Here is a 61,519-nt window from a genome sequence, read left to right as displayed (position 1 = left end):
ATTTGTGTAGCACTTGGAAGACTCTCCTCTAGGTTTGCCAGTGACTGTTCCATTGTCTGTTTACATTGGGTGGGAGAGGTTGTTTCTTGATTTGACATTTTTCTTGAGTTTCTTGTGCTGCCCATTTGAAAATGGGAGCAAGATTACTACTAAATACGATTATAGTTTTTCAGATATAACCAACCTAGACCTCTGTAGCTGGCAGACACTAGATGTTCACAAGTTTTGATTGGTATTATCACTCTTTCTTTTTGTGCACTACAGACCAGTCTAATACAACCACTGACAAGCGATTTATACCCAAAACAATAAGCCTCTCAAGCCAATCTCTATTGTCTTTAAGTCCCTCTGAGCCTAGAGAATAATTAACCACCTACATATACAATATTTCTCAACAGCCATCAAGTGTAGATCAGTGCAGTATAATGGTTGAAAGACGAGCAGAGTTCCAGAGATTGAAAAAAAGAATGAGAGCGGTCAGAGGAGGTACAGAGGATTAACGTAGGAGTGTAAGAATATTGTAGTAATGAAGAAAAGGTATAGCATAAGGATAACTGACCTAAGTTGGCAAGTAGGTAGCATATTTGAGTACAAAGTTTGGAAAGTATTAGAATAAAACTTATGTGTTGCTGCACGACTAGCTCTTAGCCCAACCAGTGGCCTCACACTGGACCATGGGATGGATCTGTTTTTCTTGTCTATGTTGAGGGAAAGGGGTATTTCACAAGATGCAGAAGCGAAGATTTCAGAAGCAAATGTTGTGAGTGAATTAGCTCGTAAAAAGCATTTTTATTTTCTTTTATCTTTCTGCCAGTCTTGGGGCTTGAATTCAGGGCCTGAGTACTGTCCTCGGGTTTTCTCAAGTCTAGCCCTCTGCCACTTGGGCCACAGTGCCACATCTAGATTTTCTATCTATGTGATACTGAGCAATCAAACCCAGATCTTCATGGATGCTAGGCACGGACTCTACCACTATGCCAAACTCTCAAGCCTGACATAGTAATTATAAACTCATCATCATCATATCAAAATATCCTTTCTCCTACAAAGAATGAACACTTATCTATGTGTGTAATGCTTTTTTTTAATTTCCCTAATTCTTCTGTGTTTTTCCCTCTTGCATTCTTTACACATGACAGCAAAGCTAATCATCAGGAAAAAATTGATTAGGATACAGAAACCTAATAATATCCTAGTAGATTGACGTCAAAAATATGTGCAAGATGCCCTGTGTGTTTGACCTAATGGTAGAGTCCTTGCCTACCACGCAAAAAGACTCAGGTTTGATTCCTCATTACCACATACATAGAAAACGCTGCAAGTGGTGCTCTGGCTCAGTGGGACAGCAAAAGCCTAAAGAAAGCCCAAGAACAGTGTTCACACTCTGAGGTCAAGTCCCAAGACTAGCAAAAACAAAAAAAAATTCGACAAGGGGCAAAATGCAGGCAGAGAAGGCACTGTGAAGCAAATGTTTTGTTAAGGATGAGGGAAATATTGACCCTTAAGTTTGGATCTTACCTAAGAAAGGCTCCTTGAGCCTGAGACCAGACTGGTAGTTGGGCCTAGTGGAAGACATTGGGATTGGACAAATAAGGTGTGCTGTTTACTACATCCACATGTATATTGTGAGATTGGAGGAGAGATTCAGCCTCCAGTATGTCTTTGGTGAGGTCTTCTGTGAGCAAGGATCTTTGGTCATTGGGCCCTGAAAGGTGACCCTGCCTCCCTCACAATGGAACAGAATATGGAACCCTGGTAACCAAGCCACTCTAACTAACAACCAACTCAAGCCAGCTCACTTGGCCTGTGGCTCAGGATGAAGAAAGATGTTGCTGTGCTGTTGCCAAAGGTCAGGTAACTCGAGTCTCAGGCATGGAAGTTGTGGATGTCTTACTCGAAGATGTACATGCTAGATCATTGCCAAGCCACAAATCCAGTATAACAGGCCTTTCTCTAAGAAGAAGGCCAGGAAAATCCAGGGCAAACAGATGACGTATATTTCTAAGAAGAAATGTATTTGACCCCATCATCCTCCCCACACACTACAACTTTCTTTTTTAAAAAATTTTTTTATTGTAATTAGTAAAAGGGTTACATGATATTTGCCAGATAGAAGGTGCATTAATTCACATACATTGATACCCTTTCACATGTCTTGGTACCCATTTCCCTCCAACCCCACACCCCCCACCCGTCTTGGTTTTCCCCCCTTCCCTATCAAATTTCAAATATCCAAATACAGCATAGAATTCCATTGTGTACAAATACCACAACTTGTTGATCCACTCATCAACTGAGGGACATCTGGGTTGGTTCCATATCTTTGCTATGGTGAATAGTGCTGCAATGAACATTGTTGTGCTAGTGGGTTTAGTATGCCCTTGTTTCTGGATTGTTGGGCCCCCGTCCCGCGGGTTCAGCTGTTCATGAGGCCCGAGGAGGCACCTCCTAAAAGAAGAAAACCAATGGGGGAAAGAGAGGAAGGAGACCAGGTGCATAAAGAAAGACAGAGACAATCTGAGTTGCGTCAAGGTCTCATTTATTAAAAGTAAAGCAGGGTTTATATACCCTGAGTGTAAGGAAGGGAGTATAGAGGGGGGGATGGAGAGTTTTTGTGATAACAAGAACAGGAAATCTCAAGGTTAGGGGCGGGTCAGGCTGTTCTTTTGGCCATTGTGCTAACCCAAGCAACAACCTGCGGTTATTCCGAGAAGTATTTTGTGCAGATAACTCAACCAGATGCGATTTGCTCAAGGCTAGAGGGTCTTTACTTTGTTCCGTTTAACTCCTTGGTCTCTGACAATTCCCCCTTTCCTTTAAAGAACAAGGTCTCTATAGGTGGAGAGAACACCCTGTCTTAGGCTATATGGAGGGACCCTTACTCCTGGCAACATTCCTTGTTGAGCCGGCCTCGACGGCCTCTGTATGTTGTGCCACCCAGGGTAAGCTCCATAATAATCCCATCTTTGGATGCTCTCTAGCCGCTTGGGGTTTATCAGCCAAGAAGTGTATGAAACTGGAGCCCTCTTTCGGGAGTGCTTGTTTCGGACCCTACAGGGTCATCCTGAGCCTCTAAGCGATGATAATGCACCGAGATTTAGTTTTTGGAAAAGGCATAATCAATTTCATTTTTTATAAATCGCGTAAGGCATTGAAAAGCCCAAGGGCCAAAAGAAATTAGGAGGAGAAGTCCCACAAGGGGGCCCAAGAGGGAGGGTAAAAGAGTTGATAGCCAGGGAGATGTGGAGAACCAATTTTGATACCAAGATTCTTGTTTTTCCCTTTCTCTTTTTCGCTTTTCTAGGCTAGCTGTAATTTTTTCTAAGCTATCCTTAACAAGTCCTGTTCTATCTACATATACGCAGCATTTTTCCTTTAAAACCGCGCATAAGCCTCCTTGCTGTAGAAAAAGTAAGTCTAATCCTCGTCGATTTTGGAGGACAACTTCTGCCAGAGAGCATCACTGTCAATAGCATCATGCGGAGTGATGACGGGGAAGGCCTCATCATCATGGTTGTTGACCTGTAAAAGAAAAATATTTTTGTTCTCAGGCGCCACCCTTGAATTAATTATATGGCTCTATTGTTTATTATATGGTTTTATTAATCTTTCAGGCAACCATCTAGCTCCCCCTTCTTTAGAATTATAAATGCAAGCTGATCCTTTTCCCCAGATAATAACTGGGTCAGGGCCGTTCCATATTCCCGTCAGTGGGTCTTTCCATAGGGCCTGGGCGTAGTCTGTTTGTGTGGTGGGATGCCAAAGGCGTTCTGCAGCAGATTTGCCATTAGCGTCAAGGGTTAAAAAGTTTAAAACAAAGAGAGCATGTAATAGCAAAGTCTTATAGTTTCCTTTAAGGGAATATAATGTTTCTTGTGAGGCAAGTTTAATGAGGGTATTTTTTTAAAGTCTGATGAGCCCTTTCCACTATTCCTTGTCCTTGGGGGTTGTAGGGGATTCCAGTAATATGTTTTATGCTCATTTGGGAGCAAAATTGTTTGAACTTTTGACTGGTATATCCGGGCCCATTGTCCGTCTTTATAGCTTGGGGTTGTCCCATGACAGAAAAAACATATAGGAGATGGTTTATAACATCTTTTGTGGCCTCCCCTAAATGAGCAGAGGCACAAATAAATCCACTAAAGGTATCAATGGTAACATGTACATATTTTAACCTTCCAAAGGAGGGGACATGAGTAACATCCATCTGCCAAAGTTGTCCAGGTATGAGCCCTCTAGGGTTTACACCTACATGCGGTTCAGGGAGCAGGGTTAGGCAATTTTTGCAGTTTTTAACAATTTGTCTTGCCTGTTCTCTAGTAATTTTAAATTTTAAGCGCAGGGTATGAGCATTAAGGTGGTGAACAGCATGGGCCTCTTGTGCAAGGGTCACCGGATTAACTGTTTGAGATAAGGTAACTATTTGGGTTGCCAAGTCAGCTAATTCATTGCCCCGGGTTAGTGGCCCAGGTAGGCCAGAATGAGCACGAATATGTCCTACAAAGAAAGGGTACGAACGTTGTCTAATAAGTTTTTGCAATTCAAAAAATAATTGAAAAGCAGGTGTAGTAGGCTGAATAACCGGAACCATTTCTAAAACTTGTAAAGCTCTAACAACATAATGGCTATCTGAAAACAGATTAAAAGGTTGGGTCTTTAACAACCGAAAAACACAAAGCGCAGCAAATAATTCTACTAACTGAGCAGATTTAAAGGAAGTATTTACAAAGTGGGAAACATTATTAATAACATATGAAGCTTTTCCATTTTTTGAACCATCAATAAAGATGCTCAAAGTATTGGGGATGGGCTTTATCAAGGTATTTTTTAGAAAAACGAAAGGAGTGATATTAAGGAATTGAATAAGTCTGTCGCTGGGCATGTGAGTATCAAAGCTACCCTGGAACCCAGTGCATAAAACAGCCCAATCATCTTGTCTTTGTTGTAACCAATTAATTTGTTCCTTAGAGTAAGGGGTGATTATGATATCAGGATCCTTGCCAAAATATCTGACAGAAGTCTTGAGCCCCAGAAAAATAAGTTGGGAGACCAAAAAGGGGTAGGAGGGGAGTACCTTGGACTGAGAGGCGGAGGCATGAATCCATAACAGGGGCACGGTTTTTTGCCACAATAAACCGGTGGGTGTAAATTCTGTGGCAAAAATGATTAAATAAAGGGTCAAGGAGGGGTTGAAGTAACCTATATTTTGTTGTGTAATGGCCTCCTCTAACTTTATTAGGGCTTTTTCAGCTTCGGGCGTAAGTTTTCTGGGGGAGGAAGGGTCAGAATCTCCCTGTAGAATATTAAACAGGGGTTTGAGATCTCCTGTTGTTAATTTAAGGTGAGGACGTAGCCAATTAATGTCTCCAAGGAGTTTTTGGAAATCATTTAGACAATTTAGCTTATTCCTTTTGATTTGAATTTTTTGAGCATATATTAAAGAGGGTTCTAATTGAAAACCCAGGAACAAGAAGGGATAGTATGTTAGAATTTTTTCTGGGGAGATAAAAAGTCCTCTGTCTTGTAAAGCAATAACTATTTTTTGAGTCACTTGATGTGCCTCCAGTTCTAGTTTGGCAGCAATTAATAGGTCATCCATATAATGTATAATATATATATGAGGGTATTGCACACGAATTGGGTCTATGGATTGAGCCACAAATTTTTGACAAAGAGTGGGAGAATTAGCCATACCCTATGGCAACACTCGCCATTGAAAGCGGGGATTAGGGCCTTTATGGTTTATCATGGGTATGAAACAGGCAAATCTTTTACAATCTCCAGGATCGAGGGGAATGGAGAAAAAACAGTTTTTTATATCTATTACAATTTTAAAAAATCCTTTAGGGATAGCTGTGGGAGAGGGCAGTCCAGGTTGTAGGGCTCCCATGGGTGCCATGGTTTTATTAATTTCCCTTAGATCCTGCAGTAACCTCCAACTCCCATTTTTCTTTTTTATAACAAATATGGGAGTATTCCAGGGAGAGGTAGAAGGTTCAAGATGTCCCTGCTCTAATTGTTCCTGCACCAACTGAAGAGCAGCCTGAACCTTTTCTTGAGGCATGGACCACTGGTCTATCCAAACCGGATTGTCAGATTTCCAAGTTATTTTATCGGCTTGGAGTGCAGGGGGAGCAGTGGTCTTTAGGAAAAAAGGTCGGTCCCAAGACCTTTTCTATCCCATTTAGGGGTGGGTATAATTGGGTGACTAATTCCTTGCTCATGCTTTCCCAGCCCTTTTCCTGGCAAATATCCAGACTTGAGCATCATGTTAGTCACAGTCTCATTAGGACTGAACATGATAACTCCCATTTGGGTCATTATATCTCTCCCCCATAGATTTACAGGGAGTCCATCCACCACAAAAGGTTTAACTGTCCCAATGTTTCCCTCTGGGTCTGTCCATGTTAATATTTTATAACTCTGGAGTGTATTTTGAGTCTGCCCAATACCTTTTAAATGGGTAGAGGTGGGTTCCAGAGGCCAAGAGATAGGCCAATGTTGTTTTGCAATGACAGTAGCATCGGCCCCTGTATCTAAAAGACCCAGGAATTGTTTTCCTTCCAAAAAAAGTTTTAAAGTTGGTCGAGATTCTGTCAATTGATGTACCCAAAATATATCTGTTGATCCTGGGGTAGAATTGCCACGCTGGGGATGCTTATATGGGAACTGTCCTGTTACGGGCAGAGGGAGGGCTTGTGCAATGCGTTGGCCTGCCGATATGGCAAGAGGGCCTTGAGAGGCATGAACTAAAATTTTTAATTCGCCTGAATAATCGGTTTCAACCACCGAGGGAATGACAGAGAGTCCTTGCAGTGAGTTTGAATCTCGGCCTATAATAAGAAAAAACATTCCTGGCGGGGGAGGCCCGAACCTTCCAGAGTTTATAACAACTGTTCCTTCCTCTGGAGTTATAATTCTGGTGGTGGAGGAACAGAGGTCCAGTCCTGCGCTGCCTGCAGTGGCTCGGAACAAGTCTGAGTCAGGAATGTTTGCATCAGAGGCAGATTTTGGGCGGGAGGGGTTATTGGTTGTCGTGGTGGGTAGGTAGGGCCCCCTACTGGGGCCCATAGCCCGTTTCCCGAGACCGCAGATAAAGGCTGGCCATTTATATCGGTCTTGGACCGGCACTCTCTAGCCCAGTGAGGGCCTCTTCTGCATTTAGGACAAAGGCCAGGGGGAAGGGGGAGGGGAATCGTCCCAGGAACGTTGGGTTGTTTAATAGTTCCAGGGCATTCTCTAGCAAAATGTCCAATTTGTCCACATTTAAAACAGTTTTTAGGGCTAGATATTCGTCCTAGTTTTCCTGAAGGTGGAGTCTGGTTTTGGAGTATGGCTCCAATGGCCAAATTAATAGATTTAGACATTTTATGTTCAAAGGAATCCACATCATTGCAAATTTTAATCATACCATTTAAATCTAGGGTCTTTGTTTTGCCTCTTAAAGCAGCTTTACAGGCTGCATTAGCATTTTCTATGGCCAACTGTCTAACTATAATATCATCTGTATCTACCTCACCTAATATTCTTTCAGCTACTTCTAACAGTCTGGCAACGAATTGAGAATATGGTGCATTATTGCCTTGTACTACCCTGGAAAGAGAGGTAGTAACCGCTCCTGCAGCAGGCACTGCTCTCCAGGCGGCCAGGGCAGCCTGAGCAGTCTGGGTTAATATTCCTGCAGGGACTTTTTCTTGTTTTTCCTCCGAGGCAAATTTGCCCCTCCCTGAAATTTTATCAGAAGACCATGAAGCCATTTGTGTATGTTTTTTTTTATTGGTAATGGCTTGATTTTCTGCCTTATCTATAAATTCAGCTTTCCAGGTTAGATATTGACTCCTGGTTAAAACAGACTGTACAATCTTGTGCCACTCAAGAGGCAATAAATGTCCCTCACCCCCGAGGCCCTCCAGTACTGTTAAAGTAAAAGGGGCGTTAATTCCATAATTCTTAACAGCCGAATATAGTTCTTTAATTTGTTTAAACGTCAATCTCCTATATGTAATTTGAGAATCTCTCCTTGCCTCCTCCTGATCACCCCCTTCCTCCTCGGAGGCAGAGGAATCTAGGTTTTGTCCCTCCTCCTGCCTTCTGGTGGTGTCCGCCTCCTCCTCTCCCGCTTCTCCTCCCTCCCCCTCTTGTTCCCGAGGTTGAGTGTTAGAGCGAGTAATTACGGGGAAGGAGAGGGAAACAGTTTGCGCCCCGGATCTGAGTCTATTATTGCGGCTCTTTGAGGCCGAGGGTGTTTTAGCGGGCTTGTTACCCGAGGCATGGGGGGTAGTCATGGCTTCCCCAACAAGATCCATTTGTAAATCATGAATTTGCAAAGTGAGGTCCCTTAACTCTCTTTTTAAATGAAGCACGTTTTTTAATTCTGTCACTTGTTTCAAGAGAGAGTCTTTGGATTTAAGGAGTCCTTGCACCTCCGGAGGAACAGAAAATGATCTCACCATTTCCTGTGGTGGGGCTGACGGGAGAGAGGTGTCTGGATAGGGGGGAGGGGTGGGCCAGTGAAGGGCCCTTATCTCTGGAGTCTGTGTAGCTGCAGAAACTTGGGGAAGAGGAAAAGGGCCATATCTTTCTTCCTCATAATGAGCTGCCTCCTCCTCTAGCTCCACCTCAGAGGGGGGGTTGAGCCTGCCATTATCAGGAGAAGTCTTAGGAATAATAGGATAAATATTTTTATAAGGTTTTAGTGACATATTTTTCTTTTTAGTAGTGTTCTTGATGCTGTCTTCTAAAGGGGGTTGGACTTGTTCCTCTTTTTCGGGGATTAAAGGTGGCGCCAAGCGGCGTCCTGAGGGCACAGGCTCATCAATCACAGAGGGAGTGCGCGAGCCAGGCCGAAGGCCAGTGACCAGAGGTTTTTCATTATCACTTTCGCTTTTGCGAGACGGGCAACGTGACTCCGTTAGGTAATCCTCTGTTAAAGCTAGTAAGCGAGCACTGTCACCTCCCTCCTCTGCTTCCTTTAAAATATCTCTAATAACCCCATAGAAGCTAAAGAAGGCCTCGGGGATTTCCTCTCCCTGACGGAGTAAATCATTGATATTTTTTCCTACCTTATTCCAGGTAAGGGGATGGATGTCTGGTCCGTGCAAGACCAACCACGGACACTTTTCTCCAACAAAACAAAAGAATTTTACCAAATCTTTCTTTTTAACTTTTATTCCTCTCTCCCTAAGTGATCCTTTCATTTCTTTTATAAATAAAACCTCTTTTGATAACGCTTTCCCCTTGGTTGATGGGACGGCAGAACTTACCTCAAGAATCTCCCACGGTGCACGAGCGATGCGGTGTGGGCGTCTCTACCTTAATATAATCGGGGTCCCCTGCTCTCCACGCCATCCGGTAGGTCACCGTGCTTCGAGCCCCACGTAGGGCGCCACTTCCCCCGTCCCGCGGGTTCAGCTATTCATGAGGCCGAGGAGGCACCTCCTAAAAGAAGAAAACCAATGGGGGAAAGAGAGGAAGGAGACCAGGTGCATAAAGAAAGACAGAGACAATCTGAGTTGCGTCAAGGTCTCATTTATTAAAAGTAAAGCAGGGTTTATATACCCTGAGTGTAAGGAAGGGAGTATAGAGGGGGGGATGGAGAGTTTTTGTGATAACAAGAACGGGAAATCTCAAGGTTAGGGGTGGGTCAGGCTGTTCTTTTGGCCATTGTGCTAACCCAAGCAACAACCTGCGGTTATTCCGAGAAGTATTTTGTGCAGATGACTCAACCAGATGCGATTTGCTCAAGGCTAGACGGTCTTTGCTTTGTTCCGTTTAACTCCTTGGTCTCTGACAGTTGGGTAAATGCCAAGTAGTGGAATTGCTGGATCATAGGGGAGTTCTATGTTTAGCCTTTTGAGGCACTGCCACACTGCTTTCCATAGTGGTTGAACATAGTACATTAAGGACAACAATCATTCATTATGTGGCTTTTTTTTCAATATCCTTGAGGTCCTTTCAATTAGCTTCACATTATATGGCCTTATATATGGCCTTTTGCTCTATTGCAAATCTCTGCTAGTAGAGCCCAAGGTTTATACTGATTATGACGAATGAGGGAATCCACTAAGCCTAAGTTCCTTTGAGTCTGGCTTACTTCACTTAGTATGATTTGTTCTAAGTCTTTCCATTTCCTAACAAATGGGGCGATGTCATTCTTTCTGACAGCAGCATAGAATTCCATTGTGTACAAATACCACAACTTGTTGATCCACTCATCAACTGAGGAATATCTGGGTTGGTTCCATATCTTTGCTATGGTGAATAGTGCTGCAATGAACATGGCTGTGCTAGTGGGTTTAGTATGCCCTTGTTTCTGGATTGTTGGGTAAATGCCCAGTAGTGGAATTGCTGTGTCATAGGGGAGTTCTATGTTTAGCTTTTTGAGGCACTGCCACACGGCTTTCCATAGTGGTTGAACGAGTTTGCACTCCCACCAACAGTGTAGTAGTGATCCCTCCTGGCCACACCCCCTCCAGCATCTGTTGTCATTCCTTTTCCTGATCCTGGCCATTCTAACTGGAGTGAGGTGGAATCTTAGAGTTGTTTTGATTTGCATTTCTTTTATGACAAGAGATGTGGAGCATTTCTTCATGTGTCTATAGGCCAGTTTTGGTTCTTTTTCAGAGAAGACTCTCTTTAAGTCTTTGGCCCATTTTTTACTGGGATGGGTGTTACTTTGGAGGTTAGTTTTGGAGTGATTCAATTTTTTGAGTTGTTGATATATTTTAGATATGAGGCCTTTGTCCGTTGTTTGGTTGGTGAAGATCTTCTCCCACTCTGTAGGCTTCCTGATTAGTTTACTAGCTATATCCGTTGCCATACAAAAGCTCTGCAGTTTAATGCAGTCCCACTTATCCAGCCTTTCTCTGATTTGTTGTGATTCTTGGTCCTTATTAAGAAAGTTTCGACCTGTTCCAAGGAGGCCTAGTGTATCTCCTAATCATTCCTGTAAACTTTTCAGTGTGTCAGCTTTTACCTCCAGGTCTTTAATCCATTTGGAGTTAATTCTAGTGCAAGGTGACAAAGAAGGATCCAACTTTAGTTTTCTGCAGGTGCTTAACCAGTTCTGCCAGCACAACTTGTTGAAGAGGCTATCTTTCTTCCATTCTATTTTTTTGGCTCCCTTGTCAAAGATTAGGTGGCCATAGGTCTGTGGTTTAATGTCGGGGTCCGCAGTTCTATTCCATTGGACTTCAGGCCTGTTCTTGTGCCAGTACCAAGCTGTTTTGAGAATTATAGCTCTGTAATAGAGTCTAAAGTTTGGAATTGAAATTCCTCCAGCGCTGTTCTTTCTGCTAAGAAGTGTTTTTGCTATACGGGGTCTTTTATTATTCCATATGAAATTTTGAATTGCCTCTTCTATTTCTTTAAAGAATGACATTGGGATGTTGATGGGTATTGCATTGAATTTGTAGAGAGCCCTTGGCAAGATTGTCATTTTCACAATGTTGGTTCTTCCAATCCAGGAGCATGGGAGGTTTTTCTATTTCCTTAGTTCTGCTTTAATTTCCTTTTTTAGGGTTTTAAAGTTTTCATCAAAAAGGTCCTTTACATTCTTCGTTAAGCTAATTCCTAGGTACTTTATTATCTTTGAGGCTATTGTGAAAGGAGTTTCTTTCCTGATTATTGCCTCATTCCTCTCACTGTTGGCGTAAAGGGGGGCAGTTGATTTGTGAGGGTTGATTTTATGGCCTGCTACCCTTCCAAAGCTTTGAATCACCTCAAGGAGCTTGGGAGTAGAGTCTATAGGATACTTTAAATACAGAATCATGTCATCTGCAAAGAGGGATAGTTTTATTTCCTCTTTCCCTACTTGGATCCCCTTTATGCTTGCTTCTTGCCTTATTGCACTGCCTAGGAATTCTAGTACTATGTTAAAAAGGAGTGGAGAGAGTGGGCATCCTTGTCTCGTTCCTGATTTTAGAGGGAATGGCCTTAGATTTTTACCATTAAGTTTAATACTGGCAGTGGGTTTCTCATACACAGCCTTTATTACATTGAGAAATGTTCCATGGATTCCTAGTTTCTCCACATCTTTTAACATAAAGGGGTTTTGGATCTTGTAAAATGCCTTTTCCGCATCTATTGAGACAATCATGTGATTTTTGTCCTTGTTCCTGTTGATATGTTGAATTATATTAATTGATTTGTGTATGTTGAACCAGCTTTGCCTCCCTGTGTTGAATCTAGTTTGATCATAGTGTATAATTTTTTTGATGAGTTGTTGTAGACGGTTGGCCAGTATTTTGTTGAGAAGTTTTGCATCGATGATCATCAAAGAAATGAGTCTATAGTTCTCTTTGTTTGATGAATCTCTGTCTGGTTTGGGGCTGAGTGATATACTGGCTCCACAGAATGAGTTTGGTAAAGAACCTTCATTTTCAATTTCGTTGAAGAGCTTAAGGAGTATTGGTGTGAGCTCTGCTTTGAAGACCTTATAGAATTCAGCTGTGAATCCATCTGGCCTTGGGCTCTTTTTAAGTGGAAGTTGTCTAATTTCCATTTCTATTTCAGAGCTTGAAATAGGCCTGTTGAATTGTGCCGGGGCCAACCGGCAGCAAACCAGGGTTCGCAGATTGTGGTTCCTGAAATAGGGGACAAGGACTAGGAAGAAAAAGAAGAGAGACAGACACACCGGGTCCGGGATGTCCGCAGTCCAGGCAAAGACTGCCGAGACTGCCGCGTTTATTTTCCACTCCCCCTTCTTCCCTCCTCCTGACCCAGGGAACCTCCAGGTGTTACATTCATATGGTAATTCTCAGGTCATTTACATAGAATAGGGCCAGAAAGCAATAAGACAATAAAGCCATCGTCTGATGCAAGTCAAGGTACAGTTTGATTCCACTCTGGCTCCCAACATGTCCCCCGTTTTTTATTTTAAAAGAAACACAAGTGCAATTTTTGCTCTTTTCTATACCCCTAATTTATCCTGTCACATTTTCTAAAAATGACTTAGGTCCCTTGGTCCAACGGGGATTTGATGGGCGGAGATTCAACTTCCGTGACTTCTTCAAGCTGACTCATGGGCGCCGTCTCCGCGCTTGACCAGGGACCTTAAGAAGCCCAGCCTGTTTTATCAAGGGGTTGCAAGGATTAGACACCAGGAACAACAATCTACTCCAAACTAGAGATCATACTTGACATTCAACAACTGCACAAACCATCCTTGGCCACAACAGCGCAGCCTACCTAGCACCCATTTGAAAAGGCTTTTTCTTGATTGTCTGGGGAACTAAATTTCTGCAACCTTAACAATGCTTCAGTTGTCAGATCTAAACAGATTAATAGAGACACAAGCCTCAGATCCACAAACTTTTCCTGAATTTGTGGCTGGTGTCAAAAATAAAAAATAAAAATTTTACTCAATTAGGACTTTAAACTACCCGCTATCACAGAAGATTGACAAGTTCCTGCCCAGTTATGAAAGGCACGGGCATTAGTAAGGCATGCTTACAAACTATTCTATGACCTCCCGGCTCTGATTAATTTGATTGGCCAAGCACAAGTGACTAAGATCTGACACCATCTCTGCCATCCAAGCAGAGGCTTTCATGTCCCAGTAGTGTCTCTCCACACAGGGATAAACATGCCATTGGCATTTCACTTTGTTGGTTGCTGTACTTGAACTCGGGGCCTGGGTACTGTCTCTCAGCTCTCCAGCTCAAGGCTAGCACCCTACCACTATGAGTCCCGAGCTTGGTGCTTGAGTGCTTCCCCCCAGCTTTTCAGCTCAGAGCTAGCACTCTGCCACTTCAAGCTCCAAAACAACTCTGTCCTAGCATCCTGCTGGCAGATTAGACACCATAGTCTCACAGGGATTTTGCTTTGCCCGGGCAGGCTCAAAGCTGTGGCTTTCAGATCAATGAGTCTTACAAAAGGCCACGTTACTCCCAATTAAAGCAACAAGGTGGTCAACACAGAAATAGTCTCTAAGCATGAGCTTACCTAGAACCTGGTAAAAGCCAAAGTTACATCTGAATAAGGATTGCTGTCCTTCTCCATGGGCTAGCTGGAAGTTGCTATAAGGTAACTTACAAGAGCAAGCTGAAATAGCAATTAAGCAATTACTTTGGTAGTCCTAATTTTCCTTTTTTCTCTTTCTTTAAACATTTAAGACAACTTCACTTTCAAATATTGTTTAGAAACCCATTTCCAATGTTCTTAATAACTTTTACTGATGCTGGCTTAAACAATTAACACCTTAGCCTTTATTTGCAATTGAAAAACCTTTAAGGGCACAAAGAACTCCTTCTGCCTTCAGGCCCCCTAAGGCTCAAGGCACTCCTCTTGCCTTTTAGAAAAAAGGGCTCTTTTGCAGTTTAGATTACTGTCTAGAACTCCAACAACAGTTTAAACTCAAATAACAGTTTTTCCCTAATTCAAGAACTATAGACATCAGTGCACCAAAAGTCTAAGTCTGGACTTAGTTTCCTCTCCTTTTTTTAAAATACACCCAATAGCATGGAGATAAACCTTTAAACATTCCTTTAAAATACTAATCACATTATCCACATTTTACCATCAGATTTCTAGTGTCAGTTTGCAAGAAAGGACAGGCAAAATTTCTGACGTTAATGAACAATTTTACATTTAAATCTTTAATACATGTTCCCAAACTTTAACTTAAAGTAATAAATCCCAAATTCCCTAACACCTCTGTGCTGAACAGGATACAATGTTTACAATGTAAACAGCTGTATGTATTGCAATACCAGATTTTTTTAAAATGCAGATTTCAGGATCTTTAGAAAAATACTTTTTACCAGTTTTTCTTTAAAACAATGCAATAATACTTTTAAGACATAGGAAACATTCAAGCATAATAATTTTCTTGAAGTTTAGACTTAGATTTACCCAATTGCCTTTGTTTCAAATGAGCTCAACCATTGTTTTATACAGCATGCTGACAATTTAACCTTGAACATGTTCACTCACTCATTCACACACATTCATACTCAAAGACCATAAAGCGCGCAAAATTAATATCGGCCGTTCATTTTCCGGAAGTTTGTGTCAAGAGAGTTTTGCCAATTTTACTCTTACAGGTGAGAACCAGGTTCAAAACAAAACTTTTTGCAAGGCAACTTTGTTGGAATTTATTTTTCCAGGGCTTGTCACAACTGCAGACATGGGGGAGCGGCGATGCTAGGCCCAGAAATGTTCAAATAAATAACAAGGATGTGTGCTTGAGTACGCACAGAAAAACCATAAGGATCCCATACTTAGAAATGGTACCAATTTTAAAGATAAAACTGGACAAGAAAAAATATGTAACACGAACAAGACAGAGAAACGGAGACTTTTAAATAATCAGACATTGACATATAACAAGAAAATTGGACTCAATCAGATACACTTAACACAAAAAACATGAGCTCAAATGAATGTTTTCACCAAACAGTTATTTTTAGATTTAGACATGTCTTGCTGGTGGGACTCTCAGGTATGCCTTGTTATCGACAAGAAACTCAGAAGGGGAGGGGGGGTCAAGGCGTCCCTTGACCACCCAGGCCTCTGTTTTAGGCCCACAGTGCACCTTTTCAAACAAACAAACAAAAATAAAATAAAATAAAATAAAATAAAACGCAGACATACAAGGGGGTCGGCCGACTTCTACTTACCTCTGGAGGCCTTTGCTTTTCACCTGGGCATCTTTTACAAAAAAGGTTATTAAGAAGAGGGCTGGTAAAGACAAAATAATGTCACATGTTAAATTGTGTAGAGTCAATAAATATGTTAAAAGGTCCCTACATAATAGTAAAAGGAGGAGAAACACAGCTCATATGAATGTGTGGAACAAGTGGATCAGTAGCAGTCCCGATTGACATGCACAAATAACTCAGGTCCTTCCCATGTCGCAGGATGCACCACTGGAGGGTTGGGGGTGTAGGCCCAGTGAGTCGCTGCTTGGATGGCCACTGTCACTCTCCACGATCCGAACGCAGCGTTCAGGCAGCCAGCGGGCGTCATTTTCTCCTTGTGAAAAAACACATACATGCCCTCGACCCCAGGTTAGAACAGGATCGGGTCCATGCCAAGCACCAGTTAGGGGATCCTTCCACTTTACTAAGGCAAAAGGACGCTGCGAACTTTTATCCCAGAATCCTTGAGCAGCAGATAAATTATTTGAATCCAAATTCAAAAAATTTAAAACAAATAAGGCATGATTAAGTATATTCACAGGGGTAGCAGGATATGACTCTCCTTTCTGTATTTTAGCAATTTGATGTTTTAATAATCCATTAGCTCTCTCCATGGTGCCTTGACCTTGAGGATTGTAAGGAATGCCTGTAATATGAGTGATATTATAGGAATGGCAGAAGGATTGAAATGCTCGGCTTGCATAGCCAGGGCCATTCTCTGTTTTTATTTGCGAGGGAATCCCCATCTCAGCAAAGCATCGAATGCAGTGAGAGATACAATGTTTAGTGGCTTCCCCAGCAAGGGGGGTGGCCAAGATAAAATTAGAATAAGTATCTACAGTAACATGAACATATTTTAATCGGCCAAATGATGGAACATGTGTGACATCCATCTGCCAAATGTGATTAGAAAGCAGTCCTCGTGGATTTATGCCTAAATGGGGGGCTGGTGAAAAAGGGACACAGTTGGAGCAAGTCTTAACTATTTGTCATGCTGTTTCTCTAGATAATTTAAACTGTCAGCGCCAGGCTCGACTGTTTTGATGATGGATGGCATGTGACTGCTTAGCAAGTTCAACCTGAGTTAAGTAAACTCTGGTGGCGGAGTCAGTAACCGCATTGCCCTCACTTAAAGGGCCAGGAAGATTAGTGTGAGCTCGAACAAAGCCAAAAAACAGGGGTGGTTGCGAGAACAAAGCAAAGTTTGTACTTGGCGAAATTGGGTCTGAATATTGGAGTTAGCAGTTCCAATAAAGGGAACAGTTTCTATGACTTGAAGAGCACGAATTACATATTGACTGTCTGAGTATAAGTTAAAGGGCTCGTCTTGTAACAGGACGAGTGCTTGTAAAACAGCCTCTAATTCCACCTCTTGGGCGGAGGAAAAACCCGTAACCCAAGATTGAGTTTTCCCATTAATGGTCAAAGCAGCCGTTCCATTAGAGGATCCATCTGTAAATACCAAAGCAGCAGAAGATAAAGGCGAGGCCTGTACTATGGAAGGAAATAGAAATGTATGACACGCAGCAAATTGGAGAAGTTTGTTAGACGGGTAGTGATGCAAAATTTTCCTCGTATAATAGGCCCAAGCAATGGCCCAAGAATCGCAATGGGCGAATAGCCAATCTTGTTGTTGTAGATTATATGGGACACAGATAAAATGAGGTTCCTGACCTAAATATTTACGGGAATCCACTCGGCACATATGTATCAGATTAGCTACCAATTCATAGTAGGGGGTCAGCACTTTGCCGGGTGTTGATGGTAGATAAAGCCATAAAAGTGGGCCATCCTGTCACAATACAGCAGTTGGGGAGTGAGAAGTAGCTAAAATGTAAACTCCCCATGGTTTAGAATAGTCACAATAGGTCACTTGTTGCTGGGAAATTGCCTTTTCTACAATTTGGATGGCCCTCCTGGCGTCAGGATTTAATTCGCGCAAGGATGTAGGGTTGGTATCTCCTTTTAAGAGATCAAAAAGGGGTTTTAACTCTCCTGTGGAGAGCTTTAGATAAGGCCGAAGCCAATTTATATCTCCTAAGAATTGCTGAAAATCATGAAGAGTTCTTAAGTGTGAAGTTTTTAATTGTATTTTTTGGCTTTTAAAATAGTGTGGGCCTAATATATGGCCTAGATATGTAAAAGGGGGGTGTTCCTGAACCTTTTCAGCTGCTATTATAAGGCCAAAGAGGCTCAGATCTTGCTTTAGTTGTCCAAAGGCTTGTCGTACGATGATAGGGTCAGAACAAGCCAACAAGATGTCATCCATATAATGAACAATATAAACAGAAGAAAATTTTTCACGAGTGGAAGAAATGGCTCTAGCTACAAAACTTTGACATAAAGTTGGGCTATTTGCCATGCCCTGTGGGAGCACAAGCCAGTGATATCGCTTCATGGGTTCTTTAAAATTAACAGAGGGGACGCTGAAGGCAAAGCGCTTACAGCCTTGAGGCGCCAGGGGTATAGTATAGAAACAATCCTTCAAATCTATAATAATCTTATAAGTATCCTTTGGGATTGCCATGGGTGAAGGCAAGCCAGGCTGTAGGGCCCCCATCAGTTCCATAGTGGCGTTGACTTTTCTCAAATCCTATAACAGCCTCCATTTACCTGATTTTTTCTTTATAACAAAAATTGGAGAATTCCATGGAGAGTTAGAAGGGGCCACATGTCCCAAGTCCAGCTGTTCCTGTACCAGCTGCTGTACTGCAATGATCTTTTCTAGTGAAAGAGGCCACTGTTCGACCCATACCGGTTGTTCAGAGAGCCAATTTATGGGATCAGCATGAGGGGCAGGACAAACTACAGCCCCCGTTAGAGAATACACTAATCCTTGTCTCGTAGGGTGAGACTGGGGTTGGAGTGGCTCTAGCTCCCCCTGTGCTGCTCGGCCTAGTCCCCTAAAGGGGAGGAGGCCTTGGTCAAGTAACTGCTTAGTGACCGCAGCACTAGGACTAAACATATACACTCCCATTTTTTCCATGATATCACGACCCCATAAATTAATTGGCAGATGATCCAAGACAAATGGCTGAAAATGACCACAGTGCCCTTCCTCATCTCTCCAAACAAGGATCGCACTGCTCTGCTGTGGGTCAGTTGCTTGCCCAACCCCCTGTAGGGAAGTCATAGAGGTTGTCAGGGGCCATTGGGCTGGCCAATGTTTTTTAGATATCACAGACACATCTGCTCCAGTGTCTAATATTCCTTTAAAGGGCTTTTCTTGTATAAATATAGTCATCTCAGGCCTCTCTTGTTTTATGCTTTGTACCCAATAGATATCAGAAGATCTAAATCCTCTCTGTCCACATGGGGAATTAGCAGTCTCCCCGGGAGGTAAAGGCACAAGTATTAATTGTGCTAATTTTTGACCGGCTGGGATCGATACCACGTGTTTCGGGGCAGAGGCCATAACTTTGATTTCTCCAGTAAAATCCTGGTCAATTTTGCCAGGTGTAATCTGTATCCCTTTAAGGGCTGAGCTACTTCGCCCTAACAGCAATCCAGCCACTCCCGGGGGAAGGGGGCCGAAGACCCCCATGGGGAGAGCTTGTGTCCCCATCTCTGGGGTCAATACTGAGCAGGTGGAGGAACAGAGGTCCAATCCTGCACTGCCTGGGGTGGCACGGAGGAGGCCGGAGAGTGATCTTGGGGGGTTGTTAGAAGATGCACTTGTGGCCGAGAAGAGGGAGGGACTGCCCCATGGTGTTGCGGGGCCAGGGGCTGGCCCCTTCTCCAGTTTCCCAAAAACGGGCGGCCATTGCGATTTGTTGCTGACTTGCAATCTTTAGCCCAGTGCTTCCCTTTACCACAGCGTGGACATGTGCCAGGTGATTTTTTTCTCTTTTGCCTGGCCTGGCGTGGGCATTGCGTCATCCAATGTCCTATTTGTCCACAAGAAAAGCAACGCCCTGGGGGTCTAGCATCCCGAGAATGCCGCTGACCTCTATATTTTAGAAACTCAGTAACAGTCTTTCCTTGAGGAGCGGCGGCTAAAGTAAGGCCTTGTACATGGGAGGGTCCAATATCAGCACACAGTGAAATAAAGTCCATGATTCCTCCCTTATTCCTATGGGGTCTGATAGCCGCCTGACAGGCGGCGTTGGCATTTTCATAGGCTATGTGTCTAACTATACTCTTCCTTAAGATCCTCTCTTAATAGTCCTAAAATGTGTTACTCACCACAGAGAGGGGTCCTTCACCTTCGTCCCAGATTTTTAGGGTCCCTGTTCGGGCGCCAGATGCTGGGGCCAACCGGCAGCAAACCAGGGTTCGCAGATTGGGGTTCCTGAAATAGGGGACAAGGACTAGGAAGAAAAAGAAGAGAGACAGACACACCGGGTCTGGGATGTCCGCAGTCCAGGCAAAGACTGCCGAGACTGCCGCGTTTATTTTCCAGTCCCCCTTCTTCCCTCCTCCTGACCCAGGGAACCTCGAGGTGTTACATTCGTATGGTAATTCTCAGGTCATTTACATAGAATAGGGCCAGAAAGCAATAAGACAATAAAGCCATCGTCTGATGCAAGTCAAGGTACAGTTTGATTCCACTCTGGCTCCCAACAGAGTTGGGTTAGCTCTTCTTGGTTCAGTGTGGTTATGTTAATATTGTCTAGGAATTCATCCATTTCTTCTAGATTCTCAAATTTGTTGGTGTAAAGGTTTGAGAAGTATTCCCTCATGATATTCGGGATCTTGGTAATTTCTGTCGTGATATTACCATTTTCATCTGCGATTTTGTTTATTTCGATATGCTCTCTTCTTTTTTTGGTAAGATTTGCTAAGGGCTTGTCAATTTTGTTAATTCTTTCAAAGAACCAACTCATTGTTTTGTTGATTCCTTCTATAGTTTTTTTTTATTCCAAATCATTTAATTCTGGTGATTTTAATAATTTGCTTTCTCCTAATGGGTTTAGGGTTGGTTTGTTGCTCTTTTTCCAGGAGGTTAAGGTGAGACATTAACTAGTTGGTTTGCCATTTTTCCAACTTCTGTTGTAGGCACTCAGCGATATAAATTTTCCTCTGAGTACTGCCTTTGTTGTGTCCCTAAGGAGTTGATATTTGTGTGCTCCTTATTGTTAAATTTCATAAACAGTTGGATATCTGTTCTGATCTCTTCGATTACCCATTGTTTTTGATTCAACAATGTGTTGTTCAGTCTCCATGAGTTACAGGGTTTTCGTTGGTGGAGATGTGTGTTCAGTACCAATTTGATGCCTTTATGGTCTGAGAGTGTGCATGGAATAATTTCAGTGTTTCTGAATCTGTCCAGGTTTGTTTTATGGCCTAAGATGTGGTCTATTTTGGAAAATGTTCCATGTGCTGCTGAGAAAAACGTATATTGTGTTGTTACTGGGTGGAATATTCTGCAGATGTCTGTTAGATCTAGTTGGTATATAGTTGTTCAGTTCTAAGGTTTCTCTGTTGAGTTTTTGCCTTGTTGATCTGTCCATAGGTGAGAGTGGTGTGTTAAACTCACCAACAATCACTGTATTTCGATCTATGTATGGTTTCAGTGTAAGTAAAGTAAATTCCACTGATACCAGGGAATTTAATTTCTTATACCTTTATCAGCTCTTATGGATTTCTGAGAAATTTTTGTTTCTAATCTGATCATGCAGAAAAAGTTTATTTGGGAGCTCAATGGATGTAAACTCTTGCACATGTGGATATATTCCTTTTTCTGTATTGCAACATTGAAAAAATGTAGTAATGGCTTTATGTAAGATAATTTATAAAAACATAATTTATTTGTGGTCCTTTTGATAATCTTTTAAACTTTATTGATATTATACAAATATATATGTGTGCCTCTTTTTCCTAAGTGTCTTTTTCCTTATTATAGTTTCTCTGAGTAACTTAATCACAATAGTGACAGTACTAGAAAGTGCTTTCAGTAAGTCTTAGGTGTTAGAATTGTCAGAAATTGTTAATTTCCATAAATAATCTTTATCATTACTCACTTATTAATGTTTGCATTTTATTTTCATACCTCATGACTTCATTGTCATTAAAAGCAGACATTTGAATGGTAAAATGACATATGTTCTGCTTTCAGGATCACTTTTTTCCAATGTAAGAATCTTTGATTTTAGAACAATTGAGGATGTCAGACATCTTTGAAATCTGTTTGTTTTACAGCAGAATGTAGGTAAAATTCCAAAGTTTCATTATGGGTTCTTTATCTCTTCCCCCAGTGTCAGAAGTAGTGAGGGAATTGTCACTGTCACTGTGATAACATTCTACAAGTTCTTTGTTCTTATTCCCTTATTACAAATCTATTTTATTAAAAATCAGAGATCTTTGAGTCTGTATCAGACCAATATTTAAGATTCATATGCCATAAGTTTGAAATCCCATGTAAACTATGTATCAAAACTTAGGCCATAACTTCAAGAATTCTTCCTCTAGTTTTCAACTAGCTGTAAAAGTCTTAGGTTTCTTTTTCAAAGGAATTTCTACATCTGAATTAAATATTCTCAACAAATCTTTACTACAATTTTACTGTTATTGCAATGTGGAGAGTGAATACAATGTATTTTCAAGGCTCTGCTTCATAGGTTATTATAACGTATTTCCTCCCAAAGTTTTACACAAACATTTCATGTCTGTCATCTAAGAAAAAAAATGTAACAGTTTTACTTTTACAGGACTAGGTGATAACCTTTGTTTAAGGAAAGAAAGTACATATCACCTCCTTCCTTTCACCTTTCCTTCCTTTTATGTGGAAGAACTGATTCAGAATTGGTTAGAAGACATTTTTCAGTAGACATTAAATGCAGGTTCATTATGAACAACTAAAAGAATGTGTATCATGGTACTTCAAAAGAAGGATGACAGAATGTAGTATTTACTTCCAAATTACCTGTATGATGTGTAACTTACTAATTTTGCCATACCTGTGCCATGAAGTTGAGGTCTGAGCACTGTCCTTGGCCTTTCTCAAGGCTGGAGCTGAACCACTGGAGCCATTGCACCATTTCCAGCAATTTTTCTATATATATTGTACCAAGGAATTGAACCTGGGTCTTTGTGTATGCTATGCAAGCACTCTTACCACTAGTCCAATATCCCTGCCCATGTAACTTACTTTTGTTAGGACATGTTTTACTTTATTTCACTCTTCCTTACGTAGCTGTAGTGGAATTAATTAATTTCTCAGGGTCTGTGTCCTCATTACCACATACATAGAAAACGCTGCAAGTGGTGCTGTGGCTCGGTGGGACAGCTAAAGCCTAAAGAAAGCCCAAGAACAATCTTCACACTCTGAAGTCAAGTCCCAAGACTAGCAAAAACAAAAAAAAATTCGACAAGGGGCAAAATGCAGGCAGAGAAGGCACTGTGAAGCAAATGTTTTGTAAAGGATGAGGGCAATGTTGACCCTTAAGTTTGGATCTTACCTAAGAAAGGCTCCTTGAGCCTGAGACCAGACTGGTACTTGGGCCTAGAGGAAGACATTGGGATTGGACAAATAAGGTGTGCTGTTTACTACATCCACATGTATATTGTGAGATTGGAGGAGAGATTCAGCCTCCAGTATGTCTTTGGTGAGGTCTTCTGTGAGCAAGGATCTTTGATCATTGGGCCCTGAAAGGTGACCCTGCCTCCCTCACAATGGAACAGAATATGGAACCCTGGTAACCAAGCCACTGTAACTAACAACCAACTCAAGCCAGCTCACTTGGTCTGTGGCTCAGGAGGAAGAAAGATGTTGTTGTGCTGTTGCCAAAGGTCAGGAAACTCGAGTCTCAGGCATGGAAGCTGTGGATGTCTTACTCGAAGATGTACATGCTAGATCATTGCCAAGCCACAAATCCAGTATAACAGGCCTTTCCCTAAGAAGAAGGCCAGGAAAATCCAGGGCAACCAGATGAGGTATATTTCTAAGAAGAAATGTATTTGACCCCATCATCCTCCCCACACACTACAACTTTCTTTGTTTTTAAATTTTTTATTGTAATTAGTAAAAGGGTTACATGATATTTGCCAGATAGAAGGTGCATTAATTCACATACATTGATACCCTTTCACATGTCTTGGTGCCCATTTCCTTCCCCTCCCCCAAATCCCCCACCCGTCTTGGTTTTCCCCCATTCCCTATCAAATTTCAAATATCCAAATACAAATAAATTCAATATATCAGATAACAAAGTGAGATACTATACCAATATGGGATAACCAAGGGACAGCAAAGGAGATGAGAGACAACATAGTACATTAAGGACAACAATCATTCATTGTGTGGCTTTTGTTTCAATATCCTGGAGGTCCTTTCAATAAGCTTCACATTATATGGCTTTATATATGGCCTTTTGTTCTATTGCAAATCTCTGCTAGTAGAGCCCAAGGTTTCTACTGATTTTGACGAATGAGGGAAACCACTGAGCCTCAGTTCCTTTGAGTCTGGCTTACTTCACTTAACATGATTTGTTCTAAGTCTTTCCATTTCCTAACAAATGGGGCGATGTCATTCTTTCTGACAGCAGCATAGAATTCCATTGTGTACAAATACCACAACTTGTTGATCCACTCATCAACTGAGGGACATCTGGGTTGGTTCCATATCTTTGCTATGGTGAATAGCGCTGCAATGAACATTGTTGTGCTAGTGGGTTTAGTATGCCCTTGTTTCTGGATTGTTGGGTAAATGCCAAGTAGTGGAATTGCTGGGTCATAGGGGAGTTCTATGCTTAGCCTTTGGAGGCACTGCCACACTCCTTTCCATAGTGGTTGAACGAGTTTGCACTCCCACCAACAGTGTAGTAGTGATCCATTTGTAAAGAAATGGAAAGACTTAGAAAAATTCATATTAAATGAAGTAATTCAGACACAAAGGAGCATAGGCTCAATGTTTTCTCTCTTTGTAATAGTTAATAGGGATCTAGGACTCTCCTAGAAGAAGATTACAATATTGCAAAACCTAGATATAGTAATCTAGGATGAGGCTTAGTGAAAGGATTTCCAGAATGTGGAAGCAAGTGTTTCATCTTGTGTGATCTTTGTTCTTAAAGTACTGTGTTGATAGCTAAAGCTAACATGAGCTTTAATTAGACAAAAGGCAAGGTTGTATCACTACACTTGTTTTCAGTTAGGGAGTTTTAACCACACAAACACACACATATGAATATAACCATGCATGTATGCATGTGTTTATGCCTTTACACTTATACGTACAGTCGTGTGTGTGTGTGTGCGTGTGTATGTGTGTTGTCACACACTAATACATTAAAAAGTGAAACTTAAAAAGAAGACTTATGCCAAGTGGTAGAGTGCTTTCCTAACATGCACAAAGCCCTGGGTTTGAGTCCTGGGTACCCACTTACACAGACGAAGCCAAAAGTGATTCTGTGGTTCAAGTGGTTGAGCACTAGCCTTCAGAAAGTCCAAGGACAGTGCCCAGGCCCCTTAGTTCAATCCCAGGCCTGGCAAAAGAAAAATAAGTCTCAAAAATAGTTAGAAACAGCTGCAGGCATCTGATTCCTTGAAGATGCCCTTCTTATTAAGCATGGCACTGTGAATACAAGTTATTTGTATTTTGAGAAATCAATCAACACTACCCTTCACTCTTTAAATTTGAAACTAGTAGGAAAAAAGAAAATATTTCAAGATAAAGGCATAAGTAAGTTTCTTTTTTTCATTTTTTTATTGTAATTAAAAAAAGGGTTACATGATATTTGCCAGATAGAAAGTGCATTAATTCACATACATTGATACCCTTTCACATGTCTTGGTACCCATTTCCCTCCCCCCCCAAACCCCCCACCCCTCTTGGTTTTCCCCCCTTCCCTATCAGATTTCAAATATCCAAATACAAATTAATTCAATATATCAGATAACAAAGTGAGATACTATACCAATATGAGATAACCAAGGGACAGCAAAGGAGATGAGAGACAACATAGTACATTAAGGACAACCATCATTCATTATATGACTTTTGTTTCAATATCCTGGAGGTAAGTAAGTTTCTTAATAGGATGCAAATGACTCAGCAAAAATTGCCATCTGAATTTGAGTGATTGTGGTGCAGTAGGACTTTGGAGGTTAGGATAAAGTGCATTAATGTGAATACTCAGAGTTCCCTCAGCCATTGATCATCTTCAGAACAAACTTTTAATGCAAATAAAATGGTACATTACATATGCTCTTTTCTTCATAATTAAATGAATCACTTTTACTATGATCTGTTTCCAAATAACAGAGAGGGGAAATACAGCAATTATCACATCTCCATCCATGTCTCCCATGTGCTTCATTGTGGAAAAGCAGACATTGCAACTCAACAACTTGATAAGCAGAAGAAACTGAAGAAGAATAAACAGAAATGTTGAAAGGAATTATCACTGAAGCCTCTGCCAAGCTGAAATTTTACTTTGCATGAAGCTAGTTTTTCTCCTCCAGGTTTATCCAAATATGTTGTATTTGTGTATATGTCATCTATATGATAGAGATGGTCAATCTAACACAGTTTTTCTCATATAAGTTTCCTGAAATCCTCTGTAGAAATGTGTAAAACTTTCTTTCCTGAGATTATGCATCTGAGGAAATCAGATTTTCCAAAGAAAAATCACAATTTGGAAAACATGTTTGTAGGTCATTCTCTCCTAGGGATAAAGTTACTTTTGATAGATATAGTTGCACAGTGTGTCAAGAAAGTATTTCCATGAATACCGTACTAGATGATGCAACTGAATTGATAAGTGGACAGAACTGGACAAAATAATGGTATTGATGTTGGGACATGTATGGGGTCATAATGTGTGTCTCATTGCAGTGCCATATTGAAATAGTAAAGGTGAAGGAACTTGTTTTCCTTTTCTATTTGTGTGTGTGTGTGTGTGTGTGTGTGTGTTTGTGCTCACACAAACATATGCTTGTGCGTGCACACACAGGTGAAGATGCATGTGAGTATAAGTACCATTGGAGGATCTTAATTTCAGATCCTGTCAGATGTCTCTTAGGTGTTTGCCTCCAGGATAATGCTCTACTACTTGAACCACTATTCCACCTTAAGCTTTTTTGTAGTTAACTCTAGACTAACATGTTATGAATTTTCCTACATTATATGACTTTGAACTGCCATTCTCAGATCTCTATCCCCTTACCAATACGTGGAGCCATTGACAGACTACTGTTCAATTTTTGTTTCAAGAAGACATCCCTGAAACTTGAGTGTATTTGTTTTGAGATGATCCAAATTTCTAATAAAGAACCTTTACACCATTAAAAGGAATAAAAATGTTTGAATTTAATTGAATATTTTTCAGAAAACACCACAGATTTATGAACAGAAATTCTGGATGAAAAATAATATTGAAGAACATCACCTTCAGTGGCTGGCAAAGTTATTGAGTTACTCTTTAGACTGTGAAAGATAGAATCAAGGGATAGATTACTTTCCTTCCTTCCTTCTTCAATCCCTCCATATCTCTCTCTCTCTCTCTCTCCTTTTTCCTTCCTTCCTTCCTTCCTTCCTTCCTTCCTTCCTTCCTTCCTTCCTTCCTTCCCTCCCTCCCTCTCTTCCTCCTTTCTTTCTTTCTTTCTTTCTTTCTTTCTTTTTTCTTTCTTTCTTTCTTTCTTTCTTTCTTTCTTTCTTTCTTTCTTTCTTTCTTTCTTCCATTCTTCCTTCCTTTTTCTTTCTTTCCTTTTCTTCTTGGTCCTGGAAGTTGAACTTATGGCCTGAATGCTCAACTTCTTTTGCTTGAAAATAGCACTGTACAGATGGAACCACAACACCAATTCTGGCTTTTTCTGATTAGTTTTTTATTCTGTGTTTCCTTCACAGGCTGAATTTGAAGCTTGATTTTCACATCTTAGCTTCCCGAGTATCTTAGAGTACAGGTGAGATCTACTGATACCGGGAATGTAATTTCTTATACCTTTATCAGCTCTTATGGATTTCTGAGAAATTTTTGTTTCTAATCTGATCATGCAGAAAAAGTTTATTTGGGAGCTCAATGGATGTAAACTCTTGCACATGTGGATATATTCCTTTTTCTGTATTGCAACATTGAAAAAATGTAGTAATGGCTTTACATAAGATAATTTATAAAAACATAATTTATTTGTGGTCCTTTTGATTATCTTTTAAACTTTATTGATATTATACAAATATATATGTGTGCCTCTTGTTCCTAAGGGTCTTTTTCCTTATTATAGTTTCTCTGAGTAACTTAATCACAATAGTGACAGTACTAGAAAGTGCTTTCAGTAAGTCTTAGGTGTTAGAATTGTCAGAAATTGTTAATTTCCATAAATAATCTTTATCATTACTCACTTATTAATATTTGCATTTTATTTTCATACTTCATGACTTCATTGTCATTAAAAGCAGACATTTGAATGGTAAAATGACATATGTTCTGATTTCAGGATCACTTTTTTCCAATGTAGGAATCTTTGGTTTTAGAACATTTTGAGGATGTCAGACATTTTTGAAATCTGTTTGTTTTACAGCAGAATGTAGGTAAAATTCCAAAGTTTCATTATGGGTTCTTTATCTCTTCCCCCAGTGTCAGAAGTAGTGAGGGAATTGTCACTGTCACTGTGATAACATTCTACAAGTTCTTTGTTCTTATTCCCTTATTACAAATCTATTTTATTAAAAATCAGAGATCTTTGAGTCTGTATCAGACCAATATTTAAGATTCATACGCCATAAGTTTCAAATCCCATGTAAACTATGTATCAAAACTTAGGCCATAACTTCAAGAATTCTTCCTCTAGTTTTCAACTAGCTGTAAAAGTCTTAGGTTTCTTTTTCAAAGGAATTTCTACATCTGAATTAAATATTCTCAACAAATCTTTACTACAATTTTACTGTTATTGCAATGTGGAGAGTGAATACAATGTATTTTCAAGGCTCTGCTTCATAGGTTATTATAACGTATTTCCTCCCAAAGTTTTACACAAACATTTCATGTCTGTCATCTAAGAAAAAAAATGTAACAGTTTTACTTTTACAGGACTAGGTGATAACCTTTGTTTAAGGAAAGAAAGTACATATCACCTCCTTCCTTTCACCTTTCCTTCCTTTTATGTGGAAGAACTGATTCAGAATAGGTTAGAAGACATTTTTCAGTAGACATTAAATGCAGGTTCATTATGAACAACTAAAAGAATGTGTGTCATGGTACTTCAAAAGAAGGATGACAGAATGTAGTATTTATTTCCAGATTACCTGTATGATGTGTAACTTACTAATTTTGCCAGACCTGTGCCATGAAGTTGAGGTCTGAGCACTGTCCTTGGCCTTTCTCAAGGCTGGAGCTGAACCACTGGAGCCATTGCACCATTTCCAGCATTTTTTCTATATATATTGTACCAAGGAATTGAACCTGGGTCTTTGTGTATGCTATTCAAGCACTCTTACCACTAGTCCAATATCCCTGCCCATGTAACTTACTTTTGTTAGGACATGTTTTACTGTATTTCACTCTTCCTTAAGTAGCTGTAGAGGAATTAATTAATTTCTCAGGGCCTGTGACTCTCCTTGGGCTTTCTCAAAGATAGGGCTCTACCACTTCAGCCACAGCATCACTTTTGGCATTTGTGTATGTAGTACTGAGGAAGCAAACCTGGATCTTGGTGCATGCTAGGCAAGGACTCTACTACTAGGCCAAACTCCCAGCCCCAGGATTTCACTTAGCATTTGTGCCTCAAATAAAGATAAGTTGATCATCCTATGGAGCTTTGAGGGTACACAGAACACCCAAATCTCTGCACTTATCAGTGAATGTTCACTTCATCTCTGTAAAATACCATGGGGGGAGAGGGAGAGAAAGAGAGAGACAGAGAGAGAGAGAGACAGAGACAGAGAGAGAGACAGAGAGAGAGAGACATAGAGAGAGAAACAGAGAGAGGAGAAAGAAAGGATATAAAAGGAAAAAGAGAGGCAATGAAATCAGAGAGGATGCAGGACAATGATCCAACTAAATTACAATGGGGAATATGGAAATAGGCAGATATAGGAATAGAAATATACATGTATTAAACACAATATGCTCTAATGAGTTTATGAAAACATCAAACATTTTTAAGAGTAAAATATTAATGAGTTGTGATTAAGAACAGTAATGATGAACAGGCAGTAAAATAATGTACTTTAAAGCATAAAAATGGTCTGGGAGTGTGGCCTAGTGTTAAGGTGTGCTTGCCTAGCATACACAAAGCCCTGGGTTTGATTCCATGATATCACAAACACAGAAAAAGTTGGCAGTGGAGCTGTGGCTCCAGTGGTAGAATGCTAGCCTCGAAAATGTCCAAGGACAGTGGTCAGACCCTGATGTCACACCCCAGGATTGGCAAACAACAACAACAACAACAACGAAATATATCCATAAACAGAGCCACAGGGAGCCAAGATCTGGTGATCATGGCTTAAAGGAAAGAAAGTCAAATAATATTATATACAGGTAACAACCCCAAAGCTAAAAGTGGAGCAGTCACTCAAGTGGTAAACTACTATCACTGATTCAAAAATCAAAACCAAATAAACAATAAACAATACTGCCCCTACGGCTTAGGCTCAGTAACCAGGCTTTAAGTTCAAGATCCAGAACGGGCAGCATAAAGAAAATTTTAGGCCAATGGCTAAGAAAACACATTTAGAAAACTAGGGACAATAAAAATATACTAATGGAGATTACTGATAAGTACAGAATAAATAGAAAGTTCCAGAAATATGTACAATGAAATTTTAACGTATGAGCTCTGACTACAATTTGTGACTATACTATTACAAGAGCAATGAATAAGTCATTTACTCACTGATTTGATTCCAACAGTATAAACTAATATCTGATGGACAAAATGAAATGGAGAATTTAGTCTCAACCTTCTACATATTTGACCAAATATGTAAGTTCAATCTTTTTTTTGTGGGTCATGGGGTTTGAACTCAGCCTGGATGCTGTCCTTGAGCTCTGCAGCTTAAGGCTACTGTAGTATCCCTGGGCCTGGGCATTCTCCCTGAGCTCTTCACCTCAAGGCTAACACCCTACCCTTAAGCCAAGCCCCACTTCCTTTTTTTCTAGAGGCTAATTGGAGCTAAGAGTGCCAGGTCCTTTTGTGCTGTGGCTGGCTTTGAACCTTGATCCTGAGATCTCAGCCTCCTGAGTAGCTATGATTACAGGTGTGAGTCATTATACCCTGCCATATGAGCCCAGTGTTAATACAGTTTATCATATAAGTTCAATCTTAAGATGGTTTATTTCTCCCACTGCGTCTTTTGTCCTGGAATCCATGAAGGAAATTTTTATCTGGCCGTAACAAGAGAATATAGCACTTGGGGCAAAAATTCAGCCTAGGAACCCTGCACTGGAAGCCAAGATGTAGAACACCTCTGTAGCCACCATGACTTTCCCCTTGGCACTGTGGTAGACAGGTAAGAAAGTGATCCAGACACTGCAGAACACCAGCATGCTGAAGGTTAGGAACTTGGCTTCATTGAAGGTGTCGGGAAGGTTCCTGGCCAGGAAAGCCACAATAAAGCTGGCCAAGGCCAGGAAAACAAGATTTCCAAGACACAGTAGAAAGCAGTGAGGGAACCCTCGTTACACAGGATGATGATGTGGCCACGTTCAGAGTGTACATCTGTGTCAATGAAGGGAGGAGAAGTCCCCAGTCAGAATACACAGAACATCAGTTGGATCAAAGTACAGATGGGAATGGTGAAGTTAGGAGCCCCAGATACAAGCAGCCACTTCATCATTTTCCCTGGGAAAGTGACTTTGAAGGCCAGAACCACAGTAACAGTTTTGGCCAAGACAGCAAAAATGGCTACAGTGAATGCAACTCCAAATGTGGTTTGCGGTAGAATGCAGGTGACTGTATTGGGACGACCAATAAAGAGCAAGGAGCAGAGAAAACAGAAGAAGAGTGCGATGAGCAGGATATAGCTGAGAGCCTTGTTATTAGCCTTGACAATGGAGGTGTTCTGATGTTTTACAAATACTCCGAGAACGACAGATGTGAGTGTACATAAACAAAGAGCCAAGCAAACCAAAGCCATCCCCAAAGGCTCTCCATAAGCCAGGAAACTTGCCATCCGTTGGAGGCACTGGTTTCTCTCTGTGTTGGAGTACTGATGATCTGAGCACTGTATGCGCTTCTCCATATCTGTTGAGTAAGTCAAATAACCATTAATCCCTTTTCAGTACTTAAAAGAAAATTACAAAATCTCCACATAGAGGTAGTTCTAACAAGTCAATATTGTTTAGTATAAAAGTAAACATTACACAGTATTACCACACATGTTCAGTATTATTTTATGGCTTCATTATATTCAGGCAGAGCTTCCTATATGCTCTATTTTTACTCACAATGACTACCACACATATTATTTATTGCCATTTCCAATATCCCAGCAAAATATTCGTATACCTCTTCATGCTGCCACAGTCATTCTCAGCCTCGTGTGCATTACTCAAACCCCTCATCCAAAAGTTTTCATGTTAAGGCTTATACTTCCCAGGACAATATAAAATAGAGCCCGTAGCCATTCCTTGCATGTGTTATGGATGTACAAAACTTAACTCTCAGGAGTTGCTATGTTGAAAGGATATTCTGCGCAATAGGAAATGAACATATGCAATTCTCTGTTTTCTTAGTATTCTAAAGTATTCTTTGATAAAAATGGAGAGTTTATGATTTAAAACTCTTGTATTTAAGTTAATACATGTTAAAATACGTTAGTAATTGCTGGAATAAACATGTATACAATGGAGTGAAAACATTCATTTGACATGTAATTCTTCGCTTGTGATTCTTATGTTAGGAACTGTATCATCTATGGTAAAAAATTAGTAAGTGAAGGAAGAAGATTTTGCTGTTGCAATATTAATACAGGTCTTTTTCATTTTATGGAATTGAGGCTACTTGAAGAAAGTATGTTTTTCTCCATAACTCATGAACTTACCTGTCCCATTAGCCATCTCTTTTTCTGTGCAGGGAGTACAATCAAAGCAGCAAGCATTCTTTCCTTCCTGGGGAAATTTCCTGAATCCAGGACCACAACTCTCACTGCAGAAAGATTGAGGAGGCTTAGGAAAATTATATATGTGTCAGTAACTGTTCAGAATTTTAACTGATGCACCGAAAATTCCACCATTTGAAACAACAGGATTTCTACCCATATGTTATGTACACAAAACCTGTCATTTAATTAAATGCTGCTATAAATTCCATATCATTCCATGAAGGCTTCATTTCTATAACCTTGTTCTCTCTCCAGCTTGTTGAGAAATATAAGACCCTTAAAATTTAGAAATGGTGAAAAATAAGTTATAGTCGCTTTCCCTATGGAGTTTCCTTGAATCCTGGCATTAGTTTTATCTTCTACTCATTTCTGATTGATGACAAGTAAGTAGGAAAAATCTTATCATAAGCTTTGAAAGTATGCTGAAATGTAGTGGACATGTTCCACATTTTTACTGTTAGTCCATCCCCAGTCCCATCCTATCTTCTTATTTACTCAGTAGCCATGTGGTAAGAATCTTCTTTTTCCTCATGCTCTTTCACTGGTTCCTATCACGAAAGATGCCAAAGTAGCCGGAAACTAACCATTCAATGGAACTTCTAAAACATGATGCAAATAGTACAAGAGCAAAGACTCAATATATGCATACCAATGCTATGGACATAGTACTGGAAATATAAAGAAAAATATAGAGAAATAAAAATTTATAACTCTACAGACATATGTTTTTTTTGCATTTTTATTGTATTTAGTAAAAGTGTTACATGATATTTGCCAGATAGAAGGTGCATTAATTCACGTACATTGATACCCTTTCACATGTTTTGGTACTCATTTCCTTCCCCCCCACCCTCCACCGTCTTGGTTTTCCCCCCTTCCCTATCAAATTTCAAATAACCAAATACAACTAAATTCAATACATCAGATACAAAGTAAGATAGTATTACAATATGAGATAACCAAGGGACAGCAAAGGACATGAGAGACAACATAGTACATTAGGGACAACAATCACTTGTTACATGGCTTTTGTTTCGATATCCTGGAGGTCCTTTCAATTAGCTTCATATTATATGGCCTTATGTATCAAGATTTTGCTCTATTGCAGATCTCTGCATGTAGAGCCCAAGGTTTCTACTGATTATAAAAAATGAGGGAAACCATTGAGCCTAAGTTCCTTTGAGTCTGGCTTACTTCACTTAATATGATTTTTTCTAAGTCTTTCCATTTCCTATCAAATGGGGCGATGTCATTCTTTCTGACAGTGCATAGAATTCGATAGTGTACAAATACCACAACCTGTTGATCCACTCATCAACTGAGGGATATCTAGGTTGGTTCCATATCTTTGCTGTGGTGAATAGTGCTGCAATGAATATTGTTGTGCTAGTGGATTTAGTATGCCCTTGTTTCTGGATTGTTGGGTAAATGCCAAGTAGTGGAATTGCTGGGTCATAGGGGAGTTCTATGTTTAGCGTTTTGAGGCACTGCCACACTGCTTTCCATAGTGGTTGAACGAGTTTGCACTCCCACCAACAATGTAGTAGTGATCCCTCCTGGCCACATCCCCTCCAGCATCTGTTGTCATTCGTTTTCCTGATCCTGGCCATTCTAACTGGAGTGAGGTGGAATCTTAGAGTTGTTTTGATTTGCATTTCTTTTATGACCAGAGATGTGGAGCATTTCTTCATGTGTCTTTAGGCCATTTTTGTTTCTTCTTCAGAGAAGACTCTCTTTAAGTCTTTGGCCCATTTTTTAATGGGATGGTGTTACTTTGGAGGTAAGTTTTTGAGTGATTCAATTTTTTGAGTTGTTGATATATTTTAGATATGAGGCCTTTATCCGTTGTTTGGTTGGTGAAGATCTTCTCCCACTCTGTAGGCTTCCTGATTAGTTTCCTAGCTATATCCGTTTCCATACAAAAGCTCTGCAGTTTAATGCAGTCCCACTTGTTGAGCCTTTTTCTGATTTGTTGTGTTTCTTAGTCCTTATTAAGAAAGTTTCGACCTGTGCCTAGTGTATCTCCTATTCCTTCCTGTAAACTTTTCAGTGTGACAGCTTTTACCTCCAGGTCTTTGATTCATTTGGAGTTAATTCTAGTGCAAGGTGACAAAGAAGGATCCAACTTTAGTTTTCTGCAGGTGCTTAACCAGTTCTGCCAGCACAACTTGTTGAAGAGACTGTCTTTCTTCCATTCTATTTTTTTGGCTGTTCTTTCTGCTAAGAAGTGTTTTTCTCATACGGGGTCTTATATTATTCCATATGGAATTTTGAATTCCCTCTTCTATTTCTTTAAAGAATGCCATTGGGATATTGATGGGTATTGCGTTGAATTTGTAGATAGCCCTTGGCAAGATTGTCATTTTCACAATGTTGATTCTTCCAATCCAGGAGCATGGAGATTGTTCCATTTCCTTAGTTCTGCTTGAATTTCCTTTTTTAGGGTTTTAAAGTTTTCATCTAAATGGTCCTTTACATTCTTAGTTATGCTAATTCCTAGGTACTTTATTTTCTTTGAGGCTATTGTGAAAGGAGTTTCTGTCCTGATTATTGCCTCGTTCCTCTCACTGTTGGCATAAAGGAAGGCAGTTGATTTTTGAGGGTTGATTTTATAGCCTGCTACACTTCCAAAGCTTGGAATCAGATCAAGGAGCATGGGAGTAGAGTCTATAGGATTCTTTAAATACAGAATCAGGTCATCTGCAAAGAGGGATAGTTTTATTTCCTCTTTCCCTACTTGGATCCCCTTTATGCTTGCTTCTTGCCTTATTGCACTGGCTAGGAATTCTAGTACTACGTTAAAGAGGAGTGGAGAGAGTGGGCATCCTTGTCTCATTCCTGATTTTAGATTTTCACCATTAAGTGTAATACTAGCAGTAGGTTTCTCATACACAGCCTTTATTACATTGAGGAATGTTCCATGGATACCTAGTTTCTCTAGAGCTTTTAACAGAAAGGGGTGTTGGATCTTGTCAAATGCCTTTTCCACGTCTATTGAGACAATCATGGGATTTTTGTCCTTGCTCCTGTTGATGTGTTGAATTATATTAATTGATTTGCGTATGTTGAACCAGCTTTGCCTCCTTGTGATGAATCCAGTTTGATCATAGTGTATAATTTTTTTGATGAGTTGTTGTAGGCGGTTGGCCAGTATTTTGTTGAGAAGTTTTGCATCGATGTTCATCAAAGATATAGGTCTATAGTTCTCTTTCTTTGATGAATATCTGTCTGGTTTGGGGATGAGGGTTATACTGGGTTCATAGAATGAGTTTGGTAAGGAACCTTCATTTTCAATTTCGTTGAAGAGCTTGAGGAGTATTGGTGTGAGCTCTGTTTTGAAGATCTTATAGAACTCATCTGTGTATCCATCTGGCCCTGGGATTTTCTTAGGTGGAAGTTGTCTAATTTCCATTTCTATTTCAGAGCTTGAAATAGGCCTGTTGAGTTGGCTTAGTTCTTCTTGGTTCAATGTGGGTATGTTAATATTGGCTAGGAATTCATCCCTTTCATCTAGATGCTCAAATTTGTATGCATAAATGTTTTAGAAGTATTCCCTCATGATATTCTGGATCTTGGTAGTTTCTGTCGTGATATTACCATTTTCATCTGTGATTTTGTTTATTTCGATATGCTCTCTTCTTTTTTTGGTAAGATTTGCTAAGGGCTTGTCAATTTTGTTAATTCTTTCAAAGAACCAACTCCTTGTTTTGTTGATTCTTTCTATAGTTTTTTTTTATTCCAAATCATTTACTTCTGCTTTGATTTTAATAATTTGCTTTCTCCTAATGGGTTTAGGGTTGGTTTGTTGCTCTTTTTCCAGGAGGTTAAGGTGAGATATTAACTAGTTGGTTTGCCATTTTTCCAACTTGCTGTTGTAGGCACTCAGCGCTGTCAATTTTCCTCTGACTACTGCCTTTGTTGTGTCCCTAAGGAGTTGATATTTGTGTGCTCCTTATTGTTAAATTTCATAAACAGTTGGATATCTGTTCTGATCTCTTCGATTACCCATTGTTTTTGATTCAACAATGTGTTCTTCAGTCTCCATGAGTTACGGGGTTTTCGTTGGTGGAGATGTGTGTTCAGTTCCAATCTGATGCCTTTATGGTCTGAGAGTGTGCATGGAATAATTTCAGTGTTTCTGAATCTGTCCAGGTTTGTTTTATGGCCTAAGATGTGGTCTACTTTGGAAAATGTTCCATGTGCTGCTGAGAAAAACATATATTGTGTTGTTACTGGGTGGAATATTCTGCAGATGTCTGTTAGATCTAGTTGGTCTATATAGTTGTTCAGTTCTAAGGTTTCTCTGTTGAGTTTTTCCCTTGTTGATCTGTCCATAGGTGAGAGTGGTGTGTTAAACTCTGGTAGTTGGGCCTAGTGGAAGACATTGGGATTGGACAAATAGGTGTGCTGTTTACTACATCCACATGTATATTGTGAGATTGGAGGAGAGTTTCAGCCTCCAGTATGTCTTTGGTGAGGTCCTCTGTGAGCAAGGATCTTTGGTCATTGGGCCCTGAAAGGTGACCCTGCCTCCCTCACAATGGAACAGAATATGGAACCCTGGTAACCAAGCCACTGTAACTAACAACCAACTCAAGCCAGCTCACTTGGCCTGTGGCTCAGGAGGAAGAAAGATGTTGCTGTGCTGTTGCCAAAGGTCAGGAAACTCGAGTCTCAGGCATGGAAATTGTGGCTGTCTTACTCGAAGATGTACATGCTAGATCATTGCCAAGCCACAAATCCAGTATAACAGTCCTTTCTCTAAGAAGGAGGCCAAGAAAATCCAGGGCAACCAGATGACGTATATTTCCAAGAAGAAATGTATTTGACCCCATCATCCTCCCCACACACTACAACTTTCTCTTTTTTAAATTTTTTTATTGTAATTAGTAAAAGGGTTACATGATATTTGCCAGATAGAAGATGCATTAATTCACATACATTGATACCCTTTCACATGTGTCGTTACCCATTTCCCTCCAACCCCACACCCCCCACCCGTCTTGGTTTTCCCCCCTTCCCTATCAAATTTCAAATATCCAAATACAAAGAAATTCAATATATCAGATAACAAAGTGAGATACTATAGCAATATGGGATTACCAAGGGACAGCGAAGGAGAGGAGAGACAACATAGTACATTAAGCACAACAATCATTCATTATGTGGCTTTTGTTTCAATATCCTGGAGGTCCTTTCAATTAGCTTCACATTATATGGCCTTATATATGGCCTTTTGCCCTATTGCACATCTCTCATAGTAGAGCCCAAGGTTTCTACTGATTATGACGAATGAGGGAAACCACTGAGCCTAAGTTCCTTTGAGTCTGGCTTACTTCACTTAATATGATTTGTTCTAAGTCTTTCCATTTCCTAACAAATGGGGCGATGTCATTCTTTCTGACAGCAGCATAGAATTCCATTGTGTACAAATACCACAACTTGTTGATCAACTGAGGGACATCTGGGTTGGTTCCATATCTTTGCTATGGTGAATAGCGCTGCAATGAACATTGTTGTGCTAGTGGGTTTAGTATGTCCTTGTTTCTGGATGGTTGGGTAAATGCCAAGTAGTGGAATTGCTGGGTCATAAGGGGGTTCTATGTTTAGCCTTTTGAGGCACTGCCACACTGCTTTCCATAGTGGTTGAACGAGTTTGCACTCCCACCAACAGTGTAGTAGTGATCCCTCCTGGCCACATCCCCTCCAGCATCTGTTGTCATTCGTTTTTCTGATCCTGGCCATTCTAACTGGAGTGAGGTGGAATCTTAGAGTTGTTTTGATTTGCATTTCTTTTATGACCAGAGATGTGGAGCATTTCTTCATGTGTCTATAGGCCATTTTTGTTTCTTCTTCAGAGAAGACTCTAAGTCTTTGGCCCATTTTTTAATGGGATGGGTGTTACTTTGGAGGTTAGTTTTGGAGGGATTCAATTTTTGAGTTGTTGATATATTTTAGATATGAGGCCTTTGTCCGTTGTTTGGTTGGTGAAGATCTTCTCCCACTCTGTAGGCTTCCTGATTAGGTTACTAGCTATATCCGTTGCCAGACCGCAGTTTAATGCAGTGCCACTTATCCAGCCTTTCTCTGATTTGTTGTGATTCTTGGTCCTCATTAAGAAAGTTTCGACCTGTGCCAAGGAGGCCTAGTATATCTCCTATTCCTTCCTGTAAACTTTTCAGTGTGTCAGCTTTTACCTCCAGGTCTTTGATCCATTTGGAGTTAATTCTAGTGCAAGGTGACAAAGAAGGATCCAACTTTATTTTTCTGCAGGTGCTTAACCAGTTCTGCCAGCACAACTTGTTGAAGAGGCTATCTTTCTTCCATTCTATTTTTTTGGCTCCCTTGTCAAAGATTAGGTGGCCATAGGTCTGTGGTTTAATATCTGGGTCCACAGTTCTATTCCATGGGACTTTAGGCCTGTTCTTGTGCCAGTACCAAGCGGTTTTGAGAATTATAGCTCTGTAATAGAGTCTAAAGTTTGGAATTGAAATTCCTCCCACGCTGTTCTTTCTGCTAAGAAGTGTTTTGCCATACGGGGTCTTTTATTATTCCATATGAAATTTTGAATTGCCTCTTCTATTTCTTTAAAGAATGACCTTGGGATGTTGATGGGTATCGCATTGAATTTGTAGATAGCCCTTGGCAAGATTGTCATTTTCACAATGTTGATTCTTCCAATCCAGGAGCATGGGAGGTTTTTCCATTTCCTTAGATCTGCTTTAATTTCCTTTTTTAGGGTTTTAAAGTTTTCATCTAAACGGTCCTTTACATTCTTAGTTAAGCTAATATCTAGGTACTTTATTGTCTTTGAGGCTATTGTGAAAGGGGTTTCTTTCCTGATTATTGCCTCGTTCCTCTCACTGTTGGCGTAAAGGAAGGCAGTTGATTTGTGAGGGTTGATTTTATGGCCTGCTACACTTCCAAAGCTTTGAATCAGCTCAAGGAGCTTGGGAGTAGAGTCTATAGGATTCTTTAAATACAGAATCATGTCATCTGCAAAGAGGGATAGTTTTATTTCCTCTTTCCCTACTTGGATCCCCTTTATGCTTGCTTCTTGCTTTATTGCACTGCCTAGCAATTCTAGTACTATGTTAAAAAGAAGTGGAGAGAGTGGGCATCCTTGTCTCGTTCCTGATTTTAGAGGGAATGGCTTTAGATTTTCACCCTTAAGTATAATACTGGCAGTGGGTTTCTCATACACAGCCTTTATTACATTGAGAAATGTTCCATGGATTCCTAGTTTCTCCACAACTTTTAACATAAAGGGGTTTTGGATCTTGTAAAATGCCTTTTCCGCATCTATTGAGACAATCATGTGATTTTTGTCCTTGCTCCTGTTGATGTGTCGAATTATATTAATTGATTTGTGTATGTTGAACCAGCTTTGCCTCCCTGTGATGAATCCAGTTTGATCATAGTGTATAATTTTTTTGATGAGTTGTTGTAGGCGGTTGGCCAGTATTTTGTTGAGAAGTTTTGCATCGATGTTCATCAAAGATATAGGTCTATAGTTCTCTTTCTTTGATGAATCTCTGTCTGGTTTGGGGATGAGGGATATACTGGCTTCACAGAATGAGTTTGGTAAAGAACCTTCATTTTCAATTTCGTTGAAGAGCTTGAGGAGTATTGGTGTGAGCTCTGCTTTGAAGACCTTATAGAATTCAGCTGTGAATCCATCTGGCCCTGGGCTCTTTTTAAGTGGAAGTTGTCTAATTTCCATTTCTATTTCAGAGCTTGAAATAGGCCTGTTGGGTTGGGTTAGCTCTTCTTGGTTCAGTGTGGGTATGTTAATATTGTCTAGGAATTCATCCATTTCTTCTAGATTCTCAAATTTGTTGGCGTACATGTTTGAGAAGTATTCCCTCATGATATTCTGGATCTTGGTAATTTCTGTCGTGATATTACCATTTTCATCTGCGATTTTGTTTATTTCGATATGCTCTCTTCTTTTTTGGTAAGATTTGCTAAGGGCTTGTCAATTTTGTTAATTCTTTCAAAGAACCAACTCCTTGATTTGTTGATTCTTTCTATAGTTTTTTTTATTCCAAATCATTTACTTCTGCTTTGATTTTAATAATTTGCTTTCTCCTAATGGGTTTAGGGTTGGTTTGTTGCTCTTTTTCCAGGAGGTTAAGGTGAGACATTAACTAGTTGGTTTGCCATTTTTCCAACTTGCTGTTGTAGGCACTCAGCGCTATAAATTTTCCTCTGAGTACTGCCTTTGTTGTGTCCCTAAGGAGTTGATATTTGTGTGCTCCTTATTGTTAAATTTCATAAACAGTTGGATATCTGTTCTGATCTCTTCGATTACCCATTGTTTTTGATTCAACAATGTGTTGTTCAGTCTCCATGAGTTACAGGGTTTTCGTTGGTAGAGATGTGTGTTCAGTTCCAATCTGATGCCTTTATGGTCTGAGAGTGTGCATGGAATAATTTCAGTGTTGCTAAATCTGTGCAGGTTTGTTTTATGGCCTAAGATGTGGTCTACTTTGGAAAATATTCCATGTGCTGCTGAGAAAAACGTATATTGTGTTGTTACTGGGTGGAATATTCTGCAGATGTCTGTTAGATCTAGTTGGTCTAAATAGTTGTTCAGTTCTAAGGTTTCTCTGTTGAGTTTTTCCCTTGTTGATCTGTCCATAGGTGAGAGTGGTGTTTAAACTCACCAACAATCACTGTATTTCGATCTCTGTATGGTTTCAGTGTAAGTAAAGTTTGCTTGATGAAGTTTGGATCTACGGGATTGGGTGTGTAAATATTTAGGATCGTTATGTCTTCCTGGAGGAAAGATCCCTTTAGTAGTATGTAGTAACCTTCTTTGTCTTTTCTTACTCATTTTAGTTTGAAGTCTATTGTATCTGATATGAGGATGGCAACTCCAGCCTGTTTATGGGGGCAGTTAGCTTGATAGAGTTTATTCCAACCTCTCACTTTCAAAAGATGATTGGTTTTGGGTAAGATGTGTCTCTTGAAGACAGCAGAAAGATGGCTCTTGCTTTTTGATCCAAGTAGACAGCCTATGCCATTTAATTGGAGAGTTAAGTCCATTGATATTGAGAGTTAGGATTGAGAGATATTTATTAGTTCCTACCATTTTTCAAAGCTTTTAGTACGGCCTGTGTCTTGACAGTTCTTGTGGTCCTTAGATGGTATGCTGTTTAGGTGCCATTTCTTTCCCTATATTGCATTTATTTTGGTTTTCTATGTATAGAGCATCTTTGAGAATTCTCTGTAGTGTTGGTTTGTTTCGGCATATTGTTGCAGCTTTTCCCTGGAATGGAATGTTTTTATTGTTCCCTCAGTTATGAATGAGAGCTTAGCTGGCTACAGTATTCTTGGTTGGTAGGTATTTGATTTAAGGGCATGACATATATGCTTCCAGTCACTTCGTGCTTGCATGGTCTCTGCTGAGAAATCTGGGGTTATTCTGATTGGTTTGACTTTAGAGGTTACTGATCCCTTTTCCCTGGCTGCCTTTAGGATCTTTTCTTTCGTTTCTATTGATCCAGTTCGGATCACAATGTGGCGGTGGGATGTTCTTTTCTGGTCAGTTCTGTTTGGGGTTCTAAAAGCTTCTCATATCTGGATGGGCCTGCCCTTCTGGGTATTTGGGAAATTCTCTGAGATGATTCCCTGAAGTATATTTCCAATACCATTGACCTTTTTCTCCACGCCCTCCTCAATACCAACTAGAATTAAATTAGGCTTCCGAATTGTATCTTGGACCTCCTGAAGCGCTCTCTCATATTTCCTAGGTTTGGATTGACTCATTTTCTGTTCTTTCCTATAATAACTAAATTATCTTCGTCCCCGGAAATTCTCTCCTCTGCATTGTCTAACCTGTTATCAAGGCTATCTAATTTATTTTTCATCTCCCTTGCTTCTAATTGCTCAATTTTGATGCCTTGCTTCTCTTGTTTTAGATCATGTATGGATTTCTTTATCTCCTTGATTTCCTTTTGAGTGGTTAGCTCAGTAGCTTTATTTTCTTTGGAAATTTCCTGGAATTTGGTCACGTTTTTATTTGTGGATTCTATGAATTCATCCATCTTTCTTTGAAAAACCTTTATTATGGCCTCCTTTATGGCTTCTTCTTTTTCACTTATCACCTTGTTTTTGCTTTCCTCTTGTTCAGCTATGACTTCCTCCATTATCTCTTTCTTTATATTTACACATTTTTCATTAATGATGTTTATCAATTGCATTTGTGTAGCACTTGGAAGACTCTCATATAGGTTTGCCAGTGACTGTTCCATTGTCTGTTTACATTGGGTGGGGGAGGTTGTTTCTTGATTTGACATTTTTCTTGAGTTTCTTGTGCTGCCCATTTGAAAATGGGAGCAAGATTACTACTAAATACGATTACAGTTTTTCAGATATAACCAACCTAGACCTCCGTAGCTGGCAGACTCTAGATGTTCACAAGTTTTGATTGGTATTATCACTCTTTCTTTCTGTGCACTTACAGACCAGTCTAATACAACCACTGATAAGCGATTTATACCCAAAACAATAAGCCTCTCAATCCAATCTCTATTGTCTTCAAGTCCCTCCGAGCCTAGAGAATAATTAACCACCTACATATACAATATTTCTCAACAGCCATCAAGTGTAGATCCGTGCAGTATAAGGGTTGAAAGACGAGCAGAGATCCAGAGATAGAAAAAAAGAATGAGAGAGGTCAGGGGAGGTACAAGAGGATTATCGTAGGAGTGTAAGAATATTGTAGTAATGAAGAAAATGTATAGCATAAGGATAACTGACCTAAGCTGGTAAGAAGGTAGCATATTTGAGTACAAAGTTTGGAAAGTATTAGAATAAAACTTATGTGTTGCTGCACGACTAGCGCTTAGCCCAACCAGTGGCCTCACAGTGGACCATGGGATGGATCTGTTTTTCTTGTCTACGTTGAGGGAAAGGGGTATTACACAAGATGCAGAAGCGAAGATTTCAGAAGCAAATGCTGTGAGTGAATTAGCTCGTAAAAAGCATTTTTATTTTCTTTTATCTTTCTGCCAGTCTTGGTGCTTGAATTCAGGGCCTGAGCACTGTCTTCGGGTTTTCTCAAGTCTAGCCCTCTGTCACTAGAGCCACAGTGCCACATCTAGATTTTCTATCTATGTGATACTGAGCAACAAAACCCAGATCTTCTTGGATGCTAGGCAAGCACTCTACCACTATGCCAAACTCTCAACCCTGACATAGTAATTATAAAGTCATCATCATCATATCAAAATATCCTTTCTCCTACAAAGAATGAACACTTATCTATGTGTGTAATGCTTTTTTTTAATTTCACTAATTCTTCTGTGTTTTTCCCACTTGCATTTTTTACACATGACAGCAAAGCTAATCATCAGGAAAAAATTGATTAGGATACAGAAACTTAATATTATCCTAGTAGATTGACATCAAAAATATGTGCAAGATACCCTGTATGTTTGACCTAGTGGTAGACTCCTTGGCTACCACGCAAAAAGACTCAGGTTTGATCCTCATTACCACATACATAAAAACGCTGCAAGTGGTGCTGTGGCTCGGTGGGACAGCTAAAGCCTAAAGAAAGCCCAAGAACAATGGTCACACTCTGAGGTCAAGTCCCAAGACTAGCAAAAGAAAAATTCGACAAGGGGCAAAATGCAGGCAGAGAAGGCACTGTGAATCAAATGTTTTGTAAAGGGTGAGGGCAATATTGACCCTTAAGTTTGGATCTTACTTAAGAAAGGCTCCTTGAGCCTGAGACCAGACTGGTAGGTGGGCCTAGGGGAAGACATTGGGATTGGACAAATAAGGTGTGCTGTTTACTACATCCACATGTATATTGTGAGATTGGAGGAGAGATTCATCCTCAAGTATGTCTTTGGTGAGGTCTTCTGTGAGCAAGGACCTTTGGTCATTGGGCCCTGAAAGGTGACCTTGCATCCCTCACAATGGAACAGAATATGGAACCCTGGTAACCAAGCCACTGTAACTAACAACCAACTCAAGCCAGCTCACTTGGCCTGTGGCTCAGGAGGAAGAAAGATGTTGCTGTGCTGTTGCCAAAGGTCAGGAAACTCGAGTCTCAGGCATGGAAGTTGTGGATGTCTTACTCGAAGATGTACATGCTAGATCATTGCCAAGCCACAAATCCAGTATAACAGTCCTTTCTCTAAGAAGAAGGCCAGGAAAATCCAGGATAACCAGATGACGTATATTTCTAAGAAGAAATGTATTTGACCCCATCATCCTCCCCACACACTACAACTTTCTTTTTTTTTAATTTTTTTATTGTAATTAGTAAAAGGGTTACATAATATTTGCCAGATAGAAGGTGCATTAATTCACATACATTGATACCCTTTAACATGTCTTGGTACCCATTTCAATCCAAACCCACACCCCCCACCCGTCTTGGTTTCCCACCCTTCCCTATCAAATTTCAAATATCCAAATGCAATTACATTCAATATATCAGATAACAAAATGAGATACTATACCAATATGGGATAATCAAGGGACAGCAAAGGAGAGGAGAGACAACATAGTACATTAAGGACAACAATAATTCATTATGTAGCTTTTGTTTCAATATCCTGGAGGTCCTTTCAATTAGCTTCACATTATATGGCCTTATATATGGCCTTTTGCTCTATTGCAAATCTCTGCTAGCAGAGCCCAAGGTTTCTACTGATTATGACGAATGAGGGAAACCACTGAGCCTAAGTTCCTTTGAGTCTGGCTTACTTCACTTAATATGATTTGTTCTAAGTCTTTCCATTTCCTAACAAATGGGGCGATGTCATTCTTTCTGACAGCAGCATAGAATTCCATTGTGTACAAATACCACAACTTGTTGATCCACTCATCAACTGAGGGACATCTGGGTTGGTTCCATATCTTTGCTGTGGTGAATAGCGCTGCAATGAACATTGTTGTGCTAGTGGGTTTAGTATGCCCTTGTTTCTGGATTGTTGGGTAAATGCCAAGTAGTGGAATTGCTGGGTCATAGGGGAGTTCTATGTTTACCCTTTTGAGGCACTGCCACACTGCTTTCCATAGTGGTTGAACGAGTTTGCACTCCCACCAACAGTGTAGTAGTGATCCCTCCTGGCCACATCCCCTCCAGCATCTGTTGTCATTCGTTTTCCTGATCCTGGCCATTCTAACTGAAGTGAGGTGGAATCTTAGAGTTGTTTTCATTTGCATTTCTTTTATGACCAGAGATGTTGAGCATTTCTTCATGTGTCTATAGGCCATTTTTGTTTCTTCTTCAGAGAAGACTCTCTTTAAGTCTTTGGCCCATTTTTTAATGGGATGGGTGTTACTTTGGAGGTTAGTTTTGGAGTGATTCAATTTTTTGAGTTGTTCATATATTTTAGATATGAGGCCTTTGTCTGTTGTTTGGTTGGTGAAGATCTTCTCCCACTCTGTAGGCTTCCTGATTAGTTTACTAGCTATATCCGTTGCCATACAAAAGCTCTGCAGTTTAATGCAGTCCCACTTATCCAGCCTTTCTCTCATTTGTTGTGATACTTGGTCCTCATTAAGAAAGTTTCAACCTGTGCCAGGAGGCCTAGTGTATCTCCTATTCCTTCCTGTAAACTTTTCAGTGTGTCAGCTTTTACCTCCAGGTCTTTGATCCATTTGGAGTTAATTCTAGTGAAAAGTGACGAAGAAGGATCCAACTTGAGTTTTCTGCAGGTGCTTAACCAGTTCTGCCAGCACAACTTGTTGAAGAGGCTATCTTTCATCCATTCTATTTTTTTGGCTCCCTTGTCAAAGATTAGGTGGCCATAGGTCTGTGGTTTAATATCTGGGTCCACAGTTCTATTCCATTGGACTTCAGGCCTGTTCTTGTGCCAGTACCAAGCGGTTTTGAGAATTATAGCTCTGTAATAGAGTCTAAAGTTTGGAATTGAAATTCCTCCATCGCTGTTCTTTCTGCTAAGAAGTGTTTTTGCTATACGGGGTCTTTTATTATTCCATATGAAATTTTGAATTGCCTCTTCTATTTCTTTAAAGAATGACCTTGGGATGTTGATGGGTATCCCATTGAATTTGTAGATAGCCCTTGGCAAGATTGTCATTTTCACAATGTTGATTCTTCCAATCCAGGAGCATGGGAGGTTTTTCCATTTCCTTAGTTCTGCTTTCATTTCCTTTTTTAGGGTTTTAAAGTTTTCATCTAAACGGTCCTTTACATTCTTAGTTAAGCTAATTCCTAGGTACTTTATTTTCTTTGAGGCTATTGTGAAAGGAGTTTCTTTCCTGATTATTGCCTCGTTCCTCTCACTGTTGGCGTAAAGGAAGGCAGTTGATTTGTGAGGGTTGATTTTATGGCCTGCTACCCTTCCAAAGCTTTGAATCAGCTCAAGGAGCTTGGGAGTAGAGTCTATAGGATTCTTTAAATACAGAATCATGTCTTCTGCAAAGAGCGATAGTTTCATTTCCTCTTTCCCTACTTGGATCCCCTTTATGCTTGCTTCTTGCCTTATTGCACTGCCTAGGAATTCTAGTACTATGTTAAAAAGGAGTGGAGAGAGTGGGCATCCTTTTCTCGTTCCTGATTTTAGAGGGAATGGCTTTAGATTTTCACCCTTAAGTATAATACTGCCAGTGGGTTTCTCATACACACTCTTTATTACATTGAGAAATGTTTCATGGATTCCTAGTTTCTCCACATCTTTTAACATAAAGGGGTTTTGGATCTTGTAAAATGCCTTTTCCGCATCTATTGAGACAATCATGTGATTTTTGTCCTTGCTCCTGTTGCTGTGTCGAATTATATTAATTGATTTGTGTATGTTGAACCAGCTTTGCCTCCCTGTGATGAATCCAGTTTGATCATAGTGTATAATTTTTTTGATGAGTTGTTGTAGACGTTTGGCCAGTATGTTGTTGAGAAGTTTTGCATCGATGTTCATCAAAGAAATGGGTCTATAGTTCTCTTTCTTTGATGAATCTCTGTCTGGTTTGGGGATGAGGGATATACTGGCTTCACAGAATGAGTTTGGTAAAGAACCTTCATTTTCAATTTCGTTGAAGAGCTTGAGGAGTATTGGTGTGAGCTCTGCTTTGAAGACCTTATAGAATTCAGCTGTGAATCCATCTGGCCCTGGGCTCTTTTTAAGTGGAAGTTGTCTAATTTCCATTTCTATTTCAGAGCTTGAAATAGGCCTGTTGAGTTGGGTTAGCTCTTCTTGGTTCAGTGTGGGTATGTTAATATTGTCTAGGAATTCATCCATTTCTTCTAGATTCTCAAATTTGTTGGCGTACATGTTTGAGAAGTATTCCCTCATGATATTCTGGATCTTGGTAATTTCTGTCGTGATATTACCATTTTCATCTGCGATTTTGTTTATTTCGATATGCTCTCTTCTTTTTTTGGTAAGATTTGCTAAGGGCTTGTCAATTTTGTTAATTCTTTCAAAGAACCAACTCCTTGATTTGTTGATTCTTTCTATAGTTTTTTTTATTGCAAATCATTTACTTCTGCTTTGATTTTAATAATTTGCTTTCTCCTAATGGGTTTAGGGTTGGTTTGTTGCTCTTTTTCCAGGAGGTTAAGGTGAGACATTAACTAGTTGGTTTGCCATTTTTCCAACTTGCTGTTGTAGGCACTCAGCGCTATAAATTTTCCTCTGAGTACTGCCTTTGTTGTGTCCCTAAGGAGTTGATATTTGTGTGCTCCTTATTGTTAAATTTCATAAACAGTTGGATATCTGTTCTGATCTCTTCGATTACCCATTGTTTTTGATTCAACAATGTGTTGTTCAGTCTCCATGAGTTACAGGGTTTTCATTGGGGGAGATGTGTGTTCAGTTCCAATTTGATGCCATTATGGTCTGAGAGTGTGCATGGAATAATTTCATTGTTTCTGAATCTGTCCAGGTTTGTTTTATGGCCTAAGATGTGGTCTACTTTGGAAAATGTTCCATGTGCTGCTGAGAAAAACGTATATTGTGTTGTTACTGGGTGGAATATTCTGTAGATGTCTTTTAGATCTACTTGGTCTATATAGATGTTCAGTTCTAAGGTTTCTCTGTTGAGTTTTTCCCTTGTTGATCTGTCCATAGGTGAGAGTGGTGTGTTAAACTCTGGTAGTTGGGCCTAGTGGAAGACATTGGGTTTGGACAAATAAGGTGTGCTGTTTACTACATCCACATGTATATTGTGAGATTGGAGGAGAGTTTCAGCCTCCAGTATGTCTTTGGTGAGGTCTTCTGTGAGCAAGGTCCTTTGGTCATTAGGCCCTGAAAGGTGACCCTGCCTCGCTCACAATGGAACAGAATATGGAACCCTGGTAACCAAGCCACTGTAACTAACAACCAACACAAGCCAGCTCAATTGGTCTGTGGCTCCGGAGGAAGAAAGATGTTGCCGTGCTGTTGCCAAAGGTCACGAAATTCAAGTCTCAGGCATGGAAGTTGTGGATGTCTTACTCGAAGATGTACATGCTAGATCATTGCCAAGCCACAAATCCAGTATAACAGGCCTTTCTCTAAGAAGAAGTCCAGGAAAATCCAGGGCAACCGGATTAGGTATATTTCCAAGAAGAAATGTATTTGACCCCATCATCCTCCCCACACACTACAACTTTCTTTTTTTTTAATTTTTTTATTGTAATTAGTAAAAGGGTTACATGATATTTGCCAGATAGAAGGTGCATTAATTCACATACATTGATACCCTTTCACATGTCTTGGTACCCATTTCCCTCCAACCCCACACCCCACACCCGTCTTGGTTTCCCCCTTTCCTTTTAAATTTCAAATATCCAAATACAAATAAATTCAATATATCAGATAACAAAGTGAGATACTATACCAATATGGGATAAACAAGGGACAGCAAAGGAGAGGAGAGACAACATAGTACATTAAGTACAACAATAATTCATTATGTGGCTTTTGTTTCAATATCCTGGAGGTCCTTTCAATTAGCTTCAAATTATATGGCCTTATATATGGCCTTTTGCTCTATTGCAAATCTCTGTTACTAGAGCCCAAAGTTTCTACTGATTATGACGAATGAGGGAAACCACTGAACCTAAGTTCTTTTTAGTCTGGCTTACTTCACTTAATATGATTTGTTCTAAGTCTTTCCATTTCTTAACAAATGGGGCGATGTCATTCTTTCTGACAGCAGCATAGAATTCCATTGTGTACAAATACCATAACTTGTTGATCCACTCATCAACTGAGGGACATCTGGGTTGGTTCCATATCTTTGCTGTGGTGAATAGCGCTGCAATGAACATTGTTGTGCTAGTGGGTTTAGTATGCTCTTGTTTTTGGATTGTTGGGTAAATGCCAAGTAGTGGAATTGCTGGGTCATAGGGGAATTCTATGTTTAGCCTTTTGAGGCACTGCCACTCTGCTTTCCAAAGTGTTTGAACAAGTTTGCACTCCAACCTACAGTGTAGTAGTGATCCCTCCTGGCCACATCCCCTCCAGCATCTGTTGTCATTCGTTTTCCTAATCCTGGCCATTCTAACTGGAGTGAGGTGGAATATTAGATTTGTTTCGATTTGCATTTCTTTTATGACCAGAGATGTGGAGCATTTCTTCATGTGTCTATAGGCCATTTTTGTTTCTTCTTCAGAGAAGACTCTCTTGAATTCTTTGGCCCATTTTTTAATGGGATGGGTGTTAATTTGGAGGTTAGTTTTGGAGTGATTCAATTTTTTGAGTTGTTGATATATTTTAGATATGAGGCCTTTGTCCCTTGTTTGGTTGGTGAAGATCTTCTCCCACTCTGTAGGCTTCCTGATCAGTTTACTATCTATATCCGTTGCCATACAAAAGCTCTGCAGTTTAATGAAGTCCCACTTATCCAGCCTTTCTCTGATTTGTTGTGATTCTTGGTCCTTATTAAGAAAGTTTCGACCTGTGCCAAGGAGGCCTAGTGTATCTCCTATTCCTTCCTGTAAACTTTTCAGTGTGTCAGCTTTTACCTCCAGGTCTTTGATCCATTTGGAGTTAATTCTAGTGCAAGGTGATAAAGAAGGATCCAACTTTAGTTTTCTGCAGGTGCTTAACCAGTTCTGCCAGCACAACTTGTTGAAGAGGCTATCTTTCTTCCATTCTATTTTTTTGGCTCCCTTGTCAAAGATTAGGTGGCCACAGGTCTGTGGTTTAATATCTGGGTCCGCAGTTCTATTCCATTGGACTTCAGGCCTGTTCTTGTGCCAGTACCAAGCGGTTTGGAGAATTATAGCTCTGTAATAGCGTCTAAGGTTTGGAATTGAAATTCCTCCAGCGCTGTTCTTTCTGCTAAGAAGTGTTTTTGCTATACGGGGTCTTTTATTATTCCATATGAAATTTTGAATTGCCTCTTCTATTTCTTTAAAGAATGACATTGGGATGTTGATGGGTATTGCATTGAATTTGTAGATAGCCCTTGGCAAGGTTGTCATTTTCACAATGTTGATTCTTCCAATCCAGGAGCATGGGAGGTTTTTCCATTTCCTTAGTTCTGCTTTCATTTCCTTTTTTAGGGTTGTAAAGTTTTCATCTAAACGGTCCTTTACATTCTTAGTTAAGCTAATTTCTAGGTACTTTATTTTCTTTGAGGCTGTTGTGAAAGGAGTTTCTTTCCTGATTATTGCCTCATTCCTCTCACTGTTGGCGTAAAGGAAGACAGTTGATTTGTGAGGGTTGATTTTATGGCCTGCTACCCTTCCAAAGCTTTGAATCAGCTCAAGGAGCTTGGGAGTAGAGTCTATAGGATTCTTTAAATACAGAATCATGTCTTCTGCAAAGAGCGATAGTTTCATTTCCTCTTTCCCTACTTGGATCCCCTTTATGCTTGCTTCTTGCCTTATTGCACTGCCTAGGAATTCGGGTACTACGTTAAAAAGATGTGGAGAGTGTGGGCATCCTTGTCTCGTTGCTGATTTTAGAGGGAATGGCTTTAGATTTTCACCATTAAGTATAATACTGCCAGTGGATTTCTCATACACAGCCTTTATTACATTGAGAAATGTTCCATGGATTCCTAGTTTCTCCATATCTTTTAACATAAAGGGGTTTTGTATCTTGTCAAATGCCTTTTCCGCATCTATTGAGACAATCATGTGATTTTTGTCCTTGCTCCTGTTGATGTGTTGAATTATATTAATTGATTTGTGTATGTTGAACCAGCTTTGCCTCCCTGTGATGAATCCAGTTTGATCATAGTGTATAATTTTTTTGATGAGCTGTTGTAGACGGTTAGCCAGTATTTTGTTGACAAGTGTTGCATCGATGTTCATCAAAGAAATGGGTCTATAGTTCTCTTTCTTTGATGAATCTCTGTCTGGTTTGGGGCTGAGTGATATACTGGCTCCACAGAATGAGTTTGGTAAAGAACCTTCATTTTCAGTTTCGTTGAAGAGCTTGAGGACTATTGGTGTGAGCTCTGCTTTGAAGACCTTATAGAATTCAGCTGTGAATCCATCTGGCCCTGGGCTCTTTTTAAGTGGAAGTTGTCTAATTTCCATTTCTATTTCAGAGCTTGAAATAGGCCTGTTGAGTTGGGTTAGCTCTTCTTGGTTCAGTGTGGGTATGTTAATATTGTCTAGGAATTCATCCATTTCTTCTAGATTCTCAAATTTGTTGGCATAAAGCTTTGAGAAGTATTCCGTCATGATATTCCGGATCGTGGTAATTTCTGTCGTGATATTACCATTTTCATCTGCGATTTTGTTTATTTCGATATGCTCTCTTCTTTTTTTGGTAAGATTTGCTAAGGGCTTGTCAATTTTGTTAATTCTTTCAAGAACCAACTCCTTGTTTGTTGATTCTTTCTATAGTTATTTTATTCCAAATCATTTAATTCTGCTTTGATTTTAATAATTTGCTTTCTCCTAATGGGTTTAAGGTTGGTTTGTTGCTCTTTTCCAGGAGGTTAAGGTGAGACATTAACTAGTTGGTTTGCCATTTTTCCAACTTGCTGTTGTAGGCACTCAGCGCTATCAATTTTCCTCTGAGTACTGCCTTTGTTGTGTCCTTAAGCAGTTGATATTTGTGTGCTCCTTATTGTTAAATTTCATAAACAGTTGGATATCTGTTCTGATCTCTTCGATTACCCATTGTTTTTGATTCAACAATGTGTTGTTCAGTCTCCATGAGTTACAGGGTTTTCGTTGGTGGAGATGTGTGTTCAGTTCCAATTTGATGCCTTTATGGTCTGAGAGTGTGCATGGAATAATTTCAGTGTTTCTGAATCTGTCCAGGTTTGTTTTATGGCCTAAGATGTGGTCTATTTTGGAAAATGTTCCATGTGCTGCTGAGAAAAACGTATATTGTGTTGTTACTGGGTGGAATATTCTGCAGATGTCTGTTAGATCTAGTTGGTCTATATAGTTCTTCAGTTCTAAGGTTTCTCTGTTGAGTTTGCCTCGTTGATCTGTCCATAGGTGAGAGTGGTATGTTAAAGTCACCAACAATCACTGTATTTCGATCTCTGTATGGTTTCAGTGTAAGTAAAGTTTGCTTAATGAAATTTGGAGCTCCGGGATTGGGTGTGTAAATATTTAGGATCGTTATGTCTTCCTGGAGGAAAGATCCCTTTAGTAGTATGTAGTAACCTTCTTTGTCTTTTCTTACTAATTTTAGTTTGAAGTCTATTGTATCTGATATGAGGATGGCAACTCCAGCCTGTTTATGGGGGCAGTTAGCTTGATAGAGTTTATGCCAACCTCTCACTTTCAAAAGATGATTGTTTTGGGGTAAGATGTGTCTCTTGAAGACAGCAGAACGATGGCCCTTGCTTTTTGATCCAACTAGACAGCCTATGCCGTTTAATTGGAGAGTTAAGTCCATTGATATTGAGAGTTAGGATTGAGAGATATTTATTAGTTCCTACCATTTTTGAAAGCTTTTAGTAGGGCCTGTGTCTTGACAGTTCTTGTGGTCCTTAGATGGTATGCTGTTTAGGTGCCATTTCTTTCCCTATAGTGCATTTATTTTGGTTTTCTATGTATAGAGCATCTTTGAGAATTCCCTGTAGTGTTGGTTTGTTTCGACATATTGTTGCAGCTTTTCCCTGGAATGGAATGTTTTTATTGTTCCCGCAGTTATGAATGAGATCTTAGCTGGCTACAATATTCTTGGTTGGTAGTTATTTGATTTAAGGGCATGACATATATGCTTCCAGTCACTTCGTGCTTGCATGGTCTCTGCTGAGAAATCTGGGGTTATTCTGATTGGTTTGACTTTAGAGGTTACTAGTTCCTTTTCCCTAGCTGCCTTTAGGATCTTTCTTTCGTTTCTATTGATCCAGTTCGGATCACAATGTGGCGGTGGAATGTTCTTTTCTGGTCAGGTCTGTTTGGGGTTCTAAAAGCTTCTCGTATCTGGATGGGCCTGCCCTTGTGGATATTTGGGAAATTCTCTGAGATGTTTCCCTGAAGTATATTTCCAATACCATTGACCTCTTTCTCCACGCCCTCCTCAATACCAACTAGCCTTAAATTAGGCTTCCGACTTGTATCTTGGACCTCCTGAAGCGTTCTCTCATATTTCCTAGATTTGGATTGACTCATTTTCTGTTTTTTCTCTATAATAACTAAATTATATTCAGCCCCGGAAATTCTCTCCTCTGCATTGTCTAACTTGCTATAAAAGCTATCTACTTTATTTTTCATCTCCCTTGCTTCTAATTGCTCATTTTTGATGCCTTGCATCTCTTGTTTTAGATCATGTATGGATTTCTTTATCTCCTTGATTTCCTTTTGAGTGGTTAGCTCAGTAGCTTTATTTTCTTTGGACATTTGCTGGAGTCCGGTCACGTTTTTATTTGTGGATTCTATGAATTCATCCATCTTTCTTTGAAAATCCTTTAATATGGCCTCCTTTATGGCTTCTTTTTTTTCACTTATCACCTTGTTTTTGCTTTCCTCTTGTTCAGCTATGGCTTCCTCCATTATCTCTTTCTTTATATTTTCACCTTTTTCATTAATGATGTTTATCAATTACATTTGTGTAGCACTTGGAAGACTCTCCTCTATGTTTGTCAGTGACTGTTCCATTGTCTGTTTACATTGGGTGGGGGATGTTGTTTCTTCATTTGACATTTTTCTTGAGTTTCTTGTTCTGCCCATTTGAAAATGGGAGCAAGATTACTACTAAATACGATTATAGTTTTTCAGATATAACCAACCTAGACCTCTGTAGCTGGCAGACACTACATGTTCACAAGTTTGGATTGGTATTATCACTATTTCTTTTTGTGCTCTTACAGACCAGTCTACTACAACCACTGATAAGCGATTTATACCCAAAACAATAAGCCTCTCAATCCAATCTCTATTGTCTTTAAGTCCCTCTGAGCCTAGAGAATAATTAACCACCTACATATACAATATTGCTCAACAACCATCAAGTGTAGATCCGTGCAGTATAAGGGTTGAAAGACGAGCAGAGTTCCAGATATAGAAAAAAAGAATGAGAGAGGTCAGGGGAGGTACAAGATGATTAACGTAGGAGTGTAACAATATTGTAGTAATGAAGAAAAGGTATACCATAAGGATAACTAACCTAAGTTGGTAAGTAGGTAGCATATTTGAGTACAAAGTTTGGAAAGTATTAGAATAAAACTTACGTGTTGCCGCACGACCAGCTCTTAGCCCAACCCGTGGCCTCACAGTGGACCATGGGATGGATCTGTTTTTCTTGTCTACATTGAGGGAAAGGGGTATTTCACAAGATGCAGAAGCGAAGTTTTCAGAAGCAAATGCTGTGAGTGAATTAGCTCGTAAAAAGCATTTTTATTTTCTTTTATCTTTCTGCCAGTCTTGTGGCTTGAATTCAGGGCCTGAGCACTGTCCTCGGGTTTTCTCATGTCTAGCCCTCTGCCACTTGAGCCACAGTGCCACATCTAGATTTTCTATCTATGTGATACTGAGCGATCAAACCCAGATCTTCATACATGCTAGGCAAGCACTCTACCACTATGCCAAACTCTCAACCCTGACATAGTAATTATAAAGTCATCATCATCATTTCAAAATATCCTTTCTCCTACAAAGAATGAACACTTATCTATGTGTGTAATGCTTTTTTTAATTTTTACTAATTCTTCTGTGTTTTTCCCTCTTGCATTTTTTACACATGACAGCAAAGCTAATCATCAGGATAAAATTGATTAGGATACAGAAGCCTAACAATATCCTAGTAGATTGACATCAAAAATATGTGCAAGATGCCCTGTGTGTTTGACCTAGTGGTAGAGTCCTTAGCTACCACGCAAAAAGACTCAGGTTTGATTCCTCATTACCACATATATAGAAAACGCTGCAAGTGGTGCTGTGACTCGGTGGGACAGCTAAAGCCTAAAGAAAGCCCAAGAATAATGTTCACACTCTGAGGTCAACTCCCAAGACTAGCAAAAACAAAAAAAATTTCGACAAGGGGCAAAATGCAGGCAGAGAAGGCACTGTGAAGCAAATGTTTTGTAAAGGATGAGGGCAATATTGACCCTTAAGTTTGGATCTTACCTAAGAAAGTCTCAAGCCCAGACTGGTAGTTGGGCCTAGAGGAAGACATTGGGATTGGACAAATAAGGTGTGCTGTTTACTACATCCACATGTATATTGTGAGATTGGAGGAGAGATTCAGCCTCCAGTATGTCTTTGGTGAGGTCTTCTGTGAGCAAGGATCTTTGGTCATTGGGCCCTGAAAGGTGACCCTGCCTCCCTCACAATGGAACAGAATATGGAACCCTGGTAACCAAGCCACTGTAACTAACAACCAACTCAAGCCATCTCACTTGGCCTGTGGCTCAGGAGGAAGAAAGTTGTTGCTGTGCTGTTGCGAAAGGTCAGGAAACTTGAGCCTCAGGGATGGAAGTTGTGGCTGTCTTACTCGAAGAGGTACATGCTAGATCATTGCCAAGCCATAAATCCAGTATAACAGGCCTTTCTCTAAGAAGAAGGCCAGGAAAATCCAGGGCAACCAGATGAGGTATATTTCTAAGAAGAAATGTATTTGACCCCATCATCCTCCCCACACACTACAACTTTCTTTTTTTTTCAATTTTTTATTGTAATTAGTAAAAGGGTTACATGATATTTGCCAGATAGAAGGTTCATTAATTCACATACATTGATACCCTTTCACATGTCTTGGTACCCATTTCCCTCCAACCCCACACCCCCCACCCATCTTGGTTTTTCCCCCTTCCCTATCAAATTTCAAATATCCAAATACAAATAAATTCAATATATCAGATAACAAAGTGAGATACTATACCAATATGGGATAACCAAGGGACAGCAAAGGAGATGAGAGACAACATAATACATTAAGGACGACAATCATCCATTATGTGGCTTTTGTTTCAATATCCTGGAGGTCCCTTCAATTAGCTTCACATTATATGGCCTTATATATGGCCTTTTGCTCTATTGCAAATCTCTGCTAGTAGAGCCCAAGGTTTCTACTGATTATGACGAATGAGGGAAACCACTGAGCCTAAGTTCCTTTGAGTCTGGCTTACTTCACTTAATATGGTATGTTCTAAGTCTTTCCATTTCCTAACAAATGGGGCAATGTCATACTTTCTGACAGCAGCATAGAATTCCATTGTGTACAAATACCACAACTTGTTGATCCACTCATCAACTGAGGGACATCTGGGTTGGTTCCATATCTTTGCTATGGTGAATAGTGCTGCAATGAACATTGTTGTGCTAGTGGGTTTAGTATGCCCTTGTTTCTGGATTGTTGGGTAAATGCCAAGTAGTGGAATTGCTGGGTCATAGGGGCGTTCTATGTTTAGCCTTTTGAGGCACTGCCACACTGCTTTCCATAGTGGTTGAACGAGTTTGCTCTCCCACCAACAGTGTAGTAGTGATCCATTTGTAAAGAAATGGAAAGACTTAGAAAAATTCATATTAAGTGAAGTAATCCAGACACAAAGGAGCATAGGCTCAATGTTTTCCCTCTTTGTAATGGTTAGTAGGGATCTAGGACTCTCCTAGAAGAAGATTACAATATTGCAAAACCTAGATATAGTAATGTGGGATGAGGCTTAGTGAAAGGATTTCCAGAATGTGGAAGCAAGTGTTTCATCTTGTGTGATCTTTGTTCTTAAAGTACTGTGTTGATAGCTAAAGCTAACATGAGCTTTAATTAGACAAAAGGCAAGGTTGTATCACTACACTTGTTTTCAGTTAGGGAGTTTTAACCACACAAACACACACATATGAATATTACCATGCATGTATGCATGTGTTTATGCCTTTACACTTATACATACAGTCATGTGTGTGTGTGCGTGTGTATGTGTGTTGTCACACACTAATACATTAAAAAGTGAAACTTAAAAAGAAGACTTGTGCCAAGTGGTACAGTGCTTTCCTAACTTGCACAAAGCCCTGGGTTTGAGTCCTGGGTACCCACATACACAGAGGAAGCCAAAAGTGATTTTGTGGTTCAAGTGGTAGAGCACTAGCCTTCAGAAAGTCCAAGGACAGTGCCCAGGCCCCTTAGTTCAATCCCCAGGCCTGGCAAAAGAAAAATAAATCTGAAAAATAGTTAGAAACAGCTGCAGGCATCTGATTCCTTGAAGATGCCCTTCTTATTAAGCATGGCCCTGTGAATACAAGTTATCTGTATTTTGAGAAATGAATCAACACTACACTTCACTCTTTAAATTTGAAACTACTAGGAAAAAAAGAGAAAATATTTCAAGATAAAAGCATAAGTAAGTTTCTTTTTTTTTCATTTTTTATTGTAATTAGTAAAAGGCTTACATGATATTTGCCAGATAGAAGGTGCATTAATTCACATACATTGATACCCTTTCACATGTCTTGTTACCCATTTCCCTCCCCCCCAAACCCCCCACCCCTCTTGTTTTCCCCCCTTCCCTATCAGATTTCAAATATCCAAATACAAATAAATTCAATATATCAGATAACAAAGTGAGATACTATACCAATATGAGATAACAAAGGGACAGCAAAGGAGATGAGAGACAACATAGCATGTTAAGGACAACAATCATTCATTATATGACTTTTGTTTCAATATCCTGGAGGTAAGTAAGTTTCTTAATAGGATGCAAATGACTCAGCAAAAGTTGCCATCTGAATTTGAGTGATTTTGGTGCAGTAGAACTTTGGAGGTTAGATTAAAGTGCATTAATGTGAATACTCAGAGTTCCCTCAGCCATTGATCATCTTCAGAACAAACTTTTAATGCAAATAAAATGGTACATTACATATGCTCTTTTCTTCATAATTAAATGAATCACTTTTACTATGATCTGTTTCCAAATTACAGAGAGGGGAAATACAGCAATTATCACATCTCCATCCATGTCTGCCATGTGCTTCATTGTGGAAAAGCAGACATTGCAACTCAACAACCTGATAAGGAGAAGAAACTGAAGAAGAAAGAACAGAAGTGTTGAAAGGAATTATCACTGGAGCCTCTGCCAAGCTGAAATTTTACTTTGCATGAAGCTAGTTTTTCTCCTCCAGGTTTATCCAAATATGTTGTATTTGTGTATATGTCATTTATATGATAGAGATGGTCAATCTAACACAGTTTTTCTCATATAAGTTTCCTGAAATCCTCTGTAGAAATGTGTAAAACTTTCTTTCCTGAGATTATGCATCTGAGGAAATCAGATTTTCCAAAGAAAAATCACAATTTGGAAAACATGTTTGTAGGTCATTCTCTCCTCATGACCAAAAATAGTGAAACCCTAGGGATAAAGTTACTTTTGATAGACATAGTCGCACAGTGTGTCAAGAAAGTATTTTCATGAATACCGTACTAGATGATGCAACTGAATTGATAAGTGGACAGAACTGGACAAAATAATGGTATTGATGTTGGGACATGTATGGGGTCATAATGTGTGTCTCATTGCAGTGCCATATTGAAATAGTAAAGGTGAAGGAACTTGTTTTCCTTTTCTATTTGTGTGTGTTTGTGTGTGTTTGTGCTCACACAAACATATGCTTGTGCATGCACACACAGGTGAAGATGCATGTGAGTATAAGTACCATTGGAGGATCTTAATGTCAGATCCTGTCAGATGTCTCTTAGGTGTTTGCCTCCAGGATAATGCTCTACTACTTGAACCACTATTCCACCTTAAGCATTTTGTAGTTAACTCTAGACTAACATGTTATGAATTTTCCTACATTATATGACTTTGAACTGCCATTCTCAGATCTCTATCCCCTTACCAATACGTGGAGCCATTGACAGACTACTGTTCAATTTTTGTTTCAAGAAGACACCCCTGAAACTTGATTGTATTTGTTTTGAGATGATCCAAATTTCTAATAAAGAAACTTTACACCATTAAAAGGAATAAAAATATTTGAATTTAATTGAATATTTTTCAGAAAACACCACAGATTTATGAACAGAAATTCTGGATGAAAAATAATATTGAAGAACATCACCTTCAGTGGCTGGGAAAGTTATTGAGTTACTCTTTAGACTGTGAAAGATAGAATCAAGGGATAGATTACTGTCCTTCCTTCCTTCTTCAATCCCTCCATCTCTCTCTCTCTCTCTCTCTCTCTCTCTCTCTCTCTCTCTCTCTCTCTCTCTCTCTCTCTCCCTCTCCTTTTTCCTTCCTTCCTTCCTTGCTTCCTTGCTTCCTTGCTTCCTTCCTTCTTTGCTTCCTTCCTTCCTTCCTTCCCTCCCTCACTCCCTTCCTCCTTTCTTTCTTTTTTTCTTTCTTTCTTTCTTCCTTCCTTCCTTTCTTTCTTTCTTTCTTCCATTCTTCCTTCCTTTTCCTTTCTTTCTTTTCCTTCTTGGTCCTGGAACTTGAATTTATGGCCTGAATGCTGAACTTCTTTTGCTTGAAAGTAGCACTGTACAGATGTAACCACAACACCAATTCTGGCTTTTTCTGATTAGTTTTTTATTATGTGTTTCCTTCACAGGCTGAATTTGAAGCTTGATTTTCACATCTTAGCTTCCCGTGTATCTTAGAGTACAGGTGAGATCCACTGATACCAGGGAATTTAATCTCTTATACCTTTATCAGCTCTTATGGATTTCTGAGAAATTTTTGTTTCTAATCTGATCATGCAGAAAAAGTTTATTTGGGAGCTCAATGGATGTAAACTCTTCACATGTGGATATATTCCTTTTTCTGTATTGCAACATTGAAAAAATGTAGTAATGGCTTTATGTAAGATAATTTATAAAAACATAATTTATTTCTGGTCTTTTTGATTATCTTTTAAACTTTATTGATATTATACAAATATATATGTGTGCCTCTTGTTCCTAAGGGTCTTTTTCCTTATTATAGTTTCTCTGAATAACTTAATCACAATAGTGACAGTACTAGAAAGTGCTTTCAGTAAGTCTTCGGTGTTAGAATTGTCAGAAATTGTTAATTTCCATGAATAATCTTTATCATTACTCACTTATTAATATTTGCATTTTATTTTCATACCTCATGACTTCATTGTCATTAAAAGCAGACATTTGAATGGTAAAATGACATATGTTCTGATTTCAGGATCACTTTTTTCCAATGTAGGAATCTTGGGTTTTAGAACATTTTGAGGATGTCAGACATTTTTGAAATCTGTTTTACAGCACAATGTAGGTAAAATTCCAAAGTTTCATTATGGGTTCTTTATCTCTTCCCACAGTGTCAGAAGTAGTGAGGGAATTGTCACTGTCACTGTGATAACATTCTACAAGTTCTTTGTTCTTATTCCCTTATTACAAATCTATTTTATTGAAAATCAGAGATCTTTGAGTCTGTATCAGACCAATATTTAAGATTCATACGCCGTAAGTTTGAAATCCCATGTAAACTATGTATCAAAACTTAGGCCATAACTTCAAGAATTCTTTCTCTAGTTTTCAACTACCTGTAAAAGTCTTAGGTTTCTTTTTCAAATGAATTTCTACATCTGAATTAAATATTCTCAACAAAT

The 61,519-nt window shown here is 39.7% G+C and overlaps 1 long non-coding RNA gene across 1 annotated transcript; it reads left to right on the top strand.

Moving 5' to 3' along the window:
• Nucleotides 1-1,818: 1,818 nt before the first annotated feature.
• LOC150039097 (uncharacterized) lies at nt 1,819-30,442 on the top strand. The gene is made up of 3 exons (XR_016534537.1): nt 1,819-1,849; nt 27,427-27,482; nt 30,428-30,442. It is a non-coding gene; the product is annotated as an uncharacterized LOC150039097 (long non-coding RNA).
• The last annotated feature ends 31,077 nt before the right edge of the window (nt 30,443-61,519 follow it).

Source organism: Megascapheus bottae, unplaced genomic scaffold (genome assembly GCF_031878675.1).
Source record: "Megascapheus bottae isolate mThoBot1 unplaced genomic scaffold, mThoBot2.hap1 HAP1_SCAFFOLD_149, whole genome shotgun sequence".
NCBI lineage: Eukaryota > Metazoa > Chordata > Mammalia > Rodentia > Geomyidae > Megascapheus > Megascapheus bottae.
The sequence above is the reverse complement of the archived record's forward strand: the minus strand, read 5'-3'. Positions and strand labels throughout refer to the sequence as shown.